This window comes from Dasypus novemcinctus, chromosome 17 (genome assembly GCF_030445035.2).
Source record: "Dasypus novemcinctus isolate mDasNov1 chromosome 17, mDasNov1.1.hap2, whole genome shotgun sequence".
Classification (NCBI taxonomy): Eukaryota; Metazoa; Chordata; class Mammalia; order Cingulata; family Dasypodidae; genus Dasypus; species Dasypus novemcinctus.
The window spans coordinates 63,419,475-63,491,563 of NC_080689.1; the positions used below are offsets into that span (position 1 = coordinate 63,419,475).

The 72,089-nt window shown below is 46.6% G+C and overlaps 2 long non-coding RNA genes across 3 annotated transcripts; one reads left to right on the top strand and one right to left on the bottom strand.

The window, feature by feature from the left end:
- Positions 1–1,515: 1,515 nt before the first annotated feature.
- On the bottom strand, positions 1,516–43,156 carry LOC131274011 (uncharacterized). Of its 2 annotated transcripts, XR_009181209.2 has the most exons (7): positions 42,781–43,156; positions 21,052–21,169; positions 15,070–18,099; positions 10,174–10,263; positions 4,876–5,004; positions 2,910–3,027; positions 1,516–2,402 (listed from the first exon to the last, which is right to left on the bottom strand). It is a non-coding gene; the product is annotated as an uncharacterized lncRNA (long non-coding RNA). The 2 variants fall into 2 exon arrangements; XR_011646176.1 differs by lacking the exons at positions 21,052–21,169; positions 42,781–43,156 and adding an exon at positions 5,128–5,278 and having other exon boundaries at positions 15,070–15,181.
- LOC131274012 (uncharacterized) lies at positions 24,489–29,609 on the top strand. The gene is made up of 2 exons (XR_009181212.1): positions 24,489–24,696; positions 29,321–29,609. It is a non-coding gene; the product is annotated as an uncharacterized lncRNA (long non-coding RNA).
- Positions 43,157–72,089: the final 28,933 nt, after the last annotated feature.

A 72,089-nucleotide genomic window follows, 5' to 3' on the forward strand; every position in this document is an offset into this window, starting at 1 on the left:
CACCATCAGAGTCTCCCTGGACTGACTGGTATGCATATAGAGTTTGCATTGCTAAATTACCTTCACAATTGGCATTGTTGCCATGGTTACCAAGGGCAAGGCTGCAGCTTCTCACTGTCCCACACCCACAAGTCAGGACACACAGCTTAGGTGATCTACGAAGAGATGAACAGCCTCCCACCCATAGCCCACATCAAGCAGGGAAAGCAAAACTGTGACCAGGAAGCCCTACAATGCCCTGGGTTTCTTCCTGGAAGCTCTTTTTGGATGAGGTCCTGTGAGAAGGGGGTTTCCAAATGGGGCATGACAGTCTCGCTGAGCTGAGGCAAGGGCCAAGTGGGATGGAAGCTTCAGGAGACTGAGAGCAATGGAAGTTGGGGCCAGAGAATACAGAGGAAGAACTTTGCAGAGGCAGAGCTCCAGAAATCTGCATAGGGTTCCCTGTGCATGCACAGAATGGTAGACCTCAGACCCAGCAAAGAATATTCTAGAAATCCTCATTGTATTGTGGTAGCAAAGAGCAGTCAGGTGTAGGCGGTATCCATGGCCAGGACATGAGAATTCTGAGAAGGAAGATGATTTGTTTTGACTGGCCAGACTCGGTGGACTCTTGTCCTGATAAATACAGAGCCCTGAATAGAATTTTTAGGTCCCTTTTATTCAGAGGCTATGAGTGGGGAGTCAAACAGTGCTTGTATGCAACAGGACTCTTTCTTAGTTTAAGTGTCTTATCTGAGTATTAGATTATTTCCTCCAGGTGAGCTTGAGTTAAATATCCCCCACCTTCCAGGTGGGCTTGACACATTTGGCTGGCATCCTCCCTGAGTACCCAAAGCCTACAGAGTTTATACTTCTCAACTGGCTTTCTAGACACATTTGGGTATAAAATACGTTTGAAGTTATGCACAGGCTATGTAGTATGTCTTGCCCAGCTGGCAGACAGCAGAGTCCCTAGAAGGGGGAATGGGGATCTCAGGAAGAGGCTGAAGCCAAATATAAATCTCTGATAGAGATGAGGCAAGTCCAAAGAATAGAAAAAAAAGGTTTTTGGAGTTGGCAAATTGCTAGTAAAATCCAGCCCCAGTCCCCTATGCACACAAAGGAAATCCAGGGAACCAGAGTGATGCCTAGGACTTCCTGGGTATTGGAACCCTTACAAAGTCCCTATTGAAAAACCTCTACTGTTTTTCAATGCACTAACTAGCTGTAAACCCTGAAATAAAAAAATAAAAGTGTGCTTATTGCAGGACAGACACACCCTGAGGGCAGGTGAGTGTGGGGGCAGGGGGCTGTAAGAGAAAAACACCCAAAGGGCTTTCATTCATTCATCAAGTGTTGACTGAGGACCTGCTGTGTGACAGCCTGTGCTGGTTGTGGAGGTGGACACTGAGGAGCACACCAGGGCACACCATTGGTCCCCCTGCTTACATGGGGCCAACATCTTGAAGTGTGATCAGAGCCAATACCGAGGTTCTCAGCTTCTTCTTGAGAAAGAATTCAAGGACAAGCCACAAGTTAATCAGGCAAACAATTTATTGGGGTGAAGCAAGAGAAGGGAAGTGTACCTGCAGGGATGCACACAAGGGAGGAAATGCAAAGTTCTCCCCTGAGGTCCCCTGATATGTGGAGGTTCAGGACTCCAGGGGTGCCCTGATTGGCATACTTGAGACACAGCAGGGGAACTCTACTGGGAGATCCGATTCCCTTAGCAGGTTAGGGGCTGGGTTAGGGGAAGCTGGTGGGGGGTGGTTGGCTTCTGGCTGCTGTCCACGAGCTCTGCAGGCTGTGCTGACCACCGGTGATCAGCCTCTGGTCACTGTCAATGAGGCGTGAGGTAACCTGAAAGTGGGTGGGGGTAGGGGTGCTGCCCCCTTGCTCTGTCCCTCTTTTCCGCCATGTAACGACGTTGCCTCCTGATCACAGAGCCGCTGGGTGTGTGCTGTGTGCTGTACGCTGCAGGGTGTGTGCTTGTTAGCTGCCCCTTCCTAATTTGCCCGTGTGCTCAGCACATTCATGCTAGCCAGCAGGCCAATGCCTCAGTTTCTCTTGCCAGGCTTGTTAGGTTTTTCTGCCCCTTCCTCCTTAGGTGCCTATCTATCCTGCCTCCAAAGTGTTAAACAACAGTTCAAGGCAGGACACCCAGGAGGCCAAGTGGAAGCCCCAGAGAGCAAGCAGAGGCCAGAGGCTCACAGGCAGCACGGAGGAGGCCCAGAGCTGGCCGCCGGGAGGGTCCCCTTGGCTCTGCTCTGCACTCAGGCCACATCGTGACCCACGGATTTCTTGCAGACCCACTGGTAGGTGGCATCACAGTATATGTCATTGCACATCTGCTGAGTATGGACACAGTCCTCTGTGTGCCCATTCCCATTGTCCATTTGTCCAGCTGGTCCCTGCTCAAAAACCTGGAAACAGAGGGACGTTATTCAGCTAGACACAGGCAGTGGCCCTTGTCCCTGCTGGGGCACATGGAACTAAAGTGACACAGCTCCCCAGTCCCCTTGCAGCCCCAGAACAGGGACAGAGCTGCATTGCCCTGTGGACCTGGGTCGGCTGAGGACATCCTGAGTCACTGATGATCCAAGGATGGGGAGGGTGTCTGTGAAGCAGCAAGTTGGGGAAAGGAGAGGGTAGGGACCGTTCAGCTTCCACCCCAGAACTCGCACTCAGATCCCTTTCAGATAGGGCCCCTTGCAACAAGGCCTGAGCAGGTGTAAGAAGGGGAGTGGTCAAAGAAGAGAACAGGAGGACCCTCTGCAGCCCCAGGCCCTGTCCTGTCCTGATGTCCTCTGTGGAGGGGTCCAGGCGAGGCTCCATGCCTCTGTGACACACACGCACTAATACTTACTGGGCAAGGACACACATGCAACTCCAGCCAGGCCTGGATGTGTGTGTCCAATGGATGGACTCACCTTTGGCTCAAGGCAGCATTGAAAGGTGTCCCGTCCACCCAGCGCCAGGAGCCCACCTGCCGCTGTGAGTGAGGCCAATCCCATGGTGAGGGGCACTCGTGAACTTGGTCAGAAACACCTGTAGAGAGGAGGCAGTGGGTTGTCTGACTCTGGGTGTGAGGAGCAGCTTCTCCAAGACATATGAAGAGGAGTCCGGGCCATCCCCTCCCGGTCGCAGGCCCATGAAACCCACGATCCTGCAGAGCTGGACCCCTCCCTGTCCTTCCCTGGTGTGTCCAGCACCTAAGCAGCAGCCAGGGCCCCTCGGGGAGACCCAGCTTCCCGTCACGTGACTGTCCCTACCTAGTCCCAGCCCTGGATACGAGGTGTGCTGTCCTGGGACAACATGTGGCCAGAGTTTCTCAGGACACTTCACGTGCAGCACAGCCTTTTTCACACCCACAGAACAGTGTCAGGAGTGCCCTGTGGGCTGGGCGGTCATGTCAACTGAAATGACCAGAGCTAGTGAGGTCTTTTGTTAATAACCTTGACACATCCTGACACTGACCCCACCAGATGGCCACCCTGGGCCTCGATGGCCTTGGTGCTCCTCAAATCGAATGTGAGTGCTTGGCCTTCCCAGGAAGCCTAGGTCTCCTGCTCACGTGCCCTCCACGGCCATGGGATTGACTGACATTAAAATAGAGATTGATCTGCACCCTGTGGGCCAGGGGCATGGGGGGGGGGCACCGGTGCCAATTGGATGCTGCGCACCGGCCGGCTCTGCTCTCAGTGTAGAAATTCACAGGCAAGCCTGAACAGATAACAGCAGAAAACGGTGCTGGAACGCGGGACTCAGCAGTTTTGCACAGGAAGCTTTGGGACATGTTGTTTCCTCTAGTCTTCTCAAAGTTGGGACAAAACTGAACAAAGGAGATGAGCAGGGTGCTTCGGAAAGCCCAAAAGCTACTAGCCAACTCTATTGTTCTCTATCAGGAGAAGCAACAGAACTTTATGAAGTTGTTGCAGAAAATCCTGGACTTATCAACAAATCTTGTTACGCAGGTGGTTGGTGATCAAGAAGACACTGAGCAAACCTTCAGAACTTGTTCAACAATGGAGTGAAGCAGCATTTGAGAAATATGTAAAATCTATTTAGGAATGAAAATAAACCAACCTGAAGCAACTTAATCCAGAATAGTTATTTTCAATTGTGGTAGAGATTTAAAATGGCAACTTTTTGCAATATCAGTGGAAAAGCTACATGTTGCAGCTGTACTATTGAAATATACTTCGAAATAATTACACATAAACATAAAACAGGTTATTTTTTTCACAACACCCTGTGACTTAGGCTACAATCTAGGTATTATATTCAGAATTCACAAAATAACCTGAAAATAAAAACTACTTCTAAAAATTATGTAATTCAAGGGTAACATTGTTATCATAAACCTTATATAATATTGTAACTATTGCTTATTATCCTACTAATAAAACATTCAACTTCTTCATTTAAAAAAGTCAAGACTGGGGAAGCGGCTGTGGCTCAATCATTTGAGCTTCCATCGACCATATGGGAGGCCCTGGTTTCGTGTCCTGGGGCCTCCTTGTGAAGGCTGGCTCTCCTGCACCTCACAGAGAGCTGCTGGCCTGCAAGCACCATGGAGAGCCGACTCAGCAAGGTGACACAGCAAAAAGGGAGACAAGTAGAAACAGAGAAAAGCACGCAGCAAATAGACACAGAGAGCAGACCACAAGCAAGCCTCAAGGGGGGCGTGGGATAATTTTAAAGTGAATGAATACAGAGACACAGAAGAATGCACAGCAAATGGACACAGCAGACGGCAAGCAAGCCTCAAGTAGGGGGGTATTAAAAAATTTAAAAAATCAAGACTGATGACTGGAGAGGAAGCCCAAAGGAATTGAGGGGCTGACGGAAAAGCATGCTCCCTCATGCTCTCAGGGTGCCCACCCCACCACCCACCTCTGCCCTGCTGTGCTGCTGGCATCTGTCCACCTCTGGGAATCTCCCCACTCATTGAGGACAGAGGGGTTTGTTGTCCAGGTTTCCACCTCCAGTGCAAGATGCTCAGAGGAATTCAACATTTGTTCCCTGCTTGACAGGAGACATGAAGGTTATGGGCTGTGCCCTCCCCTAGAGGAGGAAGATCAAAGCACCAAAGTCCCTTGTCACATACCAACCCTGTCAGAACCACCCCAAGCCCCCAGCTCTGACCTGCTCTTCCTCGGAGGTCACCGATGCCAGGTGAGCTCCTTGGGACACACAGAACTGCTCAGCCTCCTCCAAGACTTCTTCACATCAGAAAAGTAATACAAGTTCCCCCTGAAGAACTTCCAGCCTTGCAGGAGCAGCCAGAGAAGCTGAGCTGCAGCAGAGGTGGGAGGAGAGGGAACTGGGGGATGATGGTGCATGTCCCAGAGCTGGCCTTCCTGAACCCGCCAGCAGCTGGCCACTGAGGCCCACGTCCTTGAGGCTCGGTTCCCCAAGGGCAAGTGCTGCTGAGACCATGCCCCTATCCCATTACCCAATTCCCCAGAGAGCTGCAGCTCAAGACTCCTGGCTCAGTACTCCTGGGACACTCGGCTCTGCTACCCAGAAAAACTCTCTGCTGAGACATTTTTTTTGTGACCATGTCACTTTATTTCCCATCTCACTGCTGCCACTGTACAGTACTCTCCACCTCAATTCCCACCATCTGTCTAGGAAGTTGTCCATCCATCCAGAGTCTCCCTTACTTCCCTTGACTTGATCTCCATGCACTTTGGCTACCCACACCCATTACTATCCCAGGACTTCCTCATCACCTGCTCTGCCTGTCCTCACAGGTGTCACACACTAAGAGCTCATCCTGTCACCAGGAGCCCCAAGTCTCAGCTCTTTCCTCCCTCCTTGTCACCACACCCTGCTCTGTAACATCATCTCTACTGCAGCTATTTAAAATGGTGCCACAACACTCATTTCTTCATCCATATGTTCAACATTCATACATTCATTGTTCGACATTCCTTAGCTTCTATGAGCTGGGGACTGCTATAAAAAGACCAATAAGACAAGATTCATGTCCTTGAGGAATTTACAGTCTTGTGAAATGAGACAGATGTAATAAGGTAATAAGGGGATGGAAGATGCACCAATTAAATGCCATGCATGGGTTAGAATAGAGGCATGAAAGTGGGTGTCGTCTATGTCACCTGGGCTGGGGGGGGGCAGTTAGCAAGGGAATCTGGAATGAGATGTTCCTTGAGATGAGTCATAAAAAAAAAAAAAACTGAAGGTGTAGGGAATGGGAAATTTATATTTAATTGGTAGAGAGTTTCCGTTTGGAGCCAAGGAAAGCTTCCAGCCAGAAACAATGACGATGGTTGCACAATGTTGGTGAATGTCTATACAGAAAGAGTAAAAATGGGAGATTTTATGTTATAGATATGTTACCACAATAAAAAAAATTTTAAGAAAATGAAGAGCTGTACAATACAAAGAGTGAACCCTACTCTAAACTATGGAGTATAGTTAATCATATGATTATAATAATATTGGTTCATCGATTGTAACAAATGTACCCACTAAGGGAAAACGTTAATCATGGGCAAAGCTCTGTACTTTCTGAAGGATTTTCCTGTAAACCTACAACTGCTCTAAAATTTAAAATTTTTAATCAGAAAATCACTTTTAAAAAGTAAAAAAAAAACTGAGGAAGATTTGCCAAGTGATCGGGTCCAAGAAAAGCCTTCCAGACAGGGGAAATGGCAGGTACAAATGCAGGCAGGCAGGAAACAGCAAGGCTCGAGCTGATCTCTGCAAAACCTGGGCTGTGGCCCCCATGCAAGGGGTGGGAGAGGAGCCTGGAGAGGCTTCCAGCACTACATCTTATGCCCATGACAAGGAATTTGGATTTTTCCCTGTGAGCAATGGGAGGCCCTGAAGGTTTTACCCAATGGCTCAGGTTTGCATTGTAAATATTTCAAAGTGATGTAATGTGAAGGCACAACAGGAAAAAAAGACCATCCCGTTTGGGCCAGAGACATCCATCAGAACCCAAATGCAAAGATCTCAGGAAGAGACAGGCAGGGTGGACCAGGCGTTCTCAAAGTGCATTCCCTGGACAAGCAGCATCGCGCCTCCTGGGCATGTGGCAGAAATGCCCCTTCTCAGGCCCAGCGCAGACCTGCTTTTTCTGAAATTGTTTCTGAACAGTCTGTATTTAAGAAGCCCACGTGTGATTCTTATGCTCTCTGAGGCCTCAGAACCAGTCATCCATACCCGACCCATGTTTTCAAACTTCCTGGTGCTCATGCTACATTGCAAACCAAAATCCATAAGATTTCTGTACATGAGTCCCAGGCATGTGCTTGGGTGACTCCAATGCACAGCCAGGATGGAGCACCTCTCAGTCCATACTAATGCAGGAGGGCAGCAGGGGGGCTCGAGGAGAGGCAGGAAGGAGGAAAGACTTCTAGGCACTGGTCTGCATGGCCAGTGATTCCTTAGACTCAACTGGAGACAGGGTAAAGAACAGGGGCTTGGCACTGCCTGCCAAGTCCCTCATTTGTCAGCTCCCATCTCTCCAGCAGCTTCTCCCAACCATCCCTTCTCTCCCCCCGTTCCCTACAGGCATCCTCCTCCTTAGCAAGTGACCTCCTATGCAATCCAGAAACAGATGTGGTTAATACCAGCTCTCACAGTTTCATGTTCCCACATCTGCACAGTAGGGTGGACACCAACTTCCACAGCTGCTCCCCTCCCAGCCTCAGAGATTCAAGTACCATCCCAACCTTCTTCAAGGCCAGTCATGCAAAATGCATTTGACTCTCCTCCCTCTCTCCTTCCCTATCTTCAACCTCCACCTCTTTGCTGTTCCCCTTCCTTAAACCTCAGGTGAAGCCTATCTGAATCTAGAAACTCACTCTCAAGTTCACCAAAATATTAGCAAGTGGTTCTGATGGAAAGCAGGCAAATTTTCATGGCAATACTGATGCTTGCTTTCTCATCTTGCAATTTTTTAATATTTGCCACACTGTCTTTAATTAACAGATACATGTTGTAATGGAGGAATAGATGATTTGTTTTTCACTCCTCCCCCCTTCTTGTCGGAGTGACGGACCCAAAGGGTATCAGGAATGAAAGACAAAGAGATTGGGATCAGGGGTTCTGAGAGCATTGATTTCTCAAGGTCATCAGATAGTTTATTAATCTCGGGGGCTTCTTTATATACCCCAAGCAATTGTGAGAACCAGCAACTATTCTAACTAACTATTCCCATTACTTCATTCTAAATAACACAGTGCACAGTGGATAAGATAGTTACTAAAACTCATAATGTTCTATTATATTATTGAAACAAATATACTCATTAATCTTGTTGCCCAGGTTACTTGAGATATCAAGTCTGGGTTCTGCTGGAATGTTATGTTTCCCAGAGAGATTAGCCACCTGCATGTAACTCTCCAGGGACAGCATGACCTAGTGGTCAGAAAGTAACTTGCTTCCATGGAAACAACATGCCTTTGTTTCCCACATATCCCCCTTTTTGTTTTAGTCAGGGTGACTGTGCTTGTCTTAGGTTGCCCTCCTCTGAGAGTCTTACCCGTCACTGACTACCAGCCAAGCGCTCTGACCATGGGGAATTATATCAGGGTTTTAGCAAGTACCAAATTATTAGCTTGTCCCATCGCGTCGACATGGTGCCGTCTTTGGCATATTTCTCGTCCCAGACAAGCAACCACAATAAGCAACAAGATTAATACACAAAGTCCTATTCCTAATGCTCATAAAAAATGCTGAGACTTCCACCAATCTACTGGATTAAACTTATTAATATGAGAAATTAAATCATTAAAGATATCCTTATCTTCAGCTACATAAATCTGATTATGAGACATTTCTAATAACTTTTTCTGTAATTCTTCTATTTCTAAGGACATATTACCTTTATGACCTATTAAATGATTTTTAATCTTTTCCTAATCAAATATAGAATTATTTAAGCAAGTGGAGTAATACAAAATTTACTTTCATTCTAATCACATTTCAATCCCCTTAAGTTTAAATTATACAATTGATCTCCAATATGCAAAACAGCTGATTCTAAATTATTAACTCTACTGTTTAATTCTCCATCAATATATTCTTGACTATGCCATAAGTCACTAGCATTCTTATGCCATTCATGCATGTATTGTTGAGTCTGCACCGTGTCATGCAAGGCCATGATAGCTATAGTGGCAGCTGCAATGACACCAATCATTCCTAAGATGCCAGCTATTATCAGTCCCACAAATTGCTTCGAGTGCTTCAGGATTTCTCGAGCCATATGGAACAGCAGTTGACTCTCAGGTGACGATTGCCAAATTTGGTTCAGTCGCACTGGGATCCACATTCCCCGCCACCTTTGAGTCATTGTAATGAAATCTCCATTCTGTAAAATGTTCTCAGACAAATAAGTATGCAAGGCCCTACTTTTATAAAATAGAGCATTCTTGGTTATAGTTAATTTTCCAACCACAAACACATAAGGATCTCTTACACATGCCTGAAGATGATGAATTTGATTTAAATGCAGATATTGACCATTCTTACTATTATTCCCAATCCATTCTATAGTAGGAGCTATTCCTAGAAAAACTTTCCACAGATGCTTCTGCTTGTGTATAGATGTAATATTACACCATGGAGAAGGGATTAATTTCCCTTTCTGTTTCCAAACACTATTATTTTTAGTAAAAAATATTTTTTGTTGTCCTTTACTATTTAGACCATGCCAAATAAATCTGTCATTATATTCAATGGAACTCCCCATAGAAGCACTTTCCCACACTATTCCATAGGAATCATTAAAAATGACAGATCCTCTTCCTATATGGCACTCTTGCCATCCTTCTTTATCCCTACTGTCTTTTAGTGGACAATCATAAGTAGGATTTTTGGTCATGAATAAATTGGAAGAGGGAAATAAAGTCACAATAAACTGAGTATTATTATTTTTGAAGATAGTTATGGCCCAATTTTTAACATATATACAGGAAGGATGGTTACCAATGCATAAGGGTCGATAATCAAATGGTAATACGAGATTATTGATTCTTTGTCCTTCTTCATAGAGTTTAATTGGCAATGAATCATCAATTGGTCCAGGGAATATATGGGTTTTATTCAGATATATATATGAAAGAATGGATCTTTCCAGGTTAACACTTTAAGTAATGGGGGGTTAGGTATATAAGCCCAATAAGTGTAATTACTGGCAGCTTCTTCATTACTTACGATCACCATCATCAGAAGTTGCAGGAGACCCCATCTCTTCATTCTGGGGTTTAATCCTCTTTACAGGTAGCCAAATTTGTTCTCCATTTTCTGAAATGATAAGAGCATAGCCTTGCCCCCTTACTTTAATCCTGCCTTTTTTCCATTAATTGCTTATATTGGTTGATCTTCATTTCCTGCGTCCACTGTAGATATCTGACATTTTCCAAAGTGACATTCCGCAGGTGTCAATGAATTATAAACATAAGAAAATTTAAAGTAAATAAAGCTTTCGCCAATTGATCTTTTGGTGTTATAATACCATCATCTCCCCCTTTTTGTTTTAAAAGCATAGTTTTTAGGGTATGATGGCTGTGTTCAACTATGGCTTGACCTTTAGGATTATAAGGAATGCTGGTAACATGTTCAATACCATATTTTAAACAGAAAGATTCAAAGGATTTACTAATGTAAGAAGATTTATTATCAGTTTTAATTTTCAGAGGGCATCCCATTACAGCAAAAGCAGACCAGAGGTGTGAGTGAACATGATGAAAACATTCCCCACTTTGAGCAGTAGCCCACATAAAATGAGAATAAGTGTCAATATAAACATGAACATACTGTAGTTTACCAAAGGATGGTATGTGAGTAACATCCATCTGCCATAATTGATTAGGAGTCAGGATTTCTGGGATTAGTTCCAGCCTGAAGAGGCACCACTGTTAGTGGTCCACAAGTAGGACAAGTGCGAATAATTTCTTGTGCCTGTAGTCTTGTTAACTTTTGATATTTATTTCGCAGGCCTTTAGCATTAATGTGAGTTAAAACATGGTAATCATGAGCACTTTGTAAAGACCCTACTAATAAATCAGCTCAAGCATTATTTGCTGTCATAGGACCAGGCAAAGAGGTATGAAAGCGTATATGAGTAATGTAAATAGGATGCTGTCTTAACCTGATGAGATGTTGCAAGTCAGCAAAAAGTTGAGATAACTCATTAGTAGCAAAGATATGAGCTGTTTCAATATGCTTGACAGTAAGACATACATATTCAGAGTCAGAGACAATGTTCAAGGGCTCTCAAACATTTGTAAAACCTTAATGATGGCTGAAAGCTCTGTGCATTGAGCAGATGAATAAGGAGTTTGCCAAACCTGTTCTTTTTGAGAAATAATGTATGCTGCTTTTTTATTACTATTACTATCAGTAAATACTGTACAAGATGGTTGGGCTATGCACATAGCCCTGAAAAGAACTGCAAACGTTTACTGTTGGGTTTTTTACAGATAGAGGAATGCAGCTGGCTTGATTTGTCTAAGAAGACACTGAAGAAAGTCTTAGCAAGTTTTAAAACAAAGTGATAGCAATACAGTTGGACATTAATTTTATGCAACATATTAGCAGTGTTTGGGATTGCTGCATACTACAGTGTTGTTACTTTAATCTATGATAAGAGGTTGTTTCTGTGACACACACTCTTTTATAATAATTAAAACCATAATTAACCACATTGTAATTTTCTTTTTAATATTATGCTGAAATATTGATAACTTTACACACTTTTAAGCATTTATAGAAACCTTTTACTCATACAACTTTAATTAACAGAGGGTTAAAGGAAAGAAAAAACTTGTTAATTTTATAACACTTTAAAACACCTTTTATTCAACTTATAACATATTAAATGAACTTAATTATTACTTTAATTTTTCTTTCAAGGTAAAAGAACAAATCTCTTATAATTAGTTTGGAATAAAAGGCTACTTTTCAGGATTTGATTTTGAGAAAGCAATTTTGAACATTATGTTCCTTTAAAAGAGATAAAACTTTCCTTTCTTGGAACACCGAGGAAATTATGAGCACAAGAAGCTGTTTTGATAAAACAGACTTTCTTTTTATACCGATTATTGAGGATAAAAACTTTTACCAAAACAGATTGATTTGAGAGGCCTTGAGAGAGAACAAAATTTTTAACTTTGCGTTAGTATACTACTTGATATTAAAGCTTTTAAAATTTTATAGATAGACCCATCAAATCTTATTCAACTTTAACCATAAAAATTCCTTTTCCATGAAACTTCTGCACTTTCAGTATTCACTCAGATTATATTCCATATTTTACTCTTTCTTAATAACCAATCATTTTATCTTAGGACAAAATCATCTCCTGTTTCCTTAATAATAAAAACACATTCCATATAGCCTACATACAAAGTTATCAAGCAAACTTCTTATAATACCATTAACACTAAACAAGCTTGTTAAAATAATGAACTTTTCTTTACTTTAAATACTTAATAGCATGCAATATCAGAAACAGTTTCCTAAAAGCAAGTTGTCAAGGGAGGCTGACTGCAGCCAAGCTTTTCTGTTATAAAATTACCTTTTATTATTATTATTATTATTAATTCAGGTTTGTTTAATAATGACCTTTTGGAATTAGCCACTTAAACATTTTAATTTAAACAATGCTTCATAAGACTTTTTATAATTATTTATAACCATATAGACTATAATTATATTATTTGAAGACTAATTTTACTTTTACAGAACACATTTCTTTACTTAAAGTTACCACAATACTTTCTACAACTTTCCACATGCATTTAAGTTCCAAGAGTTTATGAAAATTAGGCATCCTACTTTAGGACAAAACACACTTTTTAGAAAAAACTTATTAAATGTCAGTCAGCATTTCCACAAACTTTTAATCTTTAATATTCATTTAAGTTTTACATCCTTCATCTTATCCTGTGAAGAAAAATAAGTTATTCATTTCAATCTAGGCAAGAACAACTTTTTATAAAAAGACATAGTAATTTTGTTAATCAAGACTTACAATTTTTATCACTGTAGAGATCTTATTAACATTTAAACTTATGTATTAATATAAGCACTTATTTAATTTTTGGCCATTTGAATAGAGCTCTTTTATAAATTTTTATTAATTTATATTACCATCCGGAGGTATCAAAATATACACTGACATTGAACGAACAGACAAACACAGAACAATCACAACACAGTAACAGAAACATACAGTTTACAATTAACTCATAATTCTTACTTTCTTGGTATACCTGCTTTTAAGTTCTTATTAAGATTTCCTCTGGAATCCATGTTGCCTGTAACATGCAAGCTTGTGCTTGGAAACATTTTTATTAGTTATCAGCAATCAGTTAAGATAACTTGAGACAGACCATTAACACACAGTTTTGGATTATTACTCTGTAAGACTATACTGAGACTTGAAGTTCAGGAGTAAACTATTGATTTAAAACTGAAAATTCCTGACTCCAGCACCTACAATCTGATTTATTGGACTTACCACACTCAGCTAAGATGGAGTTGAAGAAGGACAATCACCACACCATGGAGCCTAGAGTGATTACAACTGAAAATGGGAGGATGGCAGCCAGCATCCATGTGGAATCTGAGCCTCCTCTTGACATAGAGGTGCAATGGACACAACCAATCCAATGTCCACATAGAAGAGGTGGCATTGGATTGGGAAAAGTGGACATGGTGGACGATGGGTATGGGGAAGGGCAGGAAGAGATGAGAGGTGGGGGCGTATTTGGGACGTGGAGCTGCCCTGGATGGCGCCTCGGGGGTGATCACCGGACATCGTGGATCCTCACAGGGCCCACTGGATGGAATGGAGGAGAGTATGGGCCATGATGTGGACCATTGTCTATGAGGTGCAGAGGTGCCCAAAGATGTACTTACCAAATCCAATGGATGTGTCATGATGATGGGAATGAGTGTTGCTGGGAGGGGGGGAGAGGGGAGGTGGGGGGGTGGGGTTGAATGGGACCTCACATATATATTTTTAATGTAATATTATTACAAAGTCAATATAAAAAAAAAAACTGAAAATTCCTTTTTAAACCTTGATAAAATTTTTGTACTAATTTTAATATCATGGTTAAATAAGCCCAATTAGAATTAGCATGGAAATAAAACAGAACACCAATGTTGCCATGTTTTTCTCTTTTTCCAGTGGCTTAACTCTATTAACCCCCACTAGCCCACAGCTACATTGTCATGTAGACAGCAGGGGGGTTGCAGAGTTGCTGCCAGAACAATTTCCTTATCTTAGTTAACACTTTAACAGAGAGTTTTCTTACAAGCCTGATTTCACTAACAAGGACATTATTTAGTATCTTTGCCCATTTTGAATCTTTCAATAGTTTAAAAGTTTTTGGCTCAGGATGAAACTTGACACCCCCTTGCAAATTATTTGTATCTGGTGGTATCGCATGTAATGTTACGGGGAAAGCAGATAATAATTGTTTAACATAAGGCAAAGCATCAGCAACATCTGAAAACATTTCTAATTTAGGCTTAGTAACAGAAGGCAATTCAGTAGGTGCAGAGAGTTGTACTGGCTACACAGAAGATATTTCATTAAGACACTTCACTGAGCTTTTATTGATGAAAGGGTTAATATCAGGATGAGGGGAAAAAACATGATGGTTCCCCATTCACCTCAACTTCCTGTTTTTGTTCCAATTTACTTCCTTTCATTTTAAATTTACTTATGGGTTTAGAAAATATAGTAATTTCATCTTTCTCTCCTTCTTCAGACTGTAAAGGATCTAAGGCGGCAACAATTTGCTGGCACAAAGCCCACACAGATAAAGGAATGGATTCCCCTCTTTGATATACTCTTCCTAAAGCTTTCATTACACATTTCCACTGTTTCAAATTTAAAACATTACACCCCTGAGGCTGAAACCAGTAACAATGTTTCTGAACTAAGGCAAAAAGCTCAAGTAAATCAGCCTTTTTTACTGAAACTCTGACAGTATTTAAAAGAGATTTTAGTACCTGTGAATATTCTTCCATCCATCCTGGTTGATTACCCATACCCTGATGCTAGCGGAAAACAGGATTAATTAAAATTCTTACCACTGTGTGGTCAGACTCGAGTCACCTTTTGATGGATGCCTCAACCTTTCTGGAAGGTTTTCAGTTCCACGTTCCCTATACTGGTTTGGAAGAATCTCTGCTGCAGTCACTACTTCGGGCCCCACGGTGGGCACCAAATGTCGGAGTGATGGACCCGAAGGGTATCGGGAATGAAAGACAAAGAGAGATTGGGATCAGGGGTTCTGAGAGCATTGATTTCTCAAGCTCATCAGACAAATTTATTAATCTCAAGGGGCTTCTTTATATACCCCAAGCAATTGTGAGAACCAGCAACTATTCTAGCTAACTATTCCCATTACCTCATTCTAAATAACACAGTGCACAGTGGATAAGACAGTTACTAAAACTCATAGTGTTCTATTATATTATTGAAACAAATATACTCATTAATCTTGTTGTCCAGGTTACTTGAGATATCAAGTCTGGGTTCTGCTGGAATGTTATGTTTCCCAGAGAGATTAGTCACCTGCACATACATCTCCAGGGACAGCATGACCCAGTGGTCAGAAAGTAACTTGCTTCCATGGAAACAACATGCCTTTGTTTCCCACACCTTCTCACCTTCCCTCTCAGCTATGCTCCTTGACAGACTGATACACCTGATCGATTCACGCCCAACAACCATGATCTGCTTCCACCGAAATTTCATTCCAATGAGTTATTAATTGCCCAGCCTCAGTGGATGCTTCTCAGTTCTTATTTTACACGGCCTCTCTGGCATGTGCCAGAACTGACCACTCCCATCTTGAAATTCTCTCCTCTTTTGGCTTTCCCAAATGCGCATTTCCCAATTCCCCTGTCCTCAGTTGGTTCACACACACGTCTTTCCCTTCTTGCCCCCTGAAGGTTGATTCCTGTCCCCACCCTCGGCCCTCTTCTGTGTTTTGTCTCATGCAAACCCCCACTTCGACTGCTGCAACCAGAACCAACATACCTGGGGCTACCCAAGCCTATGTCTGCAGCCCTGGCCTCTCTCCTCAACTCCAGACAGCCTGCAGGTGACGTCCACTTGGATGTCCCCCAAAGCACCGCAGCCAGCATGTCCAAATCTTGCTGCTCCTCTTCCTCCTTTATTCCTCAGTTGGGGACCCCTCTGTTCAGCCACCCAAGTGAGAACCTCAGGGTTCTCCTTAAAACCCTTCAGTGGCTCCTCACTTTCTGGATGATGAAAGCCAAGCTCACTCAGAGGCCTTCTAATCTAGCCCGTGTCTCTCCAGCCCTGCCCACTTCTCTAGCCCAGTGTTTTTCAAATTGCAACCACCAACCCATTAGTGGGTCATAAATTTGGTTTTCCAATTTTGACAAGCTTTGCTCTTTTTTTAAAGAATAAATATAAAATGTCAGAGTGAATTCATGCAGGAAAGGTTTTGCTTTTTGAAACTTGCTTAGAGAGATTACATAGATGATTAGATAAATAGATTTCCTTCCCCCCTTCCACAAAAGGTTCCTTCTCCCCCTTCTTTTTGCCTCCCCCCTCTCAGTTCCCAGTACTTCCTTCTAACTTAACACCTCCTTCACCAATCTATATGACTTTGCTTACAGGTCTGTCTCCATCTTGCATCTTGTAACCTTCTCAAGAGCAGGCATTATTTCTTATTCATTTTTAACCCCCTGACACATGGTAGATGTTCATGAAAGTGTCAGACACATGCTTGAATCCAGCCTACTAGCTTAAGTGCATTACGTATGTTGATTCATTTGATCCTCCCTGTGAAGCAAATCCTATTGCCCCCATTTTGCAAGTGATACTCTGAAAAGGGAAACAACTTATTCAGGTTCACACAGTTTGTGATAGCTGGAAGTCACAAACATGTTGTCTGGCCCTACAAGTACACTTTGCCATTACCACATGCCTTCATCACAAAGATCTGGTTTGCAAATGGAGATATTTTGTGGAGCGATTATAAGCCACCTGAGAGCAGGGACATAGTTTCTCATGTCTTCTGTGCTACCACCTGGGTACAGAGGAGCCATGTTATTGGATTTGTCCTCTCTCCACCACCCTTGCTCTTTCCCAGAGGGGACACATGCTTGAGGCTAAATGGGCAGTAATATCCAAGCAACTCTGCCCTCCCCAGGGTGGACCCTCCCTACCACTTACTTTGGGTCCTTTGTAGCTGCTCCTGTGAAGCAAAGGCTTCACGGAGGGTCTCCAGGCTGCTCTGCTGCTCCTGGATTTTCATGCTTAGTGAGTTGGTATTACTCACATTAACTTGTAGCCTCTGGATCTCAACCTGTGCCTCCTACACTCTGTTTTCTCACATGTGGGTCTGGGAATTTACGGCAGCACCCTTCATTCCTTGTGTTAGGGTCTCTAACTCCCCTGGCATTTTCCAATACTGTTCTTATTCCTGGGAGCTCAGCTTTTGTCTGCTCCATCCTGCCCTTTGCCATTTGGGTCTGGGCAATGGCATTTTCCAAATATCTTTTTAACAACTGAATCACTTCACCAGCCCTGTCCAACCAACCTCTTAATAACTGGATCTCAAAAGTGCTGTTGTCTACACTGCCTTTTATAAAGGGCTGGGTCTGGGAATTGAAAGCACTTGCAATTCCCAGAGCTCCCCAGAGCCTCTGGATCTCAGCACTGGGCCCTTCCAAACTGCTGCTTAACACCTGGTGCTGGGTCCTTAAAACACTGACCCTCTCCAGATGGCCATTCAAAAGTTGGGTCTGAACACTGGCCTTCTGTAAACTCATATTTGACAAGTGTAAACCGAACTTTAACACCTGAATTTCAGCATTGGCATTTTCTAGGTCTCGGCTTCACATGTGGGGTGCAACCCTGGTGTTTTCTGAACTGCTTTGTAAGAAATCATGGGTCTGGGAATTCAACGTGTTTGCCTTTTCCAGAGCTCTCTTTAGGCCCTGGATCTCAGCATCAGCCCCCTCCAAGGAATTCCATAACATCTCGGTCTGGATATGGCAGGTGCCAGCATCTTCTAGAACTCCTTTGGCCATCCGGATGTCAGCACTGGTGTTTTCCATGTGGCTGCTGAGCGTCTGGATCTGAGAACAGACATTGTCCACCTTGAACTTCAGCATCTGCATCTCCACAGCCCAGGTGCTAAAATGCTCTTTAAACAGCTGCAGAGCTTCCTTATCTCGGCCACCATGCCAAAATGGTGGGAATCTTCAGGGGGGAAATGCAGAGGTCCAGCAAAGAGGTCCATTTCATGGGGAAGCATAGAGATCAACCAGCATGTTCTAAAGATTTCCATGGGGAGATGCCTACACCACGGCCCTGAGAGCACCCCCCGTGGCCTGTCGCCTCCCTGACCCTGGACCAAGCAATAGCCAAAGATCTAATTAGCCATCACACATGAACTAACGGATTCAAAGGACTGAAAATCTTGCTTACTGTAAACTAGTTACCCCCACACACACCAGAAGTCACGCTGGTGAGACTTGGATTCTTTTGCCATTGTAACTGAACTTGAAAATAACTCATTATGTAACTTAGAGCTGTTGAAGTTTAATTCCACAGAAATTTCACCATTAGAAGATTCATAGAGAAAAAGAAGATGTGAATAAGGCCTCCATTTTTAGTCCTGAGCTATATTTGTACAACAACCATTGACCTTCTTGACCTATTATTGTTACTCCTGAAAACCATGTAGACCAGAAACAAATTTTCTGATTACAAATTCGGGGGGGGGGGAACAATAGGAGCAAAATAGGTGCCCCTGGCAGAAGGTCCCTGTTCAATCCGCAGTGCTATGATGCAGGTGTGCCACACCTTCAGGTCACCTGGGGCCTCTGAGCTGAAATCGCCTCTGAAAGGGCTGGGCACCCCTACAGAAAACAGAAGGGACAAGAGTCCCTTCAGAGCAATTTGGGGATATGAGAGCCCTGAGTGAGAGATCTTGGCCACCAGGGCCGTTCAAGGAAACTGCAGCCCTTTCCTCTGCAGGTTCCTTCCCAGCAAGCCCACCGGCCACTGCCCCTGGTCTTGCCATCAGCCTTGGCTCTCCTCATGAGCAAGGACTCAATTTCACACATCCATGGTCACTGCCTGGTTCCTTCCTCCCCTCAGGACCCCTGCCCTATTCCTCAAGCCCTGGCTAGGGGAAGTGGGAGACCACCTGGCCTTTGCAGGTGTGAGAAGAACAGAAAGGAAGTCCAGGTTGATATTCAACAAAGAAGCAAAGGCAATTCCGTAGAGAAAGGATAATCCTTTCAACAGATGGCCCTGGAACAATTGAATAGTAATATCCAAACAAATGAAAATGAACTTCAGGGAAGCAGACTTGGCCCAATAGATAGGGTGTCCACCTGCCACATGGGAGTTCCATGGTTCAAACCCGGGGCCCCCTTAACCCACGTGGAGCTGGCACATGCACAGTGCTCATGTGCACGAGGAGTGCCGTGCCATGTAGGGGAGCCCCATGCACAAGAAGTGTGTCCTGTAAGGAGAGCCACTGAGCAAGACAGAAAGTGCAGCCTGCCCCGGAGTAGCACTGCAACTCAGAGAGTTGACACAAGAAGATGACACAAGAAAAAGAAAGACAGATTCTCGGTACCGCTGATAAGGATAGAAGTGGTCACAGAAGAACATGCAGTGAATGGACAGAGAGAGCAGATAACTAGGGGGGGGGGGGAGGAGGAGGTAGGACTAAGTAAATAAAATAAATAAATCTTTTTTAAAAAAGTGAACTTCACTTCACACCTCACACCTTTACGCAAACACTAACTCCAAATGAATCATTGACCTAAACTGTAAAATTTCTGGAAGAAAATGGGAGAATATCTTCATGACTTTGGGCAAGGCAAGCAGACTGAGAGAAGGTATTTGCAAATCACACATTTGAAAAAGGACTTGTATCTAGAATACATGAAGAATTCTCAATATTCAACAAGATGACAAACCCATTTTTAACTAGACAGAGCAGATTTGAAATCAAAAACTGGAAACAACCCAAATCCCGTCAACAGCAGAGTGGGTAAGTCGTGGCGTAGCCATAAAATGGAACCCAGCTCAGCAATAAAAAGGAATGAACTACTGTGCAAGCCACGGCAAGGGTGAAACTCAGGATAATTATGTTGAATGGAAGAAGCCAGAGGAGAAAAAAAAGAGTATGTCCAGTCCATCCCTTATATGCCTATAAGGAGAAAATGCAAACTAATGCACGGAGACAGAAAATAGAGCCGCAGTTGCCTGGGGAGGATGGAAAATGGAGTAGAGGGATTACAAAGGGTTAAAAACTTTGGTGGGGGGTAGGCAGGTGGTGAATGTGTTCAGCATCTTGACTGTGGTGATGGTTTCATGGGTGTACATGTATCAAAACAGGTTGTGCACTTTATGTGCACTTTGAGATGCACATTATACTTATAGCTACATTAAAAAGAAAAAGATTATGCCCTCCTCTAAAGAGGTCAGACCCACTGAGGGGCCTGGGGATGGCAGGGGAGAGGCTTGTCCTGGGTTCTGGGCCTCCCGACACCGGCTCCCTTCCGGCCCTCCCTCCCTCCACTGTGGCTACTCACTGTCTGGTTCCACAGGTGGTGGCCAGGTGTTGTCTCCCAGGTGGAACTGAAACTCCTGGAATAAGGAATCTGCCCGAGGTTGTAGAATTGAAAGACCCCACTCCTGGGTCAACACCACCTCTCACCTGGGGCCTGGGGACAGGGTGCACACACACCCTAGCGTTGGATTCCAGAAGGGGGGAGTTGGCTCCAAGCCCCTCTCAGGGTCTTCCCTCATGAGCTTTGGTTCTGGAGAGGACCCTCCCCCCTTGGATGGTGGCCTCTGTCTGGACCCAGGAAGCATCTGGCCCAGACCTGGGGCTGGTGGTGGAGTGACCCTCTGGGTGCATTCGGAGTCCCCTAGAGGGCTTTGTGCAGGACGAGGAGGAAGAGCCATTGGGGTTCAGATGCGCGAGGGGCTCGCCCACAACAAGGAGAGCCACGAGGGGGGAGAGCACGGCCACCACCGCCAACACCAGCATGACCTCAACTCACCTCCTCATCTTGGGGGCCACAGAAACCACTGCTGCGGGGCCCATCCCTGTGCGAGAAGCCAGTGTCCAGGACGAGCGTGTGCTCCGTGCTCCTGCCCCCTCAGTTCTCCTTGTCTGTCCTGTGGGTGAGAACAACAGCCATGCTGATCACACAGGGATTCTGGAGAAGAAAAAGGAGCCCCTGAGATGAGGGGGGCACCTGGGACATTGTAGCATCACACAGCCAGGTAGTCCAGCTGGGAGCACAGCACCCAGAAATGGAGGAGGATGGCGGGGGCGGGGGGACCCACAGAAGAGGAGTTCTGCAAGCCTGTCGGAAGGAAGGATGGAGCAAACGAACAAACAGGAGCAAAGCTGCTTCACGGGTCCTGCCCACAGCAAGCTCACACCCTGTGGGGCTGCCACCACCCCACACCCCGGCACGGGGTCCCTGGATCCTGAGAAAGAGCCTCTGCCTCAGAGTGTCAGTCCTAGAGCCTCCCTGCTGGAGGTCACAATGCCCCCTGGGCTGTGAGATGGGCCGGGCCTGCAGCTCTAGCTTCAGAATAAAGCGCGTTCAGGGAAACCTGCTAAGGGTGGAGAGTGAGCAAGTCCCAGGACCCTGAGGTGAGCAGCTGTGATTTAAAACCAGGCCCATCAAGTTTACGTTCACCCCCTTCCTCTTACCAGGGTGTCATCCCCAAGGGAAAGGCTCTGGGGACTGGGATGTGTGCTCCAGGGTCCTCGGCCTGACCCTGTTTATTCTTCAGGCCAGAAGAGCAAGAAGCTGAGCTCTGGCCTGCCAGTGAGGGGCTCAGAGAAATGGCAGAAGGCTGGGGACTCCCCAAACCATGGAACGGGCTTGTGAAGCTCATGTCTACAGCCCTTTTATCTGGCTGGCGAATCTAAGCAGGCATATTCTGAAGAGCAGTAGTTCCTTCCACTGGCAGAGACTTTCAGGGCAAAAGGAGCAGCAAATCTCAGCTCTGTGGGTGAGCCAGCGGGTACGTCTACATCGTCCCTTGACCATCCCCCACCCACTGGAGAGGGCACCCAGTGCACTGTGTAGAGAAGCACTAGGAAGTCTTTGTTAAAAACTCGAAGTCAACTACACCCAGATGGAAAACCCCCTCCCCATTAACTACCTTATAAAGCCTGTAGGGTATTTAAATCACTCAGCCTCAGGTTGTTTGTGGGATACAAAGGCATGTTGTTTCCATGGAAGAAGTTACTTCTTTGACCACTGAGTCAAGCTGTCCCTTATGATTATCGGTGCGGAGCACAATCTTGGCTGGGTCAGCACACCTGCAGGCAGAACAATACCTAGAACAGAACCACCTGGGTAACAGGATTTGAGTATAGTTACTGATTTTCATAATAATAGTTCCAGTAAAGTTTGTTGGGTTTTCATCAATCACTAGTTAATATAGTATGAGGTAAGGGTAATAGGTAACTTGATTGTGTGCTGAATGTCACGTATGTTAGGGGTATATATACTAGCCCCTTGACTCAATAAAGTTGTCTGATGAGCTTGAGAGATCAATGCTCTCAGATCCCCTGAACTCAATCTTTCTTTGTCTTTCATTCCCGATACCTCGGGTCACTGAACAAGACTCTGACAGTTGTTTATCTGCAAAGTGGAGGACACCAACCCTGTAGTTTTTTGTGGTGAACAACGTAATGGACACGTAGAAATACCTCACCAAGCGTGGCACACTTAGAAAGTAATCAATAAATGGCACTGATGACTAAAATGGACACACATTTGTCTACTCAAGCACTGTGCCACCAACCCTTCAAACTTTTCCAGCTGAGCTAATGTTATAGTGGCCAAAGAATCTGTAGTTGATGATACTTGAAACTAGAGTGAGGTGAATCATTTTTTTGTCAGACAGGCCAGAGGCCCTGGGCTACCAGCACCTCATTTCTCTGGAGTGTGACACCTCGCCCCCCTCTTTCCCAGCTCTAAAGGCCTGGAACTCTGATGACCTTGCCCCTGGAGGACACAGGCCCTAGAAGAACTGGCTCCCCCTGGGAACCATGCAGCCAAGATCCTTATTTATACTGATCCCCTTCCACCCCAAAGTGGTAAAGTGGGCAGTGGGCATAGTCAACTAACAGAACACAAGGACCGCACAAGGATATACGAAAATATTTAATTTTAATCAAAGTACTACAAACTAAAATAGAAACTAGATGCCATTTTGTGTCTACCAAGCTGGCAACATTTTTAAAATCATACCCAACATTGGGGAGAGAATGAAAAGGGAACAGTCTTCTTCCTATAAGAGGGTATATCAATTGTTATGTCTTTCTAGAAAGCAATTGGCAACTTGTATCCAAAAAAAAAAAAAATCAGATGAGTGTACATGTTCCATGTCCCAGTAATTTTTCACTTCTAGCATTTTATTCTAAGGCAGCAATCTAACATGTACACGTGGATGTTCCTTCCAGTAAAGAGCTGCAGGTGACACATATGCCCAACAAGGTACTGGATAAGTTACAGTCCATCTATACGACAGACTATGCAATCAAAAGCTGTTCTTTGAAGGAAAACCTTAAGAATGAAGAAATGCTCTCAATAATCTTATGTGAAAAAAAGTGAAAGATGTATGGGATATTACACTTTTACACACAACTAGAGGGAAAAAAAGACTAGAAGGATACACAGAAATGTTTGGGTAGCTCCATCTGGGTTATGTGTCTCAAGTCCCTCTTCAGTCATGTCCATATTTTCCAGGTGATTTAATTTTGTTATAAAGAATAAATGTCACTAATTTAAAAGCCATGGCTAAAACCAGGGCAGGTTTCTGAAGAAAATTTCTTCAGAGTGATAAGGCCCACTTAAAACAAAATATTAGATCTGAATCTCCTTTTAGAGGTACCAGGTCAGATAACAGGATTCTTTTCATCAAGGGTCTAGTGCCTGGTCAAAGCAGGCGGCCCCAGCCTTGCAATTTTCTCCACTTCCCCTCAAGTCTGCTCCTGTTTCCACAAGCCTTTCTCCTCACACCTTTTCCCAAAGGCAAGCTCCTGGTTCGCTCCCAGGCCACGTTTCTAACGGGCCTGGGGTCTTCAGGAACAGCTCCCAGCAGAACTTCTCCAAGCCCGGCCCCAAAGCCACGCACCCCTCCCTGGGCCACGGGATGCGCCCCTGCAGCACCAAACCCAAAGACTGCAGAGGTGGGAATGAGACCAGATTTGACCTGCCTGCAAGTGTCAAACCCAGTTGGTGCTCCAGGGCAAGACACGACATTAAAAGCTACCAGTAGATGCCGCTCCAACAACAGCCCATGCAGCACTGCGTTCAGTCAATGACCGCGAGCACCCACAGGTGGTGGAGGGGAGCCTGGTGCACGCAGGGGCGTGCGCTCCTTACTCAAAGGAACCGCCCGCGGCTCTCCTCCCACTGGGATTTGCTTTGAGACCGAGATGCAGAGAAAGGTGGAAGGGGGCGTCCTTTGCCACCTGAGCACTGGGCCAGCACACACGGCCGGGAAACTGAGGCTCCGCGTACCTGCACTAATCTCTTTAAAAGCACCTTTCGGCGGGAGATAATTTTGCAGCTGTCGCGAGCCTCAGCTGTCCTCATCCCGGAACCGGTTCCCGCGCAAGCCCAGGTGGTGAGGAGGCCACCCGCGTGGCGCGCAAAACCAGCCCGGCGACGGTAGGGGCTCCAAAGCCACCGTCACACCCCGCCAACCAGGCGCAGGAGGGGGACCTCAGGAGGTCTGAAGCCGCGGGGAGCGCGGCCGCCCGGGGAGGCTGAGAGGGCAGAGCCAGCCCGCCCGCGGGAAGGGGTCGGAGGCGGCCGAGCACCTACGGCCCTGGACGCCCGCGCTCCTTGACCTTGGCCCCGCGCCGCCGCTCCAGCGCCAACTGCAGGTCCCTGGTCGCCAAGGAGTCGCCCGAGGGCAGACGCCTGAGCCGGCAGGTGGCAGCCAGCTGGGCAGCGGCCCGAACTGCTCCCGCAGCACGTCCTGCAGCACCTCGGCCTCCGGGGCGTCCAGGAAGGCGGCGGCGCCGGGCTGGGCCCTGACGGCTCAGGCGCAGCGTCCAGGGCTGAGCGCGAGGCCGGGCCCGCCCCCCACAGCCCCTGCCCTGCTGGGCAGAGGAGAGGCCGCGCTCAGGGAAAATTGGGCAGCTTGGGTTAAGAGCAGAAATCCGTGATTTTGTTTTTGTTTTTTAAGTTATTTATTTATTTATTTATTTATTTATTTATTTATTTATTTATTTATTACCCCCCACCCCCTGCAGCTTGTTCCATTCTTTTGCTGTCTCCACTCTGTGGCCATTCACTGCGCCTCTTTTGTTTTTTCTGTATCTGCTTGTCTCCCTCTGCTGCTCCTCTTCCTGCCCCAGCTCTCTGCCACCCCCAGGCAGGCAGCTCTCCGGCGCACAGGCCAGCTCACCCTCACACGGAGGCCCTGATGGACATGAACCCGAGGCCTCCCATATGGTAGGCAGGAGCCCAACTAGTTGAGCCACAGCCGCTTCCCAGCTTTGCCTCTTTCTATGTCTTCCTAGCTGCTTGAGAGGGAAATGAGAAGACCTTGAGGCAGGTGTCATTTTAAACAGAGTTCCCCCAGGAGGGACTTTAAATGATACTTTTTTTTTTCATTTAAAGCTAAGAAAGGGAGAATTAAGCAGGCAGCAAGAAGTAACACCCTGAGAAGCAGATTTGATTAAACTGATAGAGCATCTGCCTCCCATATGGGAGGTCCAGGGTTCAAACCCAGGGCCTCTGACCCATGTGGTCAGCTGGCTCACATGCAGTGCTGATGTGTGCAAGGAGTGCCATGCCACACAGGGATGTCCCCCGCGTAGGGGAGTCCCATGCAAAGGAGTGCACCTCTCAAGGAGAGCTGACCCACACGAAAATAGTGCAGCCTACCCAGGAGTGGCACCATACACACAGAGAGCTGATGCAACAAGATGATGCAACAAAAAGAGACACAGTTTCCCAGTGCCAGAGGATAATGCAAGCACACGCAGAAAAACACACAGCCAGTGGACAAAGAGAGCAGACAATGAGGGTGTGGCTAAGTCACTGTGGTTGAGGGAAATAAACCCCCCTTTGGCTAAGTCACTGTGGTTGGGTTTCTGCTTCAGGTAGCTGGATGCAATCTTTAACCAACATAGAGTGTTAGACAAAAATTACCCTGTTCAATATGTTTGGCAATTAATGGGGTAAAAACAAATCTTCATTAGAGGACCTCTGCAAGCCTTTTTATCTGAGATGCTCAGTTACAGTCCAAGAGAAGGGTACAGTGTTGCCCAATTTCTTTTGACTATGGAAGCTTTTATTTCACATTACCTTTCTTGGGACCAGTGTCCTACCAAATATATTTTGGGGAACAGTGTTTGGAGTGCTTTGTCCAGCTCTCTCTCCTGGGCCCAGTGAAACAACATGTCTTTGTAGGACATAAACATAAGTTCTTACTAAGAGTTTTAATGTAAAACTTGATCGCAGACTCTTAAAATCATTTTAACTTTTTCCATCCCAGGGATGAGAACTTGGGTCAGCACCAAGGTCTGGTTGCCCAGAGAACCTGTCTCTTCCCCACCCATCTCCTCTGCCATATCTTATTCTTTCTTTCTCTTTACCTTGAAAGCAAATAACATCTTGAATTCTGACATTTAACAAGGGAGAAGTTGACATTAAAAAGAAAAGCCCTGAAGAGGCACTTTTCAGAAACCCTGCATTTGGCATTAGTTACCTGCCTGGCCTGGGGTCAGAGCCCTGGGCCTTGGTGCACGGAGATTTCTAACTGAGAGGACTGATTCTTTTGATAGTGCCGTGTTAGAAATTACTAAGACAAAAATGAATGTAACTCTCTCTTACCCTTAAGAGAAACTTACATATAGAATCAGGTAAATTATTCACATTATAAAAGATGTCTTTAAGAACAAATTTACTAAAGATTTCCTTTGAAGTAAATAGCATCAAGCATTTCCTTAACCTGCTCTTCTCCAACCTAAACCCAAGTTTCTTTAAACTTTCTTCATACGAACTAGTTTCTACCTGCTTGACCATTTAGGATGCTTATTCCCGAACCCCTGGCATTTCTCATCACCTTTACAAGCATGATGACTTACAAAGATCACAATAGTCTCAGAATGGCTGAACAGAAAAGAAAATTATGATAGAAGAGGAAAACAATATTGGAGCTTGAATGTCATTTCTCAGTATATCCCACAAGTTACAGAATATGCAGTGATGTAATGAGAAATAAAAGAATCACTGCTTTTTGCAAGTAGACAGTGTCTTAAGAGGGTGCATTACAATACTGTAATTAGACATAAATATTTTTAATGTCTTAAATGCATATAGACCTTGTCAAAAAATGGTTTGAGGAAGCCACAGTGAGTATAAATTCTAACAGGCACACACTTTGGATATTTGCCTATGGGTATTTTCAATGTAATTTGCATTTAGCAAGGACACAGATGACTTAAAATATGATACTGGTTCCCTAATCTCAAAGTATATCAATAACACTAGTGACTATTTTATTTTTAACAATGGAGAAAAAGAAACCAAAAGAATGAATTGGGGTTAAGTCATAAACCATAGATAGGTGTTATCTAGTTATAAGTTAAAATTTATTCTTTATAGAACCCACAAATATTTATTGCCTGTGTGTCCATGTTTCTCACACAAAAGAGATTAATAATAGCATCTAGTTCATGGGGTTTTTATTATTAGACTTTAAATGTATATAAATTTTAAAAATCTATCATTAGCAAACAGGTGAACATACAGGAAGTAATCAATGTCTGGTACTGCTGTGATTATGGAGCAAGTGGAAACACCAGGGGTATGTTTGGGTCATGAGACAACAAAACTTACTGATGGATTGAATGGTAGAGTGAAGGAAAGAGAGAAACCAAGGACAACACCAAGATTTTGGCTTAAGTGACTGGGATGCTGAGGTAAGGAAAATGCAGAAGAAGGAGCTATGAAGAAAGAAGCCAGGAGCTCTAACTGGGCCTTGCTCATCTGGTTCTGAGATGCCGACAAGACATCCATGTGAATATGTAAAGGAGACAGTTGGATATAAAAGTCTGCAGCCTCACAAACTCAAAGGAGGATCTAAGGATCAGCAGCAGCAACTGGGAGCTTCTTAGAAATGCAGAATTTCAAGCCCTGTCCCAAACCAGCAAATTCTCCATTCCCCCCACATTAAAATTCCCTATTAAAACTTGACAGCCCATGGACTAGAGTTCTTGGGAGATAGATCGTGGACTATTAGCATACAAAGGGAGTCTAATGCCAGATTAAATGAGCTCTCCCAGACAGAGGCTGGAGTGAAAGTAAGTGACCCTGGGCAGAGTCATTGGCCTTCCCACACCTACAGGTCTAGAGAAAGAGAAGGGAACCACAAAGATGATCAACAGCCAGTGAGGCCAAGGGAAAACCAGCAGAATGAGGTACCCCAGAAGGCAAGAGACCTGAATGTTTCAAGAAGTGGTCAATTATGTTAAATGCTGCTGATGGCGTAAGGAAAAAACAGAAAAGGTCATAAGACATGGCAATGTAGGGGTCATCAATGACCTTAACAAGAGCAGGGGATAGAAGCCCAAAAGCAGACAGCAGGAAGAGCAATTCAGACAGTGAACAAGGGCAACTCTTTCAAGGAGTTGTGTTGGGAAGATAGAGAAATGGGACCGTAGCTGGAATTATTTAGGTAAGCAATATTAGAATATGGCTGAATGCCAATGGGAAAATTACAAGAGAGAGAGGGATGGGATGAGGGAGGACAAGAGAGAATGGAACTGATGCAGGAAGGAGCAGGACCAAGTCCTAGAGTAGTGTTTGAGAAGGTGACAAGGAAGGGGCCCAGAGCCCAGGAGGAACAATGGCCTCTGATAGAAGGCAGGCCACCTGAGCCAAAGCTAGAGGTGGGAAAGCAGGTACAGATGCAGGGAGGCTGGTAGATTTAGCAGTAAGAAGATAAGGGAGCACCTGGCTCATTGCTGTAATATTTCTTAATCATGTCAAAGGCAAGAACATCAGCAGGGAGAGAGGAAATGGGAAGGGAAAGAGATTTGGAGAAGAGGGATTAGTCCTTTAGGAGTGTGAAAGTGAACAACCTCAGAAAAGCCAGGTAGTGTGGGGTATTCAGATTCTGGGCCATGGATATTATTTTTCAATCCATCTTATCCTCTATCATGTTTCATTCCTCAGGAAGTGTTCTGTTCCAAGGCATACATCCACAAATCACTAGAAAATACAGCATCTTCCCATCAATCCTCATTAATCCTATAATTATTTTATTACATTAAAGGTCACCGTGAGAACAGAGCTGGACAAGGGAGTCATCTTGGAGCCACAGCAAGATGATGATGAGAAAGGATAGATGCCTTCTGTCATCGCCATGAGATTTATGGCTGAGGCTGGAAGGATACACAAATTAGTGACATGAGAACAGATGCCTGAAGAAAGGGAGTTTTTCTCCTCTTCTTACAGTTCACAAGAACTGCTAGGAGGTCCTTCATGAGACTGATACTTCAGAAACAATACCAGATACTGTTAATTGCTTTTAATAGAGTTTTGAATGATCCCAAACTCAATAATGCCTCCTTGGGTACCTTCATTTCTGCTTGGAAACCAATCTCATTGAACAATCATGTAATGCTGTGCAGCACCCTCTAATCCAGCTATGTAAAGCCCATTTACATGATCCAAAATTCAAGCCTCTCAAGCCAGGCTCACCACGGCACCTTTTCCCTACAAGCACTGTCCTGTGGCAGCTGGCTCAACTCCCACATTCCACATGCCCTAGGACCGGGACAAGGGTACATAACCTCCTTGGGCCTTACAGCCACCTCCATCCTCTTCTCCTTCAAAAACCCCCATCATCTTGGAAGCACCCATCCTCAAACTTGAACTCCCATCACCCCTCCTTCTTCCACAGCAGCCTCAGCCACGCCTCCCCGTGGTCATATTTCCTAGATCTCGCCATCACCAAGAAGATCACCACTTCCAAAGTCTGGATTTTGACATCCTACTTTCCCTGACCAACCCCTTCCAGCCCATGTACTCTGGCTGCTCCACTCCAGCAATTCTCCCATGCCTGAGAGACTTCCTACTCTTTCCCTTCTCTCCCTACAACCTTTACTCTTTGCATCCCTCCTCATCTAACTTAAATCAAGCAGTCCTTGTAAAACACCTCTAATTCCTCTACTCCTCTCTCCCTCCACTCTTCCCACACCACAGAGTCCTCAGCTTGCTTAAATCCAACATCAACTTGCTCCCCGTCTGCATCTGAGCAGTTGGCACTTGCATACAACTGTGCTGACTGACTCACTTCAAAATTACCTTTATCCATTTCAGAGGATTTAGCATTGCCAGACAATCTGCCCTTCCCTGGTATAGACGCTTCAGGGGGACAATTTTCCACCTTCTCACCTCCTCCTCAAATCTCATCACCCTCCTTATCCCCACTCAGCCCATGATGTCATCTCAAATCACATCATGAAAATGGCTGCAGTTGGCCACACTACCTAATCCTCTGACCCAATCCCACCAACCCACCTGAGTCAACTCAATGCTACCTCCCCAGAGAGGCCTTCCCTGGCCACCCTGCTAAAGCACCCTCCTGTAATCACTCCTTCATGTTACCTGAATATTTCTTTTTAACAGGGGTCAGTGATTAGCATGTTGCTTTGTTTGCACAAGTAGCATCTGCCTCCCTACTCCTGGCATCCAACACTGCCCCCCTCCCCCCCACCACTGGGAATAGTAACTGCACATAGGGGATGTTTAGGAAGATGTCTGCTTAAACCATACAGAAGTGCCTGCTATACATGATACTTTACTCATTGTTGCTAGTATATCTCAATTTTTAAAAGTTTTCATGGATATGTTTTATGGTATCTTTCTTTACCCTTCCCAGGAGAATTAACTGTAGGGCTTCTATCTGGGCGAAGTTTATTTTTGTTTAAGAAACATTTAAAATAAAACTTTGTTTTTGACATTTTGCTTTTCAGCACATTAATAGGTGTTACCCTGCATGTACAGTAGCAAGGCAATCTCGTCCATTCCTTCCTCAGTGTCTACATCCTTTTTTTCTAAATTTGATTTCTAATAAGTTTTAGATCACAGTAAAGTCACATATACAATATAGGAACGCCCGTATACCAAACATCAAACCTTTTTCCCACTTCCCCAGCAATGATTTTATGATATTTTTCATTTTTAAATACCCCAACTTATTTTTTACTTTGTTTTTCTAAATTATTATGTATTCTATTTCTAAATTAAACCTGTCAATACTATTTCATTTTCCTGGTAATTGAATCTGGAAATATTAGGCTTCATTTTTAGGAAGTTTTTGATTACAGAGGGGTTCAACTGTGCCACAGGAGGAGCGCTGAAGTGGGTTGTCATTGATGGGGGATGCATGGGTGGGAGGGAGTTCTTCAGGACATGTATATAGGGTTTAGATATGTTCAGATGTTCACTGGGTCTTCTCATAGTGGATAGAGTTACACATGACAACAAGGGACTGCTGAGTTTCCATCCTGGGGAGCTCTGTTGTATTCCCCTGTGGAAGAGCAACAATCCCCCAAGTGCAAGGACAAAGACAATGAAGAAGAATGGTCCAGTGATGGGCCCTTGATACTGATAACTATGCATATGAGCCTGTGTGCTTGAAATTTCAACTAGGCCTAGAGCTACAGGGTGCCTAAGAGTTACCTCCTGAGAGCCTCCATGTTGCTCAGATGTGGCCACTCTCTAAGCCAAACTCAGTATGTAAAGGCATGACCCTCCCCCAAGTTGGGACAGGACTCCTGGGGATGAGCCTCCCTGGCACCAAGGGATTACTACCATCACCAGCTGGTGATCCAACTAGAGAAAGACCTTGACTAAAAGGGGGAAATTGTAAAGAGAAATGAGTTTATATGGCTAAGAGACTTCAAAATTAGTCAGGAGGTCATCAGAGGGGTCACGCTTATGCACATCTGAGCAGGATCCCAGAGACAGTCAATGAAGATACAACCCCAGGTAGTGGTGCTCCTGAGAGCTATGAAACACACAGGTTCTATGTCATAACAAATGACTCTATAGAGTTCACTGCCTTGCCAGTGGGTCCTACTCTGCAATTTGTGCTCCTGATTGTGATGGAGTTCGACTCAGATGTGTCCTCTCTACACACGCCTCATTTGTCACTTTTACTGAACCTGTGACTGGTGCTGGGGTTTATGTATATGCAGGAGACTTGAATCTCTGAAATGTCCATGTGCCAGCTGGGCCCTGAGCCTCAGCAGAGTTGCAACAGCTACTCTCCAGTTCATTGGATGCACCTAGGTCAGCTGATGGGGAGGTGAGAATGGTCAACCACAACACCAGGAAACTGAGAGTGTCTACAACTGCAAGGAGGAGAATCACATCCATCAGCCATGTGGGATCTAAGTCTCCTCTCGATTTGGAGGTGGAATGGACATCACCATCCCAGGGTCCACAAGATGGAAGAATCGGATTAGAGTGGACTTGCAGGTATTCTACTATAGAACTGTAGTGACGCTAGCAATGGAAGAAATTGTATCATTGATGTGGAGACGGTGGCCACGGGAGTTGCTGAGGGCAGGGAGAGGCAGGAAGAAGTGTGATATGGGGCATGTTTGGGACTTGAAGTTGTTCTGAATGATATTGCAGGGAAAGATGCAGGACACTGTTTATCCTGCCATGACCCACTGGATGAACTGGGGGAGAGTGTGAACTACAATGTAAACTATGGTCCATGAGCTGTGGCAGCGCTCCAGGGTGTGTTCACCAAATGCAATGAATGTGCCTCACTGATGAAGGGGGATGTTGACGTGGGGGGAGCAGGAGTGTGGGGTGGGGAGTGGGATATATGGGAACCTCATGCTTTTTAATGTAACATTTTGTGTGATCTATTTCTCCATTTAAAAAAAGACAATAAAAATATTTTTTAAAAATATATAAATAAAACCATCCCTCAAAAGAAAAAAAATTTACAGTGGGAGCAGATGTGGCTCAGGCCCTTGAGCCCCTGCCTCTCACATGGGAGGTCCTGGGGCTCCCAGTGCCTCCTGTAAGATACAAAAACAAACAACAAGCATCACAAATGAAAAAAAAAAACAACTCGGGGGAGACAATGTGGCTCAGTGGATGACCACCAGCTTCCCACATGTGAGGTCTGAGGTCCAATCCCTGGCCCAAAATTTACAGAAAAAAAAAAAAAAAAAAAAACAGCACAAAATTTACTGAACTAAAGGTATAAAGTTCACAAATCAGAATAAGCAAAAAAAAAAGGAATCAATATTATAGCTCATTTCCCTTCCTTCCTCCATCTCTCCCTCTTCCCTCTCTCCCTGAGGAAATAGCCCCCTCATTATTCAAACTACAGAATCCTCCAGAGAAGAACCCCAGAAGCAGCCTGAGCAGGACTCAGATCCCCCAGCTCCCGCCTTCATCCCCTGAACATCGCCTTTCCTTTGGCCTCTCTCCTCCACGCCCCCATGATGGCCTCCAGGGCTGCACCTGTTCCTATTCTCAGACTAAGGAAACAAACACCCTTCCCCTGTCTGCTGCCACTTAAAACACTAACAGACAACTAAAGAAGAGATATTGTGGAATGAAGCCCATGAAAAGATGCTCAGCATCATTTGGCATAGGGAAATGCAAATTAAAAATGACATACTGCTCCACACCAATGTGATTTAATTTTTAAAAGACAATAACAACTAGAATTCTCATACATTGCTGATGGTGACACAAAATGGTACATTCTGGAAAGAGTTTGGCAGTGCCTTGTGAAGTTACACATACACAAAAGACACCACACTGCAATCCCATTCCTAGGTATTTATCCAAGGGAACTGGAATCTCACACACAAGTCTTTATGCCAATTTATACTGCGGCTCTATTGATAATTGTCAACCACTGGAAACAACTCCAAATGTCCTTCAGTGATGAGTGGTTAAATAAACTGTAGTGTATCCATATGTAATCCAACATATGGATCCATTGTATATATGTAGTATATCCAATAGTTATTTTAGAACATCCATAGTAATCTGGATGAATCTCAAGCATTGTCCTCAGTGAAAGCAGACAGACACAAAAGCAAACACTGTATGATTCCATTATATGCCTTTCTGGAGAAGAGGAAACTATAGGGACTGGTGGTTGCCAGGGGCTGGGGGTGGAGGGAGAGGATCCACGACAAAGGGGCACAGGGGAACTGTTCTATGTCTTAACACTGGTGGAGGTCATATGACTGTGTTTGTCAAAATCAATAAGACTGTACATCTAAAAAAAAGTGGATTGTGCTGTATATATATCTCAATAAGCTTGCCTTACATAAGTAAGCAAATAGAAAAGCAGTCTGGATTTTTTTGCCCCAGGAACGAACAAAACGATAACATCCTTTTTCTGGGCTTACATCCACCTGTGCTTAAATCTCTATGTGAAGCAGAAGTGGCTCACGCAATTGGGCTCCCATCTACCATATAGGAGGTCCAGGGTTTGATACCCAGGGCCTCCTAGTGAAGGCAAGCTGGCCCTTGTGGTGAGCTGGCCCATGTGGAGAGCTGGCCTGTGCAGGAGTGCCAGCCAAGGTGGAAAGCTGACGCAGCAACATGACGCAACAAAGAGAGACACAGAGGAAAGACACTAAGAGACTTAGTAGACCAGGGAGCTGAGGTGGTGCAAGAGAATAATCGCCTCTCTCCCACTCCAGAAGGCTCCACGATCGGTTCCTGGAGCCACCTAATGAGAATACAAACAGACACAGAAGAACCACAGTGAATGGACCCAGAGAGCAGACAATGGAGGGAGCGGGGAGAAAGAAATAAATCTTTCAAATAAACAAAATATGAACCCAATTTGCAACACTAAAGAAAAAGCTCTTTTGCATAAACTGGAGCTAAAGATCTGGTTCATAACATTGTCAAGTTAATTACTACTTCCTGCATGTCGAACTTGCAGGATCCATAGATTTTTGTCCCATTATAAACTGACTAAATAGATTTGTCCTTCAGCAATATTCTCTAGGTATTTTCATTTTGTGTTTTAAGTTAATTTTTAACATCATGGTTCAGGATGAAAGTCTCCCGTTTCAATAAGACACAGACAATGCAAAACTGACTTTTTTCAGCTCCATGGATTTTCTTTAATTATGGAAAATTTTTAATTATGGAAAATTTTGAACCTATGAAAAATTAGAGAGAATACTATAATGAATCCCCAAGTACCAATCATCCAGTTTCAGATTGGTTGGAGTGTGCCAGTTTAGATGATAATTCATCTCTAATTCATCACTCCCCCAAAAAATATTTTTTTGAAACAAATCCTAGACATTTCATTTTCATCTATAAATACTTTTTAAAAGGATTTTAATTCTTTGACATCCTTCATCTTGATGTCTTCAATTCAGAACCAAATATAAATTCAAGCTTCAAAACAACAGTTTGACAGTCTATAACTTAAACAGAGTTTTAAATATATATATAAATATATCAGGATCCCAAAGTCCATCTCTGGTCTTAGTGATCATTGCTAAAGTTGAAAAATTTGGCAACTTAGATGGAAACAGAGACAACCGAAGTTTCTCATGCATAGAAACTCCAGACTTACTTTCTGAACACACATCCCTTCTAGTCCAGGTGAAAACAGGCAGCTTCCGCTCCCCATCATTTGTGAGTTCACTGAGACAATTCCTTAGTCTCCTGGTCTAAATCAAGTGTTGGCAACCCTGACCAATATCTTCCAAAGCACTCAGGCAACAGCTACCTTCCAGGCTCCCAGGAGAAGTTCTCAGTTTCTCATTGCTCATTTTTACCCTATTCTCTCTTAGAGGACTAGCCAAACTTATTTTTACTTTGCCCCTTTCTACTTTGCTGGAGTCTCTGAAGAGAAATAATTGAACTTCTTAAGAGTTTTATGTAATCAAATGTCATTAACCTTTGAGTGGAAGGTTGAAGAAGGTATGTCAAGTATCTAGACTATTCCAGATCAGAGAACGTGCTGGAGCTGACTTGACAGGTACTGCTGTGATTGGAAGACATTCATAACAAAGAAAAGTCAACTTCTGCTAGGCCTTGAATTTAAATCATGGCCATGCCAAAGGTCTGTTTTATCGCTATGCATGGCTCGATTAAAAATTAATGCCCCAGGCTTCCAATTCAAAATGGCAGGCCTATTCCACCAATCCCTTATGTCTTCTGACCCTAGACCCCACAAAACTGGTCATAAGGAAATAGAAATATATAACCCTGCGATAACAATGAAGAATTGGATCATCACTAACGGAGATGTTTCTGGAGGGTGAAAAGCAGATGGTAGGCTGGTGACCAATGTTTGAGCAGCATCAGTCTAGATTTCAGACAAAGGATACTGAGCCAAGGAGGCAGTTGATCTGTCTGGCAGAGCCCTGAAGATGTCTGGAACTTCAGGTCTCCTAGGAAACAGACCAGTCCCCCGTCACACCCCCTCCCACTCCAGGGGCCTACAGTTAGGCACTGGCTGAGTGGTCTTCTCTAGAGAAGCAGCACACACTGCAGGGGGAGAACCAGAGCAGCTCGGTTGACGATGGTGCCCCAGCCTACAGCCCTTCTAGTCAGTCACTCAGGGCACCCGTTTCTAAATCCCATTTGAACTTCACCCCGTAAAGCTTTCCACTTAGTGACTGAAGGAATGAGAGACTGGAGTCCCCGAGAAGGATATGAAATCCTAGCAAGCGCGTTATTTATCAGGCAGTGAACAGTATCAACCCAGTCAGATAATGAACTGTTTTCAGCTTTTAGAATCACCCACAGACAAAGCACAGAAACTCAGCCGTGCTTATGAAAGAGTGAACACCTTCTCAACTCTGATGATGGAAAAGAAATAAATATACAGCTAGCAGGAAGGAGCAAGCAGGCAAGGAGATGGATCAAAGTTAAACTCAGAAACTGCAGTATTTGCATATTATTTTGAGATATGGAGGTAACTATAGCAGAATGAAAAACATAGCAAAAATAGGATGCCTGTAAATAAGGGATTGGGGGAAACGGACTTGGCCCAGTGGTTAGGGCATCCGTCTACCATATGGGAGGTCCATGGTTCAAACCCCGGGGCCTCCTTGACCCGTGTGGGCTGGCCATGCGCAGTGCTGATGTGCACAAGGAGTGCCGCCCCACACAGGGGTGTCCCCCGCGTGGGGGAGCCCCACGTGCAAGGAGTGCGCCCCGTAAGGAGAGCCGCCCATTGAGAAAGAAAGTGCAGCCTGCCCAGGAATGGCACCGCCCACACTTCCCGTGCCGCTGACCACAACAGAAGTGGACAAAGAAACAAGTCGCAGCAAAAAGACACCAAAAACAGACAAGCGGGAGAGGGGAGGGGAATTAAATAAATAAAAATAAATCTTAAAAAAAAATAAGTGATTGGGGTGGGGCAGGGGTTGTTGTCATTAGAATTGTTCAGTCCTATTGATGAACTGTGCACATGCATCAACTTAAAAATAAAAATTGGGGGACAGGAGAAGAAAATGCCATCTTTTACGCAATAAGAGAAAGGAAAACTCACAGTACAGTAGGGACAGCATGAAACAGGTTAAGCTGGACACTGCATAACTGTGGTAACAGATGGAGCTAATTTAGGACACAAATGAGGGTGTTGGAAGGATCTAAGAGAAAGGTGGTGGTAAGCGGGAAGGAAAATAAATTCTAAATAAAGGAATACTGGGACAATCAGTACAGATGCTCTGCCATCTAGCACAAGGAAAGGAAGAAAGAACTGAACCCGCCTTCACTTTTCCTGTGTCTTTTCACCATGGATTTTGAAGAGTAAAAGTCAAGAGATTCTTATGTGAGCTCCTTGCCGTGTAGAGAAAGCAAACATGACAGAACTCATACTCGATAAAGTAACATGGGCAGAAAACCGTGCCTGCTGTTCAATGAAGTTCTATCTCCATAAAGTCGCCATGCATTTCAAAGTTTAATGGGCTATGGTGTGGACCATTGACCATGAGGTGCAGCGGTGCTCAGAGATGTACTCACCAAGTGCAATGAATGTCTCATGATGATGGAGGAGGTTGTTGTTATGGGGGAAGGAGTGGGGTGAGGGCAGTGGGGGTATATGGGGACCTCATATTTTTTTAATGTAGTATTAAAAAAATAAAGACAAAAAAATACCCATTAAATAAATTAATGTTTTTTAAAATGTTTAATAAGCTCACTTGTTCAAGAAAAATACTTCGGTGACAAATGTAATTCTATTGACTTTTCCTTAAGATGATTCGCATTTGAGCACAAGCATTTAACTACCCCTTCCAAAATTCCACAGAAAATTGCCAAAGGAATATAGAGGTAGGAATAAACTTGCCTCACTTCTTGTTGTTATCAGGCAGCATCCACGTGAGAGAAACTGTGAGAATTGACAACTGCAACATCGGATTTTCCCACCCAGGAAAGTATTCTATTTCTTGAGTAAATATTGGCACTTTATATTTTCAGTGAACACTGGCCATTTTGTCAAGCTTTTCACACATGCTAGGATACGATAATGCATGGTGTTACAGTTTCAGGTCTCTGCTCCCCTTCACTCTGCATGCCATTTCCAATATTGATTTTTTCTTTTTTGTCTTAAACACGTTTGCCAAAAGTTTCTCTATTTTATTGGTTTTCCAAAAGAAGCAATTTGGAGGACAAAAAGTGGGGAGAAAGCACGTGAGACAGCGGAAGGATCCCAAGGTATGCTGGAGGCTGGCTGCACACGGTCGGGAAGGACAATGAGCCTCAGTCTGTGCCCAGGACAGAGCGTGAAGGAAGAGGTAACGCAGGAGAGGTGGGTGAGGATCTGGAGTTTTATCCGTAGGGGAGTGGAGGGACAGATTAGATTTTTTTTCAGGAAGACCACTCTGGAGGGAGGGAGGTCAGGCTAGAAGCAGGGAGGAGACCTGGTCTGCTCTGGAGCTGCTCTCTACCAGCCATCCCTGCCTCAAGCTTGTCTAAAACTGGCCACTGTCCTGCACAACCTCTTTCCCTCAGCTGTGCTGTTGCATCACCCACAGTCAGACCAGGTGAGCTGAGGGAACCAGCAAAGGGCTCCGAATGCTTATGATGAATTTGATAAAAGTAGTCATCATGGAGCAGTTAAAGTCATAACCCTGAGCAAGACAAACTACAATTCCAATTTCATGAAGTTTCAAAGAAACAAGTCTGATCTACAGAGCACAAAACTACAAATGCAAGGAAATGATGACCATAAAAGGCAGGCAGGTGGAGGCTTGAAAACAGGAACTCAGTTACATGCACGCCCATGTTCACAGCGGCATTATTCACCACAGCCAACAGGGGGAGCCAGTGTCCAAAGATGAACAGAGACCCGAGCTCCAGCCCTACAAGCTATTATTCAACCATAAGAAGTAGTGGAGCTGCCACATGCCACAACGTGAATGAACCTTGAAATCATTACGCTCACTGAAATAGGCCAGGCACAAAAGGACAGATATTGCATGATTCCATTTAAATGAAATATCTGGAATAAGCGAATGCATAGAGACAAAGTTAATTAAAGGTTACCAGGAGCTGAGGGGAAGGGCAATGGGAATTACTACTTAATGGGTAAAGAATTTGTTTGGGCTGATGAAAAGGTTTTGGAAATGTTGGTAGATATGGGGGTATGATACTGTAAATATAATTAATGCCACTGAATTATACACCTAAAAATGTATGATGTACTTAATGCAGTAAAAATGGCCTTAAAATGGCAAAATTTATATTACATGTTACCACAAAAAAAGACAAAAATGTAGTCTAGTGTTTCACCTTGTAATACTCTGAGCTATACATGTTTTGTGCATTTTTCTATGTATATTATGCTATACATTTTTAAATTTTTAAAAGAAAATAGGCATTAGAAGGGAAAAATCTTTTGTGGACTTTTGTATACTGATTTTACAGATATTGCCAACAAACTTCTTTTCTGTAATACAAAATGCCAGAAGAGGAAAAAAAAAATTGCAGATGCAAAGGTTTAGATGAAGAATTATATGTCTCAAGATAATGGTATTACTGTGTGAGAATAATATAAAGTTTTTACACATGCAAGAACTAAGAAAATGTCCGGCTTCTCCTGAAAAAAAAATGCAATTAATCAAGGAATTAGTAAAAAAAAAAATAATAATAAGATTAGGCATCGGATATGGATTGAATGCTGTAGCCCATATAAAACTCAGTCTAAATAGTAGCTGATAATATGGTTATGAAACATAAATATATCAAAAATAATTCTGGAAAGCAAAAGCATATACTGCTTAAAAAAAAACAAATACAAAAAACCTGGGTCTAGGAGTCGAGAAGGGGAAGTGGATTTGGCCCAATGGATAGGGCATCCAACTACCACACAGGAGGTCCAAGGTTCAAACCCAGGCCTCCTGACATGTGTGGTGAGCTGGCACACACGCAGTGCTGATGCCCACAGGAGTGCCGTGCCACACAGGGATGCCCTTCGCGTAGGGGACCCCCATGCACAAGGAGTGCACCCCGTAAGGAGAGCCACCCAGTGCAAAACAAAGCACAGCCTGCCCAAGAATGGCGCCGCACACATGGAGAGCTGACACAGCAGGATGACACAACAAAAAGGAACACAAACTCGCGGTGGCGATGGTAACGATAGAAGTGGTCACAGAAGAACACACAGGGAATGGACACTGAAAGCAGACAACTCGGGGGAGGTGGGGGGAAGGGGAGAGAAAGAAATAAAAAATAAAATCTTTACAAAAAAAAAAAAGAATAGTTGAGGTTTGCTAGTTCCAGTACTACAGTAATTCTTACAGCAAATTTTTCTTAAAAGATATATTTATTTCCCCCTCCCCCCATTGTGTGTTCTCTGTGTCTATTTGCTGCGTCTTCTTTGTTCGCTTCTGTGTTTCTTTTTGTTGTGTCAGCTCTCCATGTGTGGGGCGCCATTCCTGGGCAGGCTGTACTTTCTTCCGTGCTGGGTGGCTCTCCTTCCGGGGTGCACTCCTTGCACGTGGGGCTCTCCTACGTGGGGGACACCCCTGCGTGGCAGGGCACTCTTTGCCTGCTTCAGCACTGCGCATGGGCCAGCTCCACACGGGTCAAGGAGGCCCTGGGGTTTGAACAGCGGACCGCCCATGTGGTAGATGGACGCCCTAACCACTGGGCCAAGTCCGCCACCCTCTTACAGCAAATTTGCTCCAAGCCTAGAAACTACATGTGGTATGTCATTTCAGTCATTTGTGTGTATTGTGTATGTGACAAGCCCTTTCTGAGAGAGCTAGGCAACCTAGTATCTAAGAACCAACGTAGATTTATGGATTTTGGACCAGAGATGTAGACATCCTAATAGACACTTTGCTTTTACTTGTGCCCTATTTGGAGGGGGAATGGAGACTGGGGGCAGTGAGGAGGGCTGGGCAAGATCCTGGTCAGGCATTGAGAAGAGTCTGCTCACATTACAAAAACGAAGTTAAGGCATCATAAAGTAAAACTATTAACGAATAACTTACACCCCTTTAAAAAATCTCTAGTATTCATTATTTATATGCTAGTGGGAAGAGATAATTCCAAGTCTGAAATTCCACAATTAGTTTCTTTATCTATATCACTTCAAATGTCGACCAAATACTTTCCCTTAAAACAATTTCAAAATCCCATCATGAGAACACCTCACGCTGCACAAGTTAAACATTTCATATCCTCCAACCTGAGAAGAGCTGAGTGCACCCCCAGTGCATTTGCTTCTGTCGGGAGGCCAGACCAGCCCTCCTTAGGGGTTAGTCAGAAGACACAGGATGTCCATTTATAAAACTGAAATTTGGTTTCTCTTATATATTAGACTCATTTGAGTCAGTTAAATCTTAGATGACAAACTGCAAGAAGAGGGAGGAGTGGGTGTAAAGAAACAGATGGGTAATAGTCATGTCGTAGATAAATGAGAGTTTTTGGAAGAATTGGATAGGGTGTGGGCTGGAGCTTTTTTCATTTTTAGGGGATGGAGATTAGGGGTGAGAAGAAAAAAGGCAAGACAGTAGGCCAGACCAGAGCGCCTGCTGAGCACCCTAAAGCTGCCTGCCCTTCCCATCCCCCTCCTGCCCCCACCCCCAACACCAGGTACTCTGCCTTCTGGATATCAAAACCAGCAGACGTGGACCTGGACTCCCCGCTGCCTCCCTGGATGGAGGAGGGGAGGGAGGCAGGGAAATCGAGGAAAGGAGATGGGAGCTGAGATGAACAGACTGTCAAGACCTCCTCACGGACCGTGGGGTTTTTTGCTTCCCTCCAAAGTGGTTGAGTTGCACAAAAATTCAAACCCACCCGGGCCAGGTCACCTGCCAGCTCCCTTTATCAAAATGCTGGCGGCTGCAGACCTCACACCTGCTCACCTGCAGCTGCAACCACGCTGCGGATGCCCAACCGGCCCCAAGCGAGCGCGCCCAGGGCGGCGGCCAAGCGGGAAGGCAGGGAACCCAGAGGAAAGCCCCACCAGGCAGACGTCGTTCTCCTGACAAACCGGCGCACAGCCCCCCATGCGGAGACCAGCGCCTGGCAGCCCCGATTTCCGAAAAAGCCTCCAATGTTACACCAACAGAAATCGGTAGGTGTGAAATACATACCCTGCTACTAGGAAGGGCTGCAGCGCAGATGCCAACAAAATCAGACAGGGCACTCCTCCATCTGCACCCCGCAGCTCTGGGAAGGGGAGGGATGCTGGAAGGCTCGGGAATTCCATGAAAATTAACAAAACCAAGGCAAGCCTAAGGGTCTTACCTCCTGCGCGGCATCGCATCCATCTCTGGTCTTCCCTGTAGGATTCTCCTCTAAGTCAGCTGAATAAATCCACCCAGCTAACCTGCAGGACAATATTTCCTACCCCTCCTGCAGTCCCGCGCTGGTCAGAGGGGCTGAAAGGGTTTCTCTACCCACATCTACCTGAAATCCCCCAGCCATGCGCTGCTTCTTCGGGTCAGTGGGGATCACAGACAACAGAGGCTGCTGCTCCTTGACAAAGTTTTCCTTCCAGCGCCTCCCTTACAGCGCTGCCATCAGAACTAAATCCATCTCCCACCCCGGGCTGCGAGGAAACGCGCTCCTCCCCGTGCGCGCTGACAGCAGCCCGCGCCCCGGCGCCCGCACAGCCCCCTCTAGCAGGCCGCGGGGCGGGCGCCGGGAGGGCGGGGGCTGCAGTGCCCGCCCCGCGCTGCCGCAGTCCCGGGCCCCGGCGGGCAGCTCCCCTGCTCTCACGCCGACCTTCACCCACTAGGGAGCCCCTCACAGCAGCCCAGAGCTAATAGCAGTAACTTACCAGGGGGAAATCTGAATCCTCCCTGGGTGAAAAATGAAGCCTCACTTAGAATGTTTTTGTCCAGGAAGTAGGTACATCGTGCCCTGAGAAGTAACGCTGTTAGTGATTTTAACAGGAACTGTTGGACCGTTTAAGTTCAAAGCCAAGATTACCCCTAAACTAATTCTGATTCCATTTCCAACTAGGACAAAAATCTTTGTCTTGCTGAGCCCGCTGGGGTTATGGGACTTGTCCAGCTCCCTAAATTCTAGTTACTAACTCGCCTCACCTCTTCATCCTCGCTGACCTCCCACTCCTCAGGAAAAGGTGTGAGTGAGGAGGAAACTGAATGCGGAGCCAGGACGCCTGGTTGCAGTCTGAGTCCTGCCATTAATTCACTGTGTGACCTTGATAAAGCCAGGACCTCTCTGGGTCTCATCTTCACCCGGAAAATGACAGTGTACCTAAAAAGGCAGCTTCGGGGTCTAATACTTGCTGTCAGTGTTTCTCAAGAGTGCCTTCGAGGAGCAGGACATCAGTGGGTACCTTGGATGTTAGACCCCCAGGCTATCTACCAGCTCCTCATATTCCCCTCAGTCAGCATTTCTCTAAGTGGCTGGAAGGCTGTGTCTGCAGGGCAAGCCCCCGTCACGGCCCCCAGATCGTCGCCCCCCAAGGATCTGAACCACCACAGCCCTCAGACCCCACCATGGGGCCTGCCCGAGCTCAGTCTCTGGAGGTGAGCCCAGGAACTGAAGTTTGGAAACAAGCAGCCCACGTGACCCCTTTGCACACTGACCAAGAGAACCCACCACAAGGGCCCCAGAACCACCAGCAGGCGGTCCCTGGCCAGTGCCAGGGGAAAGCTCCTTCCTGCTCTAACGTCCTCACGTCCACTCCTGCACCTTCTCCCCCCACCCAGGGCTTCCCACTCATTCCCATTCCTTCTCCAGAAGCACCAAGTCCACTAGCCCTTGCCCATTCTGCTGTCAAAACCTGCTAGACGAGTCAGGACAAACTCGGCTTCCCCCTGCGAGGAGCCCATCTGTGCAAAGCTACGAGGTGACGTGTCTGAGACACTTTGGGGGGCTGTGGCACTGTTAGTGCCAGCGAGCAACAGCAGGGGGAAGGCAGGGCCCTGGCATCACTGGTAAGTGAAAAGCAAAAAAAATAAATGAGCCCCTAAATGAGGAGTTTTCATTTAGTCCAGAAATACCAGGTCTGAGACTGCATGGCCACACATCTTCAGATGCCCTCCCTGGTGCAAGCAGGTCTCAAGTCACAAGCCGCTGGTGGCTCCTGGTCTTATTCTGAGGCTTTCCTTGCATTTCTACTCATTTAACCCACACAACAGCTCTGAGGAGGGTACTATTATTCCCATTTTTCAGGTGAAGAATCTGTGGACAGAGGTTTGGTAACTCGCCCAAGGTCATACTAGTGGGTGGCCCAGCCAGGATTCCACTCAGGGGCCCTGGTTCCAGAGCATTCCATGACATGGCCTCCCAGAGACAAGAGCAAAGCTGCTCTAGGTTATCCCAATGCTACATGCTATTGTGTTTCAGATTTAAGGTTGCTACCCTACGATTTTATTAAGTGTGATTTTTTTTTAAAAGCAACTAATATAACACACTGGCCACACTGTACTTTTCTGAAAAGGAAAATAAGAAAAAAAAAAGGGGGTGTGTGGGGGAGGGAGTGACTGTCCTCTAACAGAACCGGGTCTTAAAAAAAGTGCATCTGGTGAGGCCAATGTGGCTCTGCGGTCACCCCTCGGGCTGAAGTGTGGTTTGCTGGCCTGGCAGGGGAGCAGCCGCGGCAGGCCAAGCCGCTGCCCCCTAATAGGGTGGCTGGTCGGACTCACCGCCACCCCTGAAGGGAGCTCGGCATGGGCGCAGAGTGCCCTCGGGTCTCCCCTTCTCGGCAGCCATGCTTCCGCGGCCGCCCCTCCTCCCGGATGGCGCCACACGATGCCTGTAGGGCGGCACCCTTCTTCTTCTTTCTCCCTGCGCAGGCGCAGGGCGGAAAATTCCAGTCTGCCCTTTTCCCCTCCCCCGACAGCAGCAACAGCCAGGCGTGGGCGGAAAATTCCAGTCTGCCCTTTTCCCCTCCCCCGAGGGCAGCAACAGCCAGGCGTGGGCGGAAAAATCCAGTCTGCCCTTTTCCCTTCCCCCGACAGCAGCAACAGCCAGGCGTGGGCGGGAAAATCAAGTCTGCCCTCCACCCCAGCAACAGCAGCCACCAATCCCTAAACCCTGCCCCTTCCCCCAGCAACAGCAACAGCCAATCCCTAACCACCACCCCTCCCCCATCCAGTACCGCCCACTGACCTTTCGCCCGCAACCAATCAGAACAGGGCGTGGCTTCGACCAATCATCCTTCCCCAGCCCCTATAAAACTGCTGCCTCTCCCTCAGTAAAGTGGACTTGCGTGTTTACCTTGTCTCCACGGTAGTTCTTCTGCCGTGCGCCCTCCAGTCCTGAGAGCCCCCAACAAGGGCCTGGCCTCCCTTGTCCCCAGTTCGTCGCCAGCTTCGTCGGGCGACCCTGTCAGCCGAACCGCGCAACCCCTTGTGAGACCGATGTCTCGTCTGCTGCCGGACCGACCCCTCGTCCCAAGTCGGACCGACCCCTCATCCCAAGCGGGACCGACCCCTCGTCCAGAGCTGGACTGACCCCTCGTCCGCAGCCAGACCCCACCTCTACCGACCGAGCAAGCCGCCGCAGCTGGCGCCCAACGTGGGGCAAGGCAACCCCACTACAGCCTCACTCCATAACCTGGCGGCCCCCCCCTCCACTCTTCTCACCGTGGGAATTCTCTCATGCAACATTGCTGCTACCTGAGCCTTGGCTACCTCATATGATCCATGGCGGTCTGGGAGAATCGCTGGATGGCTTTCTCCTTCCATGTCGGGGGCTTATACCAACCCGCTACGATTAAGAGGAGCCTTGGATTTCTCGGGAGCACGCGCTTGCACATCTGAAGTAACCCTACCACAGCCCTATACCCTCTTCTCTTCTCACCCCTATCTTTTCACTCTGCATTGCTGCTCCTGAACCTTGGCGACCTCATACGATCCACGGTGGTCTGGGAGAATCGCTGGAAGGCTTTCTCCTTCCATGTCGGTGGCTTATACCGACCCGCTATGATTAAGAGGCGCCAATAAAACTCTCAGGAGCGCGTGCCTGAGCACCTCCTCTCCTGCCTTCACCTCTGCCTCCTCCCCTCCTCACTTGCTCCCCTTTGCCTTGCTCCACTGCTCGTCGTCCCACCCTCCCCTCGTTGGGGCCTTCTCTTGGCCCACGACCACCGTCGGATCCCCACCGGCTCCGACCCCTCGTCTCACCGCGCACCTCGGCTCCCATCGCCGTGCTCTCAAGGTAAGGGCCCCTTTTCTTATCGGCTCCAAAAGGCCATTAGCAATGGGTAACATCCTATCTGCTAAGCAAGCCCCACAAGTTCGGGCCCTCGCCGGTCTCCTAGACACTCACCGGTGTAAGATCTCTTTGAAACAGCCCCAAGTCTTCTGTAACTGCGGCCCCCCATGCCGCCATCACTCTCAAGCAGCTCCAGCCCCGCTAAACGGCCCGCAACCCGCTTTCCCCGGCCCGTGGCCTGCTTTCTAGCATCTAATAACGTTTCTGCTTTTGCCTCCCCATACTTCTGCGGAGCTTCCTCCTGTCTCGACCTCACTCCTCTTCTCAGCCATCCAAAGCATCCTTTCTCGTCCCGCCCCCCTCCTTTCTTGTTTGAACCCCCATTGCGTTGCAGATTGGGCCGCCCCATGTCAGCCCGCCCCGTTAACATAGGCCTCTCTCGCGCCCGTGGAGACTTTGGCCTTCTTGCTGTCCTCGCCTACGTCTCCACCACTCCCGACACTGCCGCCACCACCGCCGCTGGTGCCCTGGCGTGACTTGTCCTCACAGCTGCGATCCTCCAGACCATCACACAGTCTGCCTCTGCTGCTCTTTGCCGCCAAGAAGAGATCAACTACCTGTAACGCGCTGTCACCCTGGACTTTTAACAGCAGATAGACCTTATAGCCGCCGAGATCAACAAGAATTGGACATTGGCCACCCTTGCTTGCAACGGCAAGATATCGCCCCCTAAATTGTACATTTATATCCCCGTCATACTCACCTCCCTCTTCAGCCCCGCTTCCCTCATTGCTTACTGCCTCTTGGGCCTCGGCTACTTGTTGATGCTGCCATCCTGGCCCTTATTTGAAAAGAAGGGGGAAATGCGGTCACCCCTCAGGCTGAAGTGTGGTTTGCTGGCCTGGCGGGGGAGCAGCTGCGGCAGGCCAAGCTGCTGCCCCCATAATAGGGTGGCTGGTCGGACTCACCGCCACCCCTGAAGGGAGCTCGGCATGGGCGCAGAGTGCTCTCAGGTCTCCCCTTCTCGGCAGCCATGCTTCCGTGGCCACCCCTCCTCCCGGATGGCGCCACACAATGCCTGTGGGGCGGCACCATTCTTCTTCTTTCTCCCTGCGCAGGCGCAGGGCGGAAAATTCCAGTCTGCCCTTTTCCCCTCCCCCGACAGCAGCAACAGCCAGGCGTGGGCGGAAAAATCCAGTCTGCCCTTTTCCCTCCCCCTGACAGCAGCAACAGCTAGGCATGGGCGGGAAACTCAAGTCTGCCCTCCACCCCAGCAACAGCAGCCACCAATCACTAAACCCTGCCCCTTCCCCCAGCAACAGCAACAGCCAATCCCTAACCACCACCCCTCTCCCGTCCAGTACCGCCCACTGACTTTTCACCGGCAACCAATCAGAACAGGGCGTGGCTTCGACCAATCAGCCTTCCCCAGCCCCTATAAAACTGTTGCCTCTCCCTCAATAAAGTGGACTTGCGTGTTTACCTTGTCTCCGCGGTAGTTCTTCTGCCGTGCGCCCTCCAGTCCTGAGAGCCCCCGACAAGGGCCTGGCCTCCCTTGTCCCCAGTTCGTTGCCTGCTTCTCCGGGCGACCCCTTCGTCGCCGGCTTCGCCGGGCGACCCCGTCAGCCGAACCGCGCAACCCCTTGTGAGACCGATCCCTCGTCTGCTGCCGGACCGACCCCTCGTCCCAGGTGGGACCCGACCCCTCGTCTCAAGCGGGACCGACCCCTCGTCCAGAGCTGGACCGACCCCTCGTCCACAGCCAGACCCCACCTCTACCGACCGAGCAAGCCGCCGCATGACTCAAGTGATAAGACCCCTGCCTGCCATACGGGAGGACCCAGGTTTACACCCTGGGACCTCCTGGTGAAAAGAGAAAGCGTGCCTGCGGTCAGCTGAGTGCCTGCCCTACTGCATCACGCAGCAAGATGACACAACTAGAGAAAGACAAAAGGGAGTGTCAAAGTAAAGCGCAGCAGAGACCAGGTACTGAGGTGGCACAATTGACAGGGAACCTCTCTCCACAGCACAGGTCCCCAGGATCGAATCCTTCTGAATCCTAGAGAAAGATGAGAAGAGAACAAAGAGAAATAGATGCAGAAAATCACACAGCGAGTGGAAACAGACAGCAGAAACACCAGGGAGGGGTGGAGAAAAGTCTTAAAAAAAAAAAAAGTGCATCCAAATGAAGCTCTGATACATACCATAAAATGTGTGAACACCAAAGACATGTTGAGTAAAACAAGCCAGACACTAGAGGACATACTGTACAGTCACTCCCGAAATAACTAGACTACACATTCACATGGAACAATGACAGGCTACCAGAGGCGGGAGTGGGGAATGGGTTGCTAATCCCTAGCACACAGCTGCTGGTTAGGGGGAGGGAAGTTTTGGCAATGGACGGTGGGGGCAGCAGCACACTGTGTAGTTACTACCTGCGAGTTATATACACAGAAGTGGTACAGATGGAAAGTGTTATATGAAATGGCACAAAGTTCTAAAGTGTCCAGCTCCTCCCAGACACCACCTGATTACAGGTGCTGAGAAAGTGGCACAAGTCCGTATCCTTAGGAGTTTTTCAAGTGTCAGACAAGAAACGAGACTTCTTTCTTCTTTATGTTAGTTTCCACATGAATAACCTGTCAGAAATTCTTCCTGAATATCTCATACTCTTCCACTCACCCACCCAAATCCAAACTCACCTTGAAATTCAATGAGAACCATTAACTATTTGGCCCCACAGTCTATCCCTGTGAGACCATGAAGATTCACAGCTCCTACAGCAGAAAGCGTGAGATGCCTGGCCTTCAACGAGGGACAGCAAAGCACAGGAGACTCAATGTCAGACCCCAAAACTCACATTTGGCTAGCCACCAAGGGCCAGGTCAGGCTTTTAGTGTTACATTTGACTGATTTGCAAGATTTTAAACCACCAAGTCTTTTTGACAAGTGTTTCTAGCCATCAGTCACTTGTGTAGAAACTCCAACAGCATGAATGCTAGGTGGTTTCTAAGGTGGCTCAGTCGCCCCCACCTCCTGGCTTTACATCCTTACAGAATCACTCCCGAGATGCCAGCAGGACCTGTGACTTGCTTCTAACCCATAGAACATAGCAGAGGGAATGGGATGTTAATTCTGTGTAGGTTACATAAAATATATCATCCTGTCACACTCTAGAGCCTCGTTGGTTTGCATGCTTTGGTTAGGCCAGTGGTCATATTGGAAAGGCCGATGTGGCAAGGAGCAGAGGGTGATTTCCAGCCAACAGACAGCTGGAAACAGAGGCCCTCAGCCAAAGAGTCCCAGAGGAAGTGAGTTTTCTTAGTAACAACTCCAGTCAAGCCATTAGATGAGACCCCAGCTATGACTGACACCTTGACTTTTGCCTTGTGACAGACCTCAGAACAGAGGATGTAGCTAGACTGCTCAAATGGACTCCTAACTTACAGAAACTGAGATAAAACACATTGTTTTAAGTTGCTAAGATCATGATTGGTTTCATAGTAGTAGCTAATCTTGCCTAGATCTGAGGGTGACAAGGCCCTACTCTGGCTGGCCTTCCCCCAGGGCAGGCCAGAAGTGCTGGAGGAAGCCACATGCCCTGGGATCTGGCCAAGTTCAATGATGGTCAGGCTTAGTATACACCTGGCTTCCTCATCCCTGAGTGCTGAGGGGACAATGCTGGGGCACGTTCCACAGTGCCTCCCAGAGTTGCCCACAGCAGTAGCCTGCTCAGGTATACATCTTTGACGGGCTTTTCCTCCCTCTGCCCTGGTGGTGCTTCACGTAATAACTACTGCTTAAAGCTCTGTCTCAGAATCTGCATTTGAGGGAACTCAATTGAAGGTTAAGAAGGATAGAAGTGTTAATGGGGGGTAGTATATGGGAACTCTTCAGCAGGATGTAAGCCTACAACTTCTCTAATAAGAGGCAAGACAGTGCTTTCAAACCAGACAGTGGCTAATTCTAAGTCTAGATGTCCTAGAGATGCCACCCTCCAGATAAATGAACATTCAACCAACTCTGTGGTGAGGTCTGTGGAAAGAACAGAAAGTCCAGAGCTTGAAGCTCCAGACTCAGTCCCAGAGACTTTATGGCATAAGGAGAAAGGGGTAACAGTGCATGCCCTCCTCCTATCCTGCTCCCCAGCATTCTCATGCAAATAAAGTGGTACACCAAGTTCTTATGGTCCAATTACTGATTAAAGTAAGGCAATGAGCAACTATAACTCCAGCCATATCGGAGAAAAACCAAGAGGCTCAGGGACAGAGGAGCGGGAGAGAGGACCCCCAGATTCCAATTGTCACCCTCATGGAATCTCTAAATGTCAAGGGCTACAGCTAGAACTGTATTCAGCCTTCATGATACAAAAGTCTCTCATGGCATGGGAGTGGGATCCAGGCTAAGTCATTATTAGTTCCTCCCTCCCAGTCCCGTGGAAGGTACAGGAAGATTTCAGAACCTTTTCCAGTGATGACTTGCCTGGCAGGACTTACTATATTCCAGAGTTGTTACTCTTGGAGTCAGTGTTGAGCCTTAGGGCTAATGCCTCTGAACAAAAGGCCAGAGCATTTTGTTCCCAGGACTCTGGTTCGCTTAGTTCCCCAGTGCCCCTCAGTAGCCTAGAACCAGCAGACTGGTCTCATTCCACAGATCCCGCTTAGGGCGTATGACATCAGTAGAGGCCTCTTTGTCCTTGCCCTGAGACTCAGTGACACACAGTCCCATGGTCAAAAGAACTCCCACTTCCAACACATTGAGAAGTTTTGCAAGTCTTCATCCAACTTAGTCTTATGCCATCAGGAACCCCTAGCCTTCCTTCTGCCTTCCTTTCTTCCGTGGGCAGCACCATTTCTTCTCTAATGAAGAAAGTTGGCTCTCCCCAATCCTTCTTCCATTTTTTTCTGTTTCTATTCACTGACCCCAATGAAGACAAAGGTCCCAAATCCAATAGATAGAAAACCAAAAATCCCGCATTACAGGTAAGGCTGGAGGGATGTTAAATTTAAGGCAACTGTAGGTATTGCCACAGATGATGCATTTGGAATTTTAAATGGGGTAGCTATTATCAAAGGAATTGCCACTTTATATGTGGCCTTGTGCAAGTCTTTCAGCATTTCTGTTCCAGTTTCTTCATGTGTAAGACAGGGATAGTGGTACCTACTTCATAGGATTGTAGTGAGAACAAATTAGCATGTACAAAGCATGGTGAACAAAACCGAGTGGACATTAAGTCCTGCATCGTTGTTAGTTATTGTATAAAGTGAAGACTGTCTTCATGGTCAAGGCCCTTGGGTGTCTAACTTGCACAATTGTGCCACATAGCCCTGCTGCGTATTTATTTAGAGAGCCCTAAATTCTCACTCCCATTGGTCAAAGTGTACAACTCCACACACTATAGCTTATGTTTTTATTCTTGTTAAAGGCTAGTTTCCCCAGACAGGTAACAGTCCCTTATTCCTAAATGATGAAAATAGAGTAAGATATTAGGTGTAAGTCCTAGAGAAGATAGAGAGCCCCAAAGAGTGGGAGGGGAGCTGGGGGACACTGCAAGGGCTATAGGCCCTGAAGCTTATTTCTCCAAGTTAGAAAGTTAAGATAAAAATAGAGTTCAGTAAGTTTGTGACCGGCAAGGTCATTTAAAGGGTAGTTGTTAAATGAGTTATCACGAAACATTTCAGAGTCTCCAAAACTTTCAAGACTGCACTTATTTTTCTCTAGACAGTAGCTCTGCGCCTTTTTACTTTCATACTTGGGGAAGGCTGAAACAGAAGAAAACCTATTGTAAATGGCTAAAGGATAAAAGCAGACAGAAGAAATGTAACTAAACAAAATGTAGAACATTTAGCTTCACTAATAGATGCTTCCATTTAAAGATACCATTCTGTACCCATTAAAGTCCCATCACTTTAATATATCCCACTGCTGGCTAGGATGTGAGGAGGTCAGGAGCGTTTTGGTATTAGAAGGTGGTATCGTACATCAAGTCATAGGGAGTACCTACACCCACGACTCAGGAGCTCCACTTCTCAGGATCTGTCCTGAAAAACAAAGTACACATGGGGAAAGGGGTAACCATGTCAAGTTATTTGCCATGTTTGAGAAGAAAACAAGACAATTTAAATAGCAGTGAACTGTCTATTTGGTGGACTACTAAAATTTGTTAGCGAGATTACATAAGTAGCCTCTGGACATGCCAATGGTAAAAGAAAACAGGACACAATGTTATGTACCCTAAGAAAATTTAAATCTGTTCTATAGGGGAAAAACCAACATTTAGAGTATTTCCGTCATTGGTTCTACCAGGGTGGTAAGATCACTGAGTCTTCTCAATTTTCTGAAATTTCAACTTGAAAACTGAATCCACAATTAAAAAGATAGTCACTCAAATCATAATCAGGCAGTTCAGGTATTGAAACCATGAAGAAACTCACTGATTACAGTCAAAAGCTAATTGACTTTATTTACTCAAAGATGATGGGCCTTAAAGGGGCAAGATAGAGGTTCCTATCATCTGAATTATGAGGGTTTATTAGGGAACTCATTGACAAGCTGAGGATGCTACAGAAAGTAAAGTTACATTTCTTCCCATCTAAGTCATGTTCATAACTGACAATCCTGCTTTGGGTGCATGAAAGTCCAGCAGGTACCAGAGACCAGAACCAGGCATTGTGGCCACAGCCAGGCCTTCACACATCCAGAGGGAAATTCACGCAAATGATACTTCCCCAAAACCCTCATAACAAGTAGAGGTTTGGCCACCAAGCCTGATAGAGCCTTAGTCTCTTCCTGAGGTCCCGGTCCAGATCTCACAATGCTGGGGGACTCTGCCACTTTGTTCCTCTCCCCCCAAGTCTCCCCAACAAAGCAGGTGCCCCAGGCCTGTCTTCCACACCTGATTTGCCTGAAGGACACATTCCAAAAGGGAAGAGTGGGAAGAATATTTGGCTCAAAGGATAGAGTGTCCACCTACCACATAGGCAGTCCAAGGTTCAAACCCAGGGCCTCCTGACCTTGTGGTGAGCTGCCCCATGTGCAGTGCTGATGCCCACAAGGAGTGTGCCCCATAAAGAGAGCTTCCCTATGCAAAGAAAGCACAGCTTGCCCAGGTGTGGTGCTTCACACATGGAGATCTGACGCAGCAAGATGACACAACAAAGAAGGACAGAGGTTCCCGGTGCCGCTGACAAGAACACAAGTGGACACAGAAGAACACATAGTGAATGGATACAGAGAGCAGACAACAGGGTAGGGGGAGAGAAATAAAATAAAATAAATAAACCTTTTATTAAATAAAAAAAGGGAAAAATCTTTCCAAAGAGAAAGGAAGTGATACAAAGAGGACCAAAAGAGTCCCTAAAAGAATCTACTTTTTATAAACCCCTTCTCCTCCCATTAAAAGATCTGCCATTAACATGGTCCTTGGAGCCCTTTTGTCCCTGATCTGTTCTGGACACCACAGCTATACCAAATGAGACATGCCTTTTATAAAGCCTCTCCTAGCGTCTCCTAGAAACATTTCCTCTAGAAGCCACTAGGACAGATGAGGACTAACTTCAGTCAACTTAACCACCAGGCCCAGGACGTCAGAAATAGAATTTTTGGCTCTATCAAATTGTGCTCAGCTCACTGACAAGCTTGGGCAGCAAACACCAGTGAGAGTTCTTGTCCAGATGTTGTGCCAGAATTCATACCATAAAGAGATTCCACAATTATTTCAATTTTTCCCCATAGAAAAATGAGTTCCAACAAAGGGAATCTCCCTCTTAGGTTCAAGAGATAGAAGCCTCTGACATTTTCTTATCTCAGTCAGATTCAGCCTTAAGAGTCTTCCTTGGGTGTCTGGTTTCATCACTTGCTCAGTGGCCCCAGCCTGGAGAATCCACCACTGGAAGGGGCATCACTCCAAGGTTACTTCCATTCCATTTACCTGCTCTGGATCCCTCACCTTTTCAAACTGCCAGACAACTTCCAGAGCACATACCACCCCAGCACCTGCCCTTAAACCACCCCCAAGGATTGAGAAACAGTCAAGTCTCAGAGCCCAGTGAACCACTGGAATAGCCTTCCCTCTGAGCCCTAACGTCCTTAGTCCAGGGCTACCAAGTTAGACATCTGAACAAGTAGAATGGGCTAGTGAGATACAATAAGGGGTGGGTGGGGACTCTGACAAGCCAGAGAACATCTCCATCCAAACAAAGTTCAGTTTGGAATACTCTTCTAGCCAAACTCCTCAGAATATGCCCTGTGAGCCTCCCATGATCAGAGATTCTTAACTTTTCCTGTTCCATGGACCCCTTTGCTAGTCAGGTGAAAACCACAGACCCCAAACGAAGTCCACACTATTCTGTATACTATTTAATAAATATATCACACCCACACTATCATATCCCCACACGAATGTCTGAGTTTCAAGTTCTTGGGCCCCTTGTGTTTTTGTTTTTTTTTTAATTGATTTTGTAAAAATTATTACTTTAAAAATATGAGGTCCCTCAACCAATCCAATGTCCACATAGAAGAGGTGGCATTGGATTGGGAAAAGTGGACATAATGGACAAAGGGTATGGGGAAAGGCAGGAAGAGATGAGAGGTGGAGGCGTCTTTGGGACATGGAGCTGCCCTGGATGGTGCTTCAGAGGTAATCACCGGACATTGTAAATCCTCACAGGGCCCACTTGATGGAATAGAGGAGAGTATGGGCCATGATGTGAACCAATGTATATGAGGTGCAGAGGTGCCCAAAGATGTACTTACCAAATCCAATGGATGTGTCATGATGATGGGAACGAGTGTTGTTGGGGGGGGGGGAGAGGGGGGGTGGGGGGGTGGGGTTGAATGGGACCTCACATATATATTTTTAATGTAATATTATTACAAAGTCAATAAAAAATAAAAAAATTTAAAAAAAAAATAAAAAAAAAAATATATGAGGTCCCATTCCACCCTACCACCCCCACCCCATCACTCCCCCCGCAGCAACCTTCACTCCCATCATTATGACTCATCCATTGCACCTGGCAAGTACATCTCTGGGCATCTCTGCACCCCATGGTCAATGGTCTACATCATGGCCCATACTCTCCCACATTCCATCCAGTGGGTCGTAGGAGGATTTACAATGTCTGGTGATTGCCCCTGAAGCACCATCCAGGGCAACTCTAAGTCCCAAAAGTGCCTCTACCTCTCATCTCTTCCTGCCATTCCACATACCCATCAGCCACCATGTCCGCTTTTCCCACTCCAATGCCACCTTTTCTCTGTGGACCTTGGATTGGTTGTGTTCATTGCACCTCTATGTCAAGAGGAGGCTCAGATTCCACATGGATACTGGATGCAATCCTCTTGCTTTCAGTTGTAGGCCCTCTAGACTCCATGGTGTGGTGGTTGTCCTTCTTCAACTCCATCTTAGCTGAGTGTGGTGAGTCCAATAAATCAGATTGTAGGAGCTGAAGTCTGTTGGGGCTCAGGGCCTTCGGGCCCCATGTTAAGAAGCCCTGCCTTGAGGGAATGCTGGAGCAGATGAGCCGCTCCCCAAGCAAAAGCCTAGGGCAGCTTCAGTGGGGAAATTTTCCTGTCACAAGTAGCTCCTACCTAGGGAAAATGAGAGACAAGGAGGCTTTGGGGTGTTTCCAGGGTGCTAATAAGTTTATCCCAACTATCTAGGCCATCTCATTTCAGAGCTTAAACTGTTCAAGGAAGTTTCCCCAGTGATCAGTTTTATGCATCGATGATCACAACCTGAGGAGGGGGTTAGTGGGACTCCAGCACCCCCAGAGCAGCCTTCTCTCAGCAGCTTTCCAAGGAAGCTCCTGTGACATGCCAACACTTGAATCTTTGACTCTGCCATATCCAGGCCCCACACATGGTCTTCATCCATATGTGCCCCCCAGCTCTCATGGCATCTCACTCCAAAACTGAATGGCTTTATTTATTTATTTTTTTTAAGATTTATTTCTCCCCACCCCCACACTGTTTGCACTTGCTGTGTGCTGTGTCTTTAGGAGGCACACAGGAACTGGACCTGGGACCTCCGGTATGGGAAGGCAGTGCCTACTCGCTTGAGCCACCTCCGTTCCCTGCTTTGTCTCTCTTAATGTTTTTTCTTCTTGTGTATCTTGTTGCATCATCTCATTGCATCAGCTTGCTGTGCCTGCCAGTCACGTCATCTTGTTATCTTGCTCATTTTCTTTAGGAGGCCCTGGGAACCTCTGCTCTAAGATTTTGTTTTGTCTCTTAGTATGTTTTTTTCTTCTTGTATCTCTTTTTTGCATCATCTTGTTGTGTCAGCCTGCCCCGCCTATCCATCACACCAATTCCTGGTCTTCTACAGTGAACTACAGACCTCCCATGTGGTAGGCGGGAGCTCAGTCGCCTGGGCCACATCCACGTCCTGAGTGGCCCTTTTCCATAAACACAGCCTCAACAACATCACAGACAATTCTGAACAAAATTCACACTCTTGAATGACAAGAAATACCCATGTCATAGCCATGGGTGACAAAGAATAAATAAAGTGAGGCAACAAACACCTTTAACACACAGCAATACCCAACCCCTACATGGCAAAAGCCTCCATCCTGAAACTCCACCAGTTCTACATGAGCCTCTCCTGGACTTTTTTAATCCCCGTCTCTAGCAAAACCACATGCTGTGGCTACACACAGCTCTAGTCCCTCTGTCAGCATACATCCTTGCTAATTCAGTCCCCAAGTGAACCTGCTCTGGCCACACAAGTCAATCTCCATCCCTGCCATCAGCAAATTCTTATATACTTTAAGGACTTTGCCTTCCAGGAACGTTGATTTTGTACTACCTGTTTTTACCCCCAGCCTCCCACAATAAATGCCCGTCCTTGCCAGCACCAGGATTCTACTTCCCAGATAATCTACTCTGCAAACTGTCTCCCAAATCTTAGGCCCTTCTGCACACCAGCATTCAGTCCAATGTGTCATATCAGCTGGCACCGGGTCTCCAGTTAGGGTAACTGACCAGGATCATGAAAACCTTACATAGTCACCCACTTTGGATAAGCTGGACAGAACTCTCACTACAGCCAGGAACCTGTAGTCAAATAAAGGCCAGCCAGAGAAATGTGGGAAGATGGCAAAGCAGGAAGCTCCGGAAACTATTAGACAGTAACTGTCTGAATCAACTATTTCACAACTCTGGAGTCCAGTAGAATACCGTACAGCATTCAGGGAACAATGGGGAGAAAATTCTGGTACATGGCAATAAATGCCAGTGAATCACACATGCCGCATAGCTGTTACAACCACCCAACCCCCAATCTCGTGGCAGGCAGCAGTGGGGTCCAGCCCTTGGCATAATTTGCTGATGCTAGAAGGGGACAAAAGCTAGTTCCAAGATCCAGGGGGTGGGAAGAAGAGAATGGTCTGATTGCTCCTTTGGATAAGCTACTTCAATCCGCTAGGCACCTAGCGCTGAGAGCTGCCAATTGTTCTAACTCACGCTGGACAGAAGCAGTAGAAGAGACTTAAAAGATGACATACTTCTTCAGAGCTGCGGGAGGACAATGGATGGGATGCATTTGGTAGGCAAATGCCAAGTCAAGAAAGCACAGCTTTGGGGAGCCATAGAAACAGCTCTAGACACCCAGCCTGGCAGCCGTCTCAGGGCAGTTTGGAGTAAGCCAGTGCTCCCTTTGTGGGGCCCATGCCTTGCTCCAACTGGGAAAGACCAACTTAGGAAATTCCTCTCTGGTGTACCCCCTGCCTCTTCCCAGAATCTGCCCCCCAGGGAAAAGCAACTGGAGACTACAAAGGCAGTGAGAGAAACAATGGAGGCCAGTGGCTGGGGCAAAGGCTGCCAAGGCTGGCCTGCTTTACCCCCTGCAGGGGAACACCAGGGAGAGGGAGAATGTCTGTGGCCTGAGAAGTAGAGGACAGGGAGCTTTCAAACTCCATAAACAGGGAACTCCTAACACCACTAGCAAGCACAAGCCCAGCACAAGACACAGGCCAGAAGAGACAGGGAGGCCCCTGCACTTTGCATTCACCACGGGCTGATCTCCCTGATAAGAAGGCTCACTCCTGCAGAGAGTCCAGACAATGCATATCCAGTTTGCAAACTGCTGAAAGGGTTTCTGCTAAGGTTTATTTGGTTTTCTTAGCTCCTGACACACAAGAAAACCTGTTCTATCATGAGCTGGATACAAACTCAAGAAACAGGTCAAGGAATAAGTGTGCGCTAACAGTGATATATGATTATGTATAGTACGCTATGAGAAATCAAAGAAACTGGAAACAATGGTCCATTCAAAGAAAAGAGATACAAATCCAGAGGACAGTGAAGATGACCTGACTGTGGATGTACTAGACAGACTTGAAGTGATCTTCAAATTGCTCAAGGAGATGAAGTTGGGGGGCAGGGGGAGGAATAAAAGGCTTTTGGGGATTTAAAAAAAGAAATGAATGTGGGAATCTCAAAGAGCCAGACGTTTTCAAAAGGAACCAAACAGAACTGCTGATGACCACAATAATGAATATGAAAGATTCCCAGGAGGCTTTCAACAGCAGATCAGACCTGGCTGAAGAATGAATCACTGAACCTAAACACAAGACAAGAGAGTCAGGTGGAGAAGAATTCAAAAAAGCAAAAATAGTCCAAGAGACCTTTGGGATACCATCAGGCATACCAATATTTGCATTCTGGGGGTCCCAAAAGAAGAGGGGACAAGGAATGTTCAAGGAAACAACAACTTCCTAGACTCAGCAAGAGACGTTACTATGAACATCCAACAAGCTCAGAGAACACCAAGCAGGACAAAGTTGAAGAAATACACCCTGTCACATCCTGATCAAACTGGGGAAAGCAAAGGACAAGGAAAATATTCTGAAGCTGCCTGAGGAAAGCAATGTTATGTGCAATGGAGTCCCAATTAGATTAAGTGCACAGCTCACAAGAAACTGTGGAGGCAAGGAGGCACTATGTTGAAATACTTTGCTTGCTGCAAGATGACAAATGCCAACCAAGAATTTTAAATCCAGTGTGACTTCCTTTCAAAAATGAGGGAGAAAATAAGACATTTCCAGATAAACAAAAGCTGAGGGAATTCACCCCCACTAGACCTGCCCTACAGGTGATGCTAAAGGGAGCTATTTAGAGTAAAAGGGAAGGACAGTATTCAGTGGTTCAAACACACAGAGAAACAGAGACTCCTGGTAGAGGTAACCATAGGGGTAGTTACTCCAGTGCTGTCGTGTTTTATGGTATGCAACCCTAACTCTTACCACAGCAGCTAAAATGCAAATTAATAAAGACAAAGTGAGAAACAGATTTGGCACAGTAGTTAGGGCACCCGCCTACCACATGCGAGGACCACGGTTCAAACCCCGGGCCTACTTGACCCATGTGGAGCTAGCCCATGAGCAGTGCTAATGCGCGCAGGGAGTGCTCTGCCACGCAGGGGTGTCCCCTGCATAGGGGAGCCGGAGGTGCAAGGCATGCGCCCAATAAGAAGAGATGCCCATTAGGACAGAAAATGCAGCCTGCCTCAGAATGGCAAAACCCACACGGAGAGCTGATACAACAAGATGAGTCAACAAAAACACAGATTCCTGTGCCACTGACAACAGAAGCAGACAAAGAAGATGACGCTGCAAATAGACACAGAGAACAGACAGCTAGGTTGGGGGGGGTGAGGGGGAAGGGGACAGAAATAAATAAATAAATACATTTTTAAAGAAAAAAAAGGACAGAGATCTAGAAGATAGATACAGAAACGGTATATGTGGATGGTATTGAAGTAGGTACCAAATTAAATGACTGTTAGGGTTAAGATGTTAAATTTCAGCTCCACAGGTAATCACCAAGTAAACACATAAAAATATCTTCAAAGAAATGTTTTTCAAAATGGCGTAGTACCAAAAGCCAAATATGAGAGTAGGCATTAAAAGAATTGAGGGTCAAATATATATATATACACATATAACTTGCAAATTCAAAATAGGAAAATGGCAAAAGAAAGTACTGCATTATCAGCAGTTACTTTAAATGTAAGTAGATTAAACTCCCCAGTCAAAAGGCAGAGATTGGCAGAAGTGGATAAAGTATTACCTAATTATATGCTGTCTACAAAAGACTCATCTTAAATTCAAAAGGCATAAGTAGGTTGAAAGTAAAGTGACAGAGGAAAAAAATATGCCATGCAAGCAATAATATAAAAAAGGGGGGAGGGAGGGAAATGTACGTGGTTCAAGTGGTTGACCACTTGCTTCCCACATGGGAGGCCCCAGGTTCAATACCCACTACCTCTTAAAACAAAAACACAATCAAAACTTAAAGTCGGGAAACGGACTTGGCCCAGTGGTTAGGGCGTCCGTCTACCACATGGGAGGTCCGCGGTTCAAACCGTGGGCCTCCTTGGCCCGTGTGGAGCTGGCCCATGCGCAGTGCTGATGCACGCAAGGAGTGTCGCGCCACGCAGGGGTGTCCCCCACGTAGGGGAGCCCCATGCGCAAGGAGTGCACCCCGAAAGAAGAGCCGCCCAGCGTGGAAGAAAGTACAGCCTGCCCAGGAATGGTGTCACACACATGGAGAGCTGACACAACAAGATGACTCAACAAAAAGAAACACAGATTCCTGTGCTGCTGACAACAACAGAGGTGGACAAAGAAGAACACACAGGCGATAGACACAGAGAACAGACAATGGCGGGGAGGGGGCAAGGGGAGAGAAATAAATAAAAATAAATTTAAAAAAAAAAAACTTAAGGGATGCAAAGTCAGGGCTGAGGGAAATGTGTAGCTCTAAATGCTTAAATATGAAGAAAGATCTTAAATCAGAGACCTTACCTCAAAACTCGAGATCTAGAAAAACAACTAATCTCAAAACAAGCAGAAGGAAGGAAATAGACATTAGAGTGGACTAAATGAGAATTAAATAGAAATCATCCAGAAGTTGGTTCTCTGAAAAAAACAAAACAAAAAAAATCATTTATCTAGAAGGGGGAGGGTAAGGGGGCAGAAAGGGGTGGAAAGAGGGAGAGAGAGGAAGAAAATCTGAAATGAAAAAAGAATACCACTAGCCCACGGGAATGAATAGGAAAACCTAGATGAAATGAGCAAAGTCCTAGAAACACAAACTACCTACACTGACTCAAGAAGAAATAGATAGCAGTGAACCAATAACTAGTAAAGAAATCAGATCAGTAAGCATCTCCCAAAGAAGAGCCTAGGAGTGCGACGGCTTGCTCGGTCGGTAGAGGTGGGGTCTGGCTGTGGACGAGGGGTCGGTCCAGCTTGGGACGAGGGGTCGGTCCAGCTTGGGACGAGGGGTCGGTCCCACTTGGGACGAGGGGTCGGTCCGGCAGCAGACGAGGGGTCGGTCTCACAGGGGTTGCGCGGTTCAGCTGACGGGGTCGCCCGGCGAAGCCGAAGACGAGGGGGTCGCCCGGAGAAGCAGGTGACGAACTGGGGACAAGGGAGGCCAGGCCCTTGTCGGGGGCTCTCAGGACTGGAGGGCGCACGGCAGAAGAACTACCGTGGAGACAAGGTAAACACGCAAGTCCACTTTATTGAGGGAGAGGCAACAGTTTTATAGGGGCTGGGGAAGGCTGATTGGTCGAAGCCATGCCCTGTTCTGATTGGTTGCTGGCGAAAGGTCATTGGGCGGTACTGGATGGGGGAGGGGTGGTGGTTAGGGATTGGCTGTCGCTGTTGCTGGGGGAAGGGGCAGGGTTTAGGGATTGGTGGCTGCTGTTGCTGGGGTAGAGGGCAGACTGGACTTTTCCGCCCACGCCTGGCTGTTGCTGCTGTCGGGGGAGGGGAAAAGGGCAGACTGGAATTTTCCACCCTGCGCCTGCCCAGGGAGAAAGAAGAAGAAGGGTGCCACCCCACAAGGCATCGTGTGGTGCCATCCGGGAGTAGGGGCGGCCGCGGAAGCATGGCTGCCGAGAAGGGGAGACCCGAGGGCACTCTGCACCCATGCCGAGCTTCCTTCAGGGGTGGCGGTGAGTCCGACCAGCCACCCTATTATGGGGGCAGCAGCTTGGCCTACCACGGCCGCTCCCCTCGCCAGGCCAGCAAACCACACTTCAGCCCGAGGGGTGACCGCACTCCGTGTCCCAGTGAACACCATTTTTCTCCAGATATGGTGCCGAAAGCCCGGGACTGGGGTCCTTTTGAAACTGATTGACTGGTGAGGGGTCTCCCCTCCTCCACGGCTGAATGCCCATCCAACACTGGACACTGAATCTCGGCTGGGTGAGTTATGGATTTCTCCACCAGAGGATCCTGCTGTCTCTCTCTTTCTCCTTTCTGGTTGTCCAGGACAACCCACTGGGAAAACCTAGCACGAGGTCAGGATCCTCACCATTCCCCAAGGGCCACGCCAGGCGGTATGCCTGCATCCTTGTGGGAAGAAACCCCTTGGCTCCAGGGATGTCTGGCTGCAAGATCCATTTCCCATTTCCTTGTAGATATCTGACTGATTCTCAGGGATGCCTGTCTCTCTCAGAATCTCCCCCATTCTAGAGATCCCTAGTCTCACCCAGGCCACCTAAAATGGGGAATTCAAGTTCGATCCCCCCCCCCAAACCACACCTCTGGGCTGTCTCTTTCATAAACTTAAAATTCTGTACCTGAAAGGAGACATCAGACCTAAAAACTCATTTTCTATTCGACCTCTGTGTGGCCGCAATACTGATGTAGGCTCTGGGTGGGGGCTGTTCATATTTTCGTAGATCACCTGAGCGGTATGTTTTCTGAGCGGTGCCTTTGGAAAAGTAAGAACTGCAGCCCTGCCCTTGATAACTATGACAACAACTCCAGTCCCAGAGAAACTGTTTAGCAATGCTAACTCTATAAACTTTAAATATTCAGGGGAAATGCAAACTAAATGTGCTAAAAGCTTATCTAGAATGTATAACATCCATGCTAAAAGCTTATGTAGGATGTGAAATATATATGCTAATTCAAGCCTATTGAGCACTGAGACAAAGAACCATTGGCCCTTCCTCTGTATGAAAGGAACTCAAAAATCTTGTTCCTGTTGGGATTTTGGAATGAGAAGCTCAGAGCCTGGGTGGTCGTAAATAAGTCATTTTTCCTTCCCAAAAATTATTCCTGAGTCCTGATCTTTCTGTATGCAAATACTTGACCCTCTTGACTTCTACAGCAATACCAATTGGACAATAAAAATCAATGCATTTTAATTCCCAAGTTCTCCCACACTTAAAGAACTTTATCCAGACCAGTGGCAGACATGCAAGATTCCTTATGCTCAGGCCTTCTCTCATCTTTGTATCCTGTTCTTCTTTTACACCAAAAAAGTCTTCTAAAGCTTTCTTCTTCCTCCTTTCTGCCCCCCAAATCCCCCAAAAACCTTGACTTTGATCCAGCTGATCAGACTCTCCTACACTTCCTCCATGTATTCCTGGGACATCACCCCCACCACCACCCTCCTCATTCTCTGACTTCCCTTCTTCCCCTGTTGTAGGAGTAAAGAGAGGTTCAATTATTTGGGTATAGAAAGGCCAGGACTCAGGAATGATTTTGAGAAGGAAAAATGGTTTATTGAAGGCTGGCCAGACTCAGGAAATTTCTGTTTCAAACCAGAGCCCTGAACAAGATTTTCAAGTTCCATTTATACAGGGTGGGAGTCAAATGGTGCTTTTATGAAAGAAAACGACCATCTTTGTTAGTTAAGTGTTTGCCTGAGTACCAGGTAGTTTTGAATTATCATATCTCCCACATTTCAGGTGAGCTTGAATTAGCATCTCTCCTACATTCCCTCTGGATGCAACTTTGAAAACACATTTAGCCTTACATCCTTTCTGAACATTCACAGCCTATAGGGTTGATATCACTTAAATGGATTTCTAGAGACTAGGCACACTTGGATACAGAATTAGATAATTTTGAATTTATGCAGAGGCTATGCTATATTTCCCACTTGAGGCCAAGTCCAAGTCCCCTTAAGCTTTGGCATCACCACCATCAGAGTCTCCCTGGACTGACTGGTATGCATATAGAGTTTGCATTGGTAAATTACCTCCCGGACTGGATTTGTTGCCATGGTTACCAAGGGCAAGGCTGCAGCTTCTCACTGTCCCACACCCACAAGTCAGGACACACAGCTTAGGTGATCTATGAAGAGATGAACAGCCTCCCACCCACAGCCCACATCAAGCAGGGAAAGCAAAACTGACCAGGAAGCCGTACAATGCCCTGTGTTTCTTCCTGGAGGCTCTTTCTGGATGAGGTCCTGTGAGAAGGGGGTTTCCAAATGGGGCATGACAGTCTCGCTCAGCAGAGGCAAGGGCCAAGTGGGATGGGAGCTTCAGGAGACTGAGAGCAGTGGAAGTTGGGGCCAGAGAATACAGAGGAGGAAGTTTGCAGAGGCAGAGCTCCAGAAATCTGCATAGGGTTCCCTGTGCATGCACAGAATGTTCTAGAAATCCTCACTGTATTGTGGTAGCAGAGAGAAGTCGGGTGTAGGCAGTATCGAAGGCCAGGACGTGATAATTCAGAGAAGGAAGATGATTTGTTTCGACTGGCCAGACTCGGCGGACTCTTGTCCTGATAAAAACGGAGCCCTGAATAGAATTTTTGGGTCCCTTCTATGAAGACTCTAAGAGTGGGGAGTCAAATGGTGCTTCTATGCAACAGGACTCTTTCTTAGTTTCTTTAAGTGTTTCTTAGTTTTCTTTAAGTGTTTTACCTGAGTATTAGATTATTTCCTCCAGGTCAGCTTGAGTTAACTAATATCCCCCACGTTCCAGGTGGGCTTGACACATTAGGCTGGCATCCGCCCTGAGTATCCAAAGCCTACGGAGTTTACACTTCTCAACTGGCTTTCTAGACACATTTGGGTATAAAATAAGTATGAATTTATGCACAGACTTTGTAGTATGTCTTGCCCAGCTGGCAGACAGCAGAGTCCCTAGAAGGGGGAATGGGGATCATGGGAAGAGGCTGAAGCCAAATATAAATCTCTGATAGAGATGAGGCAAGTCCAAAGAACAGAAAAAAAAGGTTTTTGGAGTTGGCAAAATAGCTAGTTAAATCCAGCCCCAGCCCCCTTTGCACACAAAGGAAATCCAGGGAACCAGAGCGATGCCTAGGACTTCCTGGGGATTTGGAACCCCTACAAAGTCCCTATTGAAAAACCTCTACTGTTTTTCAATGCACTAACTAGCTGCAAATCCCTGAAATAAAAAATAAAAGTGTGCTTATTGCAGGACAGACACATCCTGAGGACAGGTGAGTGGGGGAAGGGGTGAGCTAGAAGAGAGAAACATGCAAAGGTCTTTCATTCACTCATAAAGTGTTTACTGAGGGCCTGCTGTGTGACAGTCTGTGCTGGTTGTGGAGGTGGACACTGAGGAGCACACCAGGGCACACCATTGGTCCCCTGCTTACGTGGGGCCAACGTCTTGAAGTGTGATCAGAGCCAGTACTGGGGTTCTCAGCTTCTTCTTGAGAAAGAATTCAGCCACAAAGTAATCAGGCAAGCAAACAGTTTATTGGGGTGAAGGAAGAGAAGGAAAGTACACCTGCAGGGATGCAGCAAGGGGGGAAATGCAAAGTTCTGCCCGGGGGTTCCCTGATATATGGGGGCTCAGGACTGCAGGTGTGCCCTGATTGGCATACTTGAGACACAGCAGGGGAACTCTACTGGGTGTTCCGATTCCCTTAGCGGGTTAGGGGCTGAGTTAGGTGGTGCTGGTGGGGGGTGATTGGCTTCTGGCTGCTGTCCACGAGCTCTGCAGGCTGTGCTGACCGCCGGTGATCGGCCTCTGGTCACTGTCCACGAGGCGTGAGGTAACCTGAAAGTGGGTGGGGTGGGGTGCTGCCCCTCTGGCCCTATCCCTCTTTCCGCCATGTAATGAGGTTGCCTCCTGATCACAGAGCCGCTGGGTGTGCGCTGTGTGCTGTAAGCTGCTGCAGAGTGTGTGCTTGTCAGCTGCCCCTTCCTAATTTGCCCATGTGCTCAGCATATTCATGCTAGCCAGCAGGCCAATGCCTCAGTTTCTCTTGCCAGGCTTATTAGGTTTTTCTACCCTTCCTCCTTAGGTCCCTATTCTATCCTGCCTCCAAAGGGTTAAACAACAGTTCAAGGCAGGACACCCAGGAGGCCAAGTGGAAGCCCCAGAGAGCAAGCAGAGGCCAGAGGCTCGCAGGCAGCACGGAGGAGGCCCAGAGCTGGCCGCCGGGAGGGACCCCTCGGCTCTGCTCTGCCCTCAGGCCACATCGTGGCCCACGGATTTCTTGCAGACCCACTGTAGGTGGCATCACAGAATATGTCATTGTACATCTGCTGAGTATGGATACAGTCCTCTGTGTGCCCATTCCCATTGTCCAGTTATCCAGCTGGTCCCTGCTCAAAAACCTGGAAACAGAAGGACGTTATTCAGCTAGACACAGGCAGTGGCCCTTGTCCCTGCTGGGGCACATGGAGCTAAAGTGACACAGCTCCCCAATCCGCTTGCAGCCCCAGAAAAGGGACAGAACTGTGATGCCCTGTGGGCCTGGGTCTGCTGAGGACATCCTGAGTCACTGATGATCCAAGGATGGGGAGGGTGTCTGTGAAGCGGCAAGTTGGGGAAAGAAGAGGGTAGGGACCTTTCACCTTCCACCCCAGAACTCGCACTCAGATCCCTTTCAGATAGGGCCCCTTGCAACAAGGCCTGAGCAGGTGTAGGAAGGGGGGGCGTTAAAGGAGAGAACAGGAGGACCCTCTGCAGCCCCAGGCCCTGTCCTATCCTGATGTCCTCTGGAGGGGCCCAGGCAAGGCTCCGTGCCTCTGTGACATACACAGCACTAACACTTACTGGGCAAGGACAGACATGCAACTCCAGCCAGGCCTGAGGTGTGTGTCCAGCAGATGGACTCACCTTATGCTCCAGGCAGCATTGAAAGGCATCCTGTCCACCCAGCACCAGGAGCCCTCCTGCCCCTGTCAGTGAGGCCAATCCCGTGGTGAGGGGCACTCGTGAACTTGGTCAGAAACATCTGTAGAGAGGAGGCAGTTGGTTGTCTGACTCTAGGTGTGAGGAGAAGCTTCTCCAAGACGTATGGAGAGGATCCAGGCCATCCCCAGCTAGTCGCAGGGTCATGAGGCCCATGTCCCTGCAGAGCTGGACCCTCGCTGCTCCTTCCCTGGTGTGTCCAGGGTCTAAGCAGCAGCCAGGGCCCCTTGGGGAGGCCCAGCTTCCCATCACGTGACTGTCCCTACCTAGTCCCAGCCCTGGATACGAGGTGTGCTGTCCTGGGACAACAGCTGGCCAGAGCTTCAGGATGCTTCACAAAGCAGCACGGCGTTTTTCACACCCACAGAACAGTCACAGGAGAGCCCTGTGGGCTGGGCGGTCATGTCAACTGAAATGACCAGAGCTAGTGAGGTCTTTTGTTAATAACCTTGACACGTCCTGAGGCCAACCCCCACCAGATGGCCACCCTGGGCCTCGACGGCCTTGGTGCTCCTCAAATCGAATGTGAGTGCTTGGCCTTCCCAGGAAGCCTGGGTCTCCTGCTCACGTGCCCTCCACAGCCATGGGATTGATGGACAATAAAATTGAGATTGATCTGCACCCTGTGGACCAGGGGCATGTGGGGGAGGGGGGGCTCCGGTACCACTCGGATGCTGTGCAGCGGCCCCCTCTGCTCTCAGTGCAGAAATTCCCAGGCAAGCATGAGCAGATAATAGCAGAAAACAGTGCTGGAATGCGGGACTCAGCAGTTTTGGACAGGAAGCTCTGGGACACGTTGTTTTCTCTAGTCTTCTCAAAGTTGGGACAAAAGTGAACAAACGACATGAGCTGGGTGCTTCGGAAAGTGCAAAAGCTACTAGCAAACTCTATTCTCCTCTATTAGGAGAATCAACAGAACTTTATGAAGTTGTTGCAGAAAATCCAGGAATTGTCAAGAAATCTTGGTACCCAGGTGGTTGGTGATCAAGAAGACACTGAGTAAACCTTCAGAACTTGTTCAACGATGGACTGAAGCAGCATTTGAGAAATATGTAAAATCTATTTAGGAATGAAAATAAACTAATCTGAAGCAACTTAATCCAGAATAGTTATTTTCAATTGTGGTAGATAGAGATTTAAAATGGCAACTTTTTCAAGATCAATGGAAAAGCTACATGTTGCAGCTATACTATTGAAATAAACTTTGAAATAATTGCACATAAACATAATACAGTACTTTTTTCACAGCGCCCTGTGACTTAGGCTACAATATAGTTATTATAGTCAGAATTCACAAAATGACCTGAAAATAAAAACTACTTCTAAAAATTATGTAATTCAAGGGTAACATTGTTATCATAAGCCTTATATGATATTGTAACAACTGCTTATTATCCTACTAATAAAACATTCAACTTTTTCATTTAAAAAAGTCAAGATTGTGGAAGTGGCTGTGGCTCAATCAGTTGAGCTTCCATCTACCATATGGGAGGTCCTGGGTTCGTGTCCTGGGGCCTGTTTGTGAAGGCAGGCTCGCCCGTACCTCACAGAGAGCTGCTGGCCTGCAAGCCCAAGGAGAGCCGACTCAGCAAGGTGACACAGCAAAATGGAGGCAAGTAGAAACACAGAAAAGCACGCAGCAAATAGACACAGAGAGCAGACCATAAGCAAGCCTCAAGGGGGGTGGGCAGGATAAACTTTAAAATAAATGAATACAGAGACCCAGAAGTACACACAGCAAATGGACACAGAGAGCAGACGGCAAAGAAGCCTCAAGGGGGGAGTGGGATAAATTTTAAAATGAATGATTACAGAGACACAGAAGAATGCACAGCAAATGGACACAGAGAGCAGATGGCAAGCAAGCCTCAAGGGGGGAGGGGTGATAAAAAAAATCAAGCCTGATGACTGGAGAGGAAGCCCAAAAAGACCTGAGGGGCTGAGGGAAAAGCATGCCCCCTCACGCTCTCAGGGTGCCGCCCTGCCACCCGCCTCTGCCCTGCCCTGCTGCTGGCATCTGTCCACCTCTGGGAATCTCCCCACTCATTGAGGACAGTGGGGTTTGTTGTCCAGGTTTCTGCCTCCAGTGCAAGATGCTCAGAGGAATTCAATATTGTTCCCTGCCTGACAGGAGACATGAAAGTTATGGGCTGTGCCCTCCCCTAGAGGAGGAAGGTCAAAGCACCAAAGGCCCTTGTCACACACCAACCTTGTCAGAACCACCCCAAGCCCCCAGCTCTGACCTGCTCTTCCTCAGAGAACACCGATGCCAGGTGAGCTCCTTGGGATGCACAGAACTGCTCAGCCTCCTCCAAGACTTCTTGACATCCAAAAAGTAATGCAAGCTCCCCCTGAAGAACTTCCAGCCTTGCAGGAGTAACCAGAGATGCTGAGCTGCAGCAGAGGTGGGAGGAAAGGTAACCAGGGGCTGATGGCGGATGTCCCAGAGCTGGCCTTCCTGAACCCGCCAGCGGCTGGCTACTGAGGCCCGTGTCCTTGAGGCTCCGTTCCCCAAGGGGAAGTGCTGCTGAGACCACGCCTCCGTCCAACTACCCAATTCCCCAGGGAGCTGCAGCTCAAAAAGCCTGGCTCAGTACTCCTGGGACACTCAGCTCTGCTACCCAGAAAAACTCTCTGCTGAGACATGTGTTTTGTGATCATGTCACTTTATTTCCCATCTCACTGCTGCCACTGTACAGTCCTCTCCATCTCAATTCCCACCATCTGTCTAGGAATTTGTTCATCCATCCAGAGACTCCTTTATTTCCTTGACTTGATCTCCATCCACTCTGGCTGCCCACACCCAGGACTATCCCAGGACTTCCTCATCACCTGCTCACCTGCCCTCACAGGTGTCACACACTAAGAGCTCATCCTGTCACCAGGAGCCCCAAGTCTCAGCTCTTTCCTCCATCCCTCTCACCACATCCTGCTCTTTAGTATCATCTCTACCGCAGGTATTGAAATGGAGCCACAACACTCATTTCTTCATTCATATCTTCAACATTCATACATTCATTGTTCTACATTCCTTAGCTTCTATGAGCCAGGGACTGTTATATAAAGACCAATAAGACAAGATTCATGCCCTCGAGGAATTTACAGTCTTGTGAAGTGAGAAAGATGTAAGAAGGAGATGGAAAATGTACTAATTAAACACCACGTGCAGGTTAGAATAGAGGCAGGAAAGAGGGTGTCGTCTCTGTCACCTGGGCTGGGGGGGGGTGCTTAGGAAGGGAATCCAGGATGAGATGTTCCTTGAGATGAGTCATAAAAAAAAAAAAAAAAACTGAAGGGGTGGGGAATGGGGAATTAATACTTAATTGGTAGAGAGTTTCCATTTGGGGCCAAGGAAAGCTTCCAGGCAGAAAAGATGACGATGGTAGCACAATATTGGTGAATGTATATACAGAAAGTGATAAAATGGGAGATTTTATGTTATATACATGTTACCACAATAAAAAATTTTAAGAAAACAAAGAACTGTACAATACAAAGAGTGAACCCTACTCTAAACTATGGACTATAGTTAATCATATGATTACAATAATATTGGTTCATCGATTGTAACAAATGTACCCACTAAGGGAGAAAGTTAATCATGGGCAAAGCTCTGAACTTTCTGCAGGATTTTCCTGTAAACCTACAACTACTCTAAAATTTAAAATTTTTAATCAGAAAATCACTTTTTAAAAATAAAAAAAAAACTGAGGAAGATTTTCCAGGTGATCAGGTCCAAGAAAAGCCTTCCAGACAGGGGAAGTGGCAGGTACAAAGGCAGGCAGGCATGAAACCACATGGCTGGAGCTGACATGTGCAAACCTGGGCTATGGCCCCCATGCAAGGGGTGGGAGAGGAGCCTGGAGAGGCTTCCAGCACTACATCTTATGCACATAACAAGGAATTTGGATTTTTCCCTGTGAGCAATGGGAGGCCCTGAAGGGTTTTACCCAATGGCTCAGGTTTGCACTGTAAATATTTCAAAGTGGTATAATGTGAAGGCACAACAGGAAAAAAAGACCATCCCATCTGGGCCAGAAACATCCATCAGAACCCAAATGCAAAGATCTCAGGAAGAGACAGACAGCGTGGACCAGGCGTTCTCAAAGTGTGTTCCCTGGACGAGCAGCATCGCGCCTCCTGGGAATGTGGCAGAAATGCCCCTTCTCAGGCCCAGCGCAGAACTGCTTTTTCTGAAATTGTTTCTGAATCGTCTGTTTTTAACAAGGCCGCATGTGATTCTTATGCTCTCTGAGGCCTCAGAACCAGCCATCCAAACCCAACCCAATTAGGGCCCACCAGCAGCCTCTTTTTATAAACAGTCTCACTGGAGCAGCCACACCCATTCATTTACATGTTCTCTTTGGATGCTTCAGCAGTGCAAGAGGACAGCACTGAGGAGCCATTACAGAGACTGTGGCCCACAGGTCTCAATTTTACTATTTGGCCCTTTAAGGAAAAGTTAAAGTAATGATACTGCACCCTG